We start from the raw sequence: 72089 nt of genomic DNA on the forward strand, positions 1-72089 counted from the left end.
TCTGTACATCTGCGTGTGATGAGATATTTAACACAGTAATTGAGTAACTGTCATCTGTATATCTAAAGATATTACAGAAAGGTATGGCATCCAGAGAAATGCAAAGTACAGTGCTGAGTCCAGTTCTTTAGTGCACACACACTCACACTCACACTCACACTCACACTCACATACTCACACTCACATACTCACACAGTGTTGGACGATGGATTACGTTGTTTTGACACACTAGTGACCTGATCCGTGGCACTTCATGTCACCACGAATGGAAAAATCAATGACAAAGAGCCAGCGGGGAAACAATTTGACTGTCTCTTCTGTTCTGTAACGTGTGTGTGTGTGTGTGTGTGTGTGTGTGTGTGTGTGTGTGTATGTGTGTGTGTGATTTCCCAGTTTAGAAGCTGAAACCTTAAAATTAAAGTTGCATTGACCACTAGAGGGCGGAATGAGCTCCTGGCTAACATGCAGTTTTGGCTGCAAAATTTTTATTAATTTGTGGTGACTGCATGTACTAGATTTGTGAAGGCCCATCATTTTACACCTACAGAAGCACTGCATTAGTATACCTGTAATTTAAGAAAGTTCATGACCAGGTCACCATGTCTGTCCTGCTTCACAGCGGCCCAAGCAGCACAGAAACTTGCATGTATCACTCAGCGCTATGTCACAAATTTCGTTGCTCTGATTGGTTGTAGGTCTATTCAGAGGCATTTCTGTCATGAACTGAGAGTTCCCAGACTGATACGCATTTACAAATTATCAATTAAGTCAGCTGAAGTTAATTTATATCCAGCCCATATAACAGCTGGCTGCACTGGAACCTCAGAAATATCAACATTTGCTCCGAGAGGCTAAATCGTCTTCAGGCCAATTGCTAATGGGTTTGGAGATTGGGTATGCATTACCATACACTCACCAGCCACTTTATTAGGTACACCCATTCAGCTGCTCCTTAACGCAAACAACTTAATTCATTTAGTCATGTAGGCATGGTAAAGATGAGATGCTGAAGTCCAAAGCGAGCATCAGAATGGGTAAGGAAGGTGATTTAAGTGACTTTGAACGTAACATGGTTGTTGGTCTTAGTATTTCAGATATGCTGATCTAACAACCATTTCTAGGGTTTTCAGAGAATGGTCAGAAAAAAAGAAAATATCCAGTGAGCCTTGGTGCTTTGTTGATGTCAGAGGTCAGAGGAGAATGGCCAGACTGGTTCCAGATGATAGAAAGACAACAGTTACTCAGATAACCACTCATTTCAACCAGGGTCTGCAGAAGACCATCTCTGAGCGCACAACACATCCAACCTTGAAGCAGATGGGCTACAGCAGCAGAAGATCACACCACCACTTTATTAGGTACACCTTGCTAGCTAATAAAGTGGCCAATGAGTGTATGTTGTAGTGTACAAAATATGCCTCATAAACTAATTTTCATTTTGATGTCCTCAGTTGTAGTCATATTGCCCCAAAATCAGCTTAGTGTTTGTTAATGGTAATGTTTTAACATATTCAAGTTATGTATGGCAAGATAAAGACTTTAAGACAAAGACTTAAAATGCATTGAGATTAAACTTTTTGACAATGTGTTTTTTAAGGAGCTCCAAGGTAAACTGTGTGTGCAAATTCATACAGGTATATTTGAATTTACTGAACATTCACGCTCACATACTCACACTCTGTGTAATGAATAAAGAGCATGCTCTGCTTTTGACCATAATTAGCAAAAGCATGCTGATACGGAAAAGTACCATTGAGGGAAATACTGAACCACACACACACACGGTTACACACTGTTTCTGCACTTTTAGTCCAGTTGTTTATGGTAATGCTTTTGTCTCCAGCCTGGCAATGTCAAGGGGCTCCTTGGAAACTGGGCTGTAGGTTTTGGTCAATTTCAGGTTGCCATGGAACCCAGGGGGACTGTGCAGTATAGACGGGCTGGATATGGACGTTACAATGACGGATGAAGTCTTAGACGCGGTCCTTTGCCCAGACTCGTCCATCATGTTGTCCAGCTGCAGAAGCGGAGGAAGAGAGAGAGAGATGTTCAGAAGAATGAGACTCGACATGCTGAATGTGAGGCGGCAGCCACCAGATGCTGGTGTGAGGAAATGCAGCAAGGTGGAGGTTAAAGCTGGGGTAGGCATTTTTTTAACAGCGTCATTGGGCAAATACTTCATTATAATATCTCAGCATATTGTAATTCAAGTAGACTGGGAGGAGACTACATTCCTGCACCGTCTCTTGGTTCTTCAGAGTTCCTATTTGCTGTTCTACAAATCCAGATCTGTCCTTTTAGATGGTGAAAGCCTGATCCAATGCCGGAAAAACTGCAGATAATATTTTTATTGCATTGACAACTACTGAGCTACTGCCTATGCTGCAAAGAAATAAGCAAAAAATAAAGACTTCTCAAAGGGCACTTTCACAACCCAAAGTTTAGATTGTTTCAATTGTTTGGTCGCCAATGAATGCTCCAATCGAACTCTAGTGTGGACCAAAACAACTGGTCTGAGACCAGTTGCGAGAGGGGGCATTGCACTGTGAACGTAATCTGACCCATTACATGAAATGGACCAAATTGCAGCAGATTGTGGGCTATCTGCACAGGCATTTTGAGAGATGTTCACAGAGCAATAGGTGCGACATGACTGGGAGAGGACTGACTTGGACTTCTGCTGCAGTCCGATGTTTGCTTGACATCTGAGCCGTCGCTTGGTAGGACACCAGAGCAGGATTACAGCCAGTGTGATCAAAGGTACTCAGATGCGTTCAGCTCCATGTTGCTTTGTTTATTTCTGTGTTTACATTTTCCACCACCAACTTTCCAACCAATAGGAAATAATACTGCAAGTATATTTCCACCATTTTTTAAAAATTTTGTCCACATACAATTATACACTGTGAATTCGGACTAACCAAACGGACTTGGGTTGTGAAAGCGACTCAAAAGAGTCTAAAAAAGAGTCTGACAATAAATCCAATAAAACACAAATTTTAGTGTGTGTTTATGCAAGTTGCTAAAACCTTGAAAAAGTTTGTAATTCTCAAAGAATTGCTGCTATATAACAGCATCAGGATCACAAAAACATAAATAATAGTACCCGTACAGGTTATATTGTATGAACTGAGTGCCCCCTAGCAGCCATAATAATTATGAATGACAGCGATGCCAATTATAAATTATGGAAGTTGCAGTTGGAAGGGTGGGAGAGAGAACAGGGTTTGTGTACAATGTGAAAACAAAAGTAAACAATGTGGTTTAAACATCACTGAACTTCAATGCATTATTTTACATAACTACTTCACTTCTGCCATTAACAAACTTTTTTTTAACTGTCTTTTATTACACCTAATCAGGAAGTTTTTGCCTTTAATTAACCTAGATCAGTGGTTTTGTAGCCTAAATTGAAAGAAACTGCAGCCTTTTTACAACCTCGAACCTTACGTGTATGTATAATGACGTGTGTGTTATAATTAAAACGCTGACGAACGAGCTATTCTGTTGTTTAGGTTGAAGATCTTGTTGGCATGAATGAGCTCATCTGGTGTAAGGGGGCTGAAGACAGAGAGGGGAGAGCTGCAGGAAGACATATTGTATTTCAAATTATAGCATTTGTTTTCACCCTTAGAACTGCCCATCCCAGCTTTAAAGGGGAGAATTAAGTTTCATCAACTGTGCTCTGATTTGGATCAATATAACTTTCCTCCACTTAACCTGCCAGCACAAGACATGAAACAGTAACAGCTCATCAAAGGCATTGACCTGTTGGATTGATAAATGGCTTTCCCCTAGCGCCCTTGATGGAGTGAGGCTGTATCACTCAAGAGCTCAACATGTTTAAGTAGATTTCTTTCAAAAGAATGATACTGTTTTATTATAACTTTGCTTTTATTTATATTTATCACTGTTTTTTATACTGTCAATCGGTTAAAAACAACTTATGTAGTATTCTGTGCATACAAACAACATGTCCAGATAGAAGCAGACTTCAAGGAGGCTTTCAGTTGAAATTTCCAACTGGGAACTCATACATTTTGATCTCCACCTTCAAATGGAATGAACCATCAGATTAAGAGCTTAGACAAATGTATTAAAGTTGTCTAAAGTTCAAGTAACTTATAAAGTGGTTTACTTATTCTTGATAATCTTGAATAACTGTTGGACTGTCGGATGATTACAAAATCAAGACTTAAGTAGTAAAAACCTGCAAATTCTTTGATTAACTTTGCACATACACATAAAGAAAGAAAACTTAACCATGTATAGAAATGGTGCAGTGCTGGATTTAATCTATATTTTTACTGAAAAATAAGCAGCACCTAACTTATTTGTATTGCAATTCCTGATAAGTAAGTCTTTCCTTTTTACAAGAGCAGCTTATTCAAACTTTGTTTGTTCTTAGGGAACGATATTCTTTCCCAGTCAGTCAATACTGTCACTGGGGTCAGTCAATCTATCTTCACAGCTTTTGAAATGAAGACATTGTCCAGTCAGTGGAGGGCATCGAAAAACAGCAGAAACCGATCAATTGAGAGCAGAAACACAGGGTTGGGGTGTGAAAGGTTAAAGTTTTTGATTTTGCACAAAGTTCGATTAATATTGATGCAGGAAATGGATGAACCTGGACAGGATGGAAAACAAGGTTGATTAGACTGACTGGAATGAGCTGGAGAAAAAAAAAGTAAGGGCGAAAGACAAACCACTTTAATTTACTTTTAAAGCAGCTATATTAGATGTGAAAGAATAATTGGGCTGTTAGAAAACCCACACTATTAATGTTAACTTGTTTGTCTGCAAGTTTTATCATGTCCCATGCTCTTGAACCTACCATAGCTGTTCCGACGCTATTGAATGCACCATACCTGTGTATGAATTGCCGTGCTGTGAATCTTAGTTTTCTCTCGATACAGTGGTTGACAGATTATAATTCCCTCGCCTTTTCCAAACATTCACCTGTACCTCTCTGGGTTATTGCTGTGTGTAAATGCCAAAAGGTGAGTCTAATGCAATATTAAAGAATGGGTGACATACCCCTTTAATTAGCCTTAAAACATAAATGATTAAAAACACCTACAGGAAGGACAGAAAAAAAAGATCAAAAACACACACATGGCACAGATTTAGAAGCTAAATGGGGATTTTTTTCTACACAGACAATACTTTCTAGGTAGAGTAAATGTGTTGCTGATTTAATGTTTTCATAGGATTTCACGGGAGTTGTTTTTTTGTAGACAACAAAAAAAGCCCCCACAGAACCAGAGGTAGACGGTCGGTGGATTCTTACGGTCTCAGGCAGACGGCTGGTTGGCGGCAGGCTGATATCCGACATGGAGATGTCTTCGGGCTGCGTCAGGGCCTGAACAGCAGGAACATAAACAGCCTTTAGTGATAGTTATGATCAAAAGCTTGTTTGTACTATTTGAGCCACTAGGTCACATTTTGTACTAAAAAAAGAGTGACTTCAAATCAGGATTTCAACTCGGAACTTTTAAGATAAAAGAGCATCTATCTTAGATCACATCATGTTGCTTACTCCCAAAGATCCCATGTTATGCCAGAAACAATCACATGTGCCAATAAATCTGGATAAGCATCCGCAGTGAAAAATGGGTCACCTAAAATCCAAATAAAAAAACATTTTAATAAATGTAATCAACCTCAACTGTAAGGTGCTGAAAAAGCGAAAAAAAAAAAAGCTTGGATTTTATGACACTGGACTCTCACACAACTGCACTTACTGATTATTTAGACTTTTTATTTTTATTTTTAGACAAATTATAATTTCCTTCATCTTTTCCAAATTCACCTGTACCTCCCTGGATTATTGCTGTGTGTAAATGCCAGAAGAAAGATTATAGACAGATTATAACTTCTTTTCCTTTTTTTTTTTTTTTTAGCATGTACATTTCACATTTTCGCCTAAAATTTCTTTTAGCCCTGTGGCATCAAGGAACATCAGGGACACAAAAGTAACCCTGATATAAGAAAGACATGAATTATCTAATCTAAATATCTGCAAGAAAGCTAAAGCCAAAATGTCAAACTACTCCTTTAAGTCTAAACATATCAGGTAATACAAGTATTTGAGCAAAAGGATACAGTTTCTGTTAAACAAGATAAAATAAAATAAAATAAAAATATGCAGTAGATAAAAATGATTTAAAGTTAAGTCACAAAAAAAGTTATACTGATCACAACGGGAAATGTGTCAGTAAAAATACATTTTCCACATTGACGACATTGTTAGCAAGAGTACCAGTAGGTAAACAGCTTTTATAGACAAAAGTAAAAGTGTGTAAGCTGTGCTCGGTGCAGAGACCGGAGCAGATGGGGGTCAGCGACTCCTCCACAATAAGCCGTCTTCGTATGCAACAAGTGCAGCAAGCTGAAACACAGAGGTGCATCATGCGAGCTGTGGATTAAGTCTGATACTCCCAGATTATTGGATTAGTGTTTGGACTCTCTGTAGCAGCAGTGTGTGTGTGTGTGTTTGCATCTGTACAAACATGTGAGTTACTTGTGTTTTTTTCTATGAACTAAGGTGATTACAGAGAGACGGAAATGCTCCATATATTCGATGCCCCACATAGAATAGCCTGATACATTCTCCTGGTCTTACAGCACGATTATATAATAAGTATTGGGTATATTATATATAATATATAATATTTAATACTTTTCCTCTCAATAGCATTTGCAACAGTCCCGTGTGCCTGAATGAAAACAACCCATCAGCCTCTAAAGCAGCTGTCTATTCTGCCAATGAACGCTGGTGAACTAAGAACAAACTGTCAAAACTAGGCAGTGAATAAGATGAGATATGAATAAAGATTCTGTTACTGCACTGACTGTTTCTCACCTCAAATGTTTTCAGAAACATATTTTAGTGACTGTTTAGCTGTAAAATGAGAAACCCGGCCACCAATTTTGAAAATGCTCGAGCAAACTTTCTCAGCAGAAAGGGGAAAAGGAAAGTTTATTCTGCCGGCTTTCTTATCTTTTACAGTTTCTCCACAATATTAATCCTTCAGAGTCTTGGGCTATTTTGGCCGTTTATATACCACTTTAAAAAAAAGTTTACCATGACATGTTGGTATCAATTTTTTCAGGTTAACATCAACTATATGGCCTGATAGTTGTTGTTTTTTCACTTTGACTTACTGGATCAACATTTGGAACCCAAAAGAAACAAAAAAACATAACATTTAATTTTGAAAATTAAGGTTTTTTTTTTAACTTTCAAAACATAATCATGCTCAATGAAGAATTTTAAATGCTGCAAATGTGAACACATGTTGCAAATATAACATATAAGAGGTCAAAGGAGGCAAACATGTAGTTACATATTTTTATACTAAATAAATTTGGCCTTATCTCTGGTTTTACTTGGCCTATCATCATCAAACAAAATCTGGTATGGAGTTTCAAGTCAGTACTTTAGAGGGACGCTGATGACAGGGGTCGGAGGGTTAAACAGAATAATTTTATAGAGCTGCAAAAGTTATACACACATGGAATTCAAGTTAAAGCCATGTGGTTGTGTTTTTATAGTCTAGAGGAGATGGAAGTGTCCTTTAGTTCTTGAGGTACTGTTTTCTTTCCTCAATCTCTGACTGGCACAGCAGCTCAGAGTGTTTACCAGCCTGGGATCACAAAGTGAAACCATACAGTTACAAAAGGGAGCAAAGCAACATGACTGAACCAGATTTCACGCTGAGGAGTCCCGCTCATAACCGTGAGGAGACGGGATTACAAAAGGCCTCTAACAGACACAGCCTCATACAGTTACTTGCCGTGAAATACCGAACATAAACATGAAGATTATTGACTTTAACAGGGCTCCAAAACAATGTGACCTCACTGCTCAAATTCAGGAGGAGATGATTACGATCAGCCTCGGCGCAGAGACAAAACAGAAGCATGTGAGTTAAGCTGCACGGAGCCCCAGCCTGATAACGCCTATCTGACACTTATTTACTTTAGAAATATGTGACTTTCAGATTGCACAGTTTATTTCACACTAGTGCACATTAAGGTAAGTGCATTGAGAGAAGCCAGGCCCCAGGACTCACTGTGATCTGTGAGAGGTGACATATTGCCGGGTCAGTGGGGTTGAGCGCAGCAGTTCTCTCAAACTCTCCCGTGCTGTGACCTCTCACCTTTGACCTCTGGCTGGCATGGCGCACCTGTTTGACATCACCCGACAACGGACGAATGACAGGCTTCCGAGACGAGCAGTCCTCCTCGACGTCTGAGAAACGAGCCTTTAAGGCAACACAAAATGACGCAAGACTAACATCAGCAACTCATAAGTCAAAGCATTTGTCATTGGAAGTGTAAGACAGAGACATACCAGATTAGATATGAGGAACACTCACTGATTCGCTCTCGGACAGGGAGGAGCTGTGTGGCTTGCAGGGGCCCTTGCCCTCTGATTGGCTGGTGAGGGTTGATCGGCGGGTGGACTGGAAGCTGCTGCTGGTGAAGCGGTCTCTGCCTTTAACACACAGCAGCACCCCGAGGTAGGGAATATACCTGCTGAGCGCCGACCTGAGGGAGAGATGGAGAGAAATATTCAAAATCTGTAATCAAACTTATTTTAATATATGATAGTGAAGTGTGGGGGCCTCTGACAATCCTAGATGCTGAGCTGAATTCCACCTTTTAATTAGGATTTAAAAAGAGCAATCGTAAGTAAATATAGTTGCTATGGGGAATATAATTAACATTGTTGTACAATGCAGCCTGATCGCGTACGAAACATCCCTCTAGTGTATTATATTATATTCTTAAGCGATTGTTTCATGAATACTCATGCACATTAAAATATTCCGATTAATGGAAAAGCAGTGTCTTTTTCTTTTCTTTTTTTTTGGAATGAGGTTGATTTTCGTATAACTTTGGTACTTGTACTTTATTTGAGTATTTACATTTTATGTAACTTTCTACTACAGTTTAGAGGCCATTCAGAGTGAAAGGGAGAGACAGAGGGAAAGGGCTCCGAGCCAGATTCGAGCCGCCCGCTTGCGAGGACTGAGCCTCTATGGTATGCTCTCTACCAGGTGTGCCTCTGGGAACACCCATCTGGGATCATTTTTGCTTTATCTTTGTACAGTGGGAGGAAGTTTGGATTAGTTTAGTTTTATATACAGTCTATGTTGTGAACTGATCTGCTGTGCACTGGCAGGAAACTGCAGCTGGCCCGGACATTCAGGCTGGGTGTGCATGTGTCCAACACTTTCACGAGGACTGCCTGAGGGGCCTGAAGGCTGGAACCAACCGTCCCAGTGAACAGAACTGCCATACAATGTGTTGAGACAAGACACTTTCTCTATGGAAGTCAATATATGAGCAACATTTTAGTACCCCTGACGCCAAAAACTGGGCTTAGGAGTACACAAATTCTAAATAATCTTGTAACTAGTGGTGATGAGACAAAATGGCAAATGATGGTGAGCAGCCAGAAGCTAAAAAATGAACATTGTCTGAGTGATCCCAACCTGGCTGTTGAGACTGGTGGACACAGACAAAATGAAAAACACAGTTCCGCCAACTTCAAGTAGAGAAAGAGCAAAACCAAAAATTCGACACACTCTCAGACCAAAATAAAATTCAATATTTACTTGGGGGAAAGAACTAACAATGTCACAGAAGCAGCAAAATGTGTCACAGCCTGAGGGAACACACAGAAAACTTTACTGAGAGACTTATAAATCCGCTTCCTGTTTTTCATTTCATAAAATGTTTTTTCTTGTCACTGTTACCATCACGATAGATTTTTTTTTTTAAATCCAATGATTTGCTTGCAACAGCTTTTGTTTTCTCTTTATTTATCTTCAAAATAATAATTGTAATGTGTTCAAATTGTATTAGACTTAAATTGTAAAACTCATTCGACCAATACAACCATACTGTGTCAATAACGGCCACACAAATAAAGCAAACCTTATTTTTGAGAAAGGTGAGAGACAGCATGGCTGGGTAAACTGACACAGCATGTTATTTCCACATCATTCATGTCATCTGCTGTCAGTTCAACTCAACACTTGAGTGCCATCCTACCTGTATTTGGGATGTGTTATGGCGTATATGATGGGGTTGTGGATCGCAGATGCTTTGGCGATCACAGCAGGAACAGAGTTCATGTACGGAGTCAGCATGTCAGCATACCTGAGAGAAAAAGGGAGATAAATGAGAGACGGAAATGAGACACATTCAAGGGCAGTGGTGGGTGTATTTTCCTCGTAATTGTAGACTTGAGCTTTCTATAAAAACAGAAGCAGTATAGAAGCAGTGTAACCTCCAATCAGTAAAGCTGTCACACTATTTTAATAAATCCTGTCTTTCTTCTGAGTTATTTTTTCACATGTACACGTTATTTTCACATTTTCATTCATTCAAAAGGCAATCACCAGGTCTGAAAAGTGAAGCCAATGTGGAAATAACTTTAACTTGTATTCTTTTTAAAGGCCAGCAGGGAGCGACTTTACTGGATGCAAAAAGATGTCAGATTGTAAAAAGTTTATGAGAAAATCACCATACTTCTCACTTGATTTATTACCTCATTCAGCATTTTCCTAGCGAGTTTATGCTCTCAACCCTAGCAAGATGATTTGTTTAATTTTGTTAATAATGGTCCCATTTAGAGTAAAATAGGCCAATAAGCAGGGGATGCTTTAGGGCAGGGATGTCCAAACTATTCCACAAAGGGCCGTGTGGCTGCAGGTTTTTGTTTCAACCAAGCAAAAGCACACAGTTTGACCAATTAACTGTCTGAAGACTGAGATCAGTTGATTAACTGAGTCAAGTCTGGTGTGCTGCTGCTTGGTTGGAATGAAAACCTGCAGCCACACGGCCCTTTGTGGAATAGTTTGGACATCCCTGCTTTAGGGGGCTACCTTGTGATTGGCAAGTTGCAGCCATATTGTTGTGAACTTCGACCCTTTTTCACTGTGTTTCCATTTCATGAGAGTAAATTGTCACCTCAGAATATCTTGTTAAGCATCTGGTTGTACTAAAAGACACACACAAGCTAGCGAGTGAAAACCCCAGCTCCACCATCTCCCCCATCTGGCTCCAAAAACAACCAAATTGGTGACAGTTAAAAAGTAAAAATGCCAAACTTGAGGCTGAAAACATTGTTTGCTTGTTTGTTATGACGGGGATTAGCCCTCCCAGAATCCTCACTAATGGTCGGATGCTTTGAGAGCTCCCTCATAATGAGCAGAGACATTGCTGGCTAATCTAACTGTGTAACAATTTGCACTAAAAGTGACTAAATCAGGATTAATGCCCCACCTATCAGACTGCATGTGGTCATTTCTTGCATTTGTCTTGCACTGCTGAACCTGCTGCCTCCACAACCTCGGTCTGATTAAATGTGTGTTAGATGGATGAGCTTAGACAAGAGAAGCTTTAATAACATATTTAACTTCTTATCAAGACTTGCCTCAGTTGATTTGCACGCTAGCTACCTTAATGATCACACACAATCTGGAGCTTTTCCTAAAACATTCAGGGCTGCTCTAAACTATCAGTACTGCTCACTATTGAACCAAATCCCCCCTGAATGAAATGCTTCACAGCTTCACAGCTCTTATTGAGATGTTTTGACATCACTAGACTGTGAAAATTTCTCTGCAGTGGTCATTGACAAAGCACACACGCTTACACACCTACCCAGCGAAGGCAGTGAGAGCAGCGCAGGAGTACGGGGCCCAGGAGATGACGAAAAGCAGGATGACGATGAGTGCGATTTTGGCCATCTTCCATTCACTCCTCATCCTATGGAACCTCTTAGCAGAGTCTCGGTTTCCCTCACACGTGATCTTTGCTATCGCTCTGTCAAACACACATGGACACACACAAACAAACACACACACACACACACACACACACCAATAGACACACACAAACAAACACACACACACACACACACACACACACACACACACACACCAATAGACACAGACACACACACACACACACACACACACACAAACACATGCATGCACCAATAGACACAGACACACACACACACACACACACACACCAATAGACACAGACACACACACACACGCACGCACGCACACACACACACACACACACACACACACAAACACACGCATGCACGCCCATACACACACACACACACACACACGTTAGCGTTGAAACCTTTTTTGGTTTGTTTGCTTTTAGGTTCAAGATAATTTGTAAGTTTAGATGAAATTTGCTATTAAAACATCTTCTTTTTCACAAGGGCTTTTGCTTCTTCAGACAGTGCTTAGCATTCAGGTTGAGAGAGACTTCATTGGAAATCGATAGAAAAAGCCTGACACATTGTTTATCAACAAAACATTGGCGTCAACACATACACGCCACCCGTGTCATGTGAACAAGACACGGGCAGGATTAAACAGTCTGTACCTACCGCGTCGTGTGTCGTATGGCTCTGAAGATGCAGCAGTAGCTGAAGATGATGATGAAGAGAGGGATGAAGAAGACGAAGGTAAAGAGCAGCATGGTGTAGGAGCGGACAGAAGGCGTGAATGTCATGTAGTCCCAGGAACAAGACGTCATCAGACCCTCTGGGACGTAGGCACCTGTGGGAGAGCATAAAGGTTTATTAAAGATAATTCCTAGTTTTCTGTTGGTTTTTATATTATATGACGTCCTGTTGCAGCTGTCTGAATGACCTTAAACTACTTCTGATTTGACGATGAAGATTCACTTTGCACACACACACACACACACACGCTATAAGAGCAAGCAGTGAATTTGCCCTCTGCATTTAATCCATCTCTTTACACACCAGTGAACACACCATGCTTAGGAGCAGTTGGCAGCACATTTTTGCACACAGGGAGCAGTAGGGGGGTTGGGTGCCTTGCTCAAGGGTACTTCAGTCTGTGGTCTGTCAGTCCTGGGATTCGAACGTCTGGTTCCAAGCCTGATTCCTAACCCCTAGGCCATGGACTGTCCAGTTGTCAAGAAAATGATAATAAAAAATGCAATAATTTAATTAATCTGATGGTTAGCTGGCTACACGGTGTAGTGGTTAGCACTCTTGCCTCACAGCCAGAGGGTCAGCATGGGTTCTCACTTGGTCCTCCGGCTTCCTCCCACAGTCCAAAAACATGCAACTTAGGTTTAATTGGTGAATCTAAGTTGCCCGTAGGTGTGAATGAGAGCATGATTGTCTGTCTCTATGTGTCTGCCCTGTGATAGTCTGGCGACCTGTCCAGGGTGTACCCCGCCTCTTGCCCAATGTCAGCTGGGATCGGCTCCAACTCCCTGTGACCCGTGACCCGAGTGCAGATAAGCAGTTAAGGATAATGAATGATGGTTAGTTTAGCTGAATGTAAAAACTGGAACCAGGGAAACAGCTTGCCTGGTTCAAAAGGAGACAAAAAACTTTAAAGCCCCTCTAAAGCTCACTAATTAAAAAAGGTATGTACTGCATGTTTAGTTTGTCCAAAAACAGACTTAAACATGCAGTACATCATTTTTTCTCTAATTCAAAAAATGTTGCAAAAAGACAGAGCCGTCATTACAGTGAGTTTCTTCAGGTTAAGATTCCTTCGGTGTTCATCATTCAGGAGATTTTTACCTCATCTCTTCCTCTCCAAAACAACCAGACCAGGTTATTAAAACTGGCAAAAGAAATTATAACCTAATTGGTTATTTGACTAAAACTGTTTTATAAAGATGTGAGCAGTTTTCTGTTGTATGTAACACCAACTGTCAAGCTCATGCTGACAGTTGTAATATATGACTTTGGGACCTGAGAGGCTCACGTGCAAAAGCCATCAGAAAAAGCAGTTGGAGCTCTCTGTCTAGTCTCTGATGTGGAAACACACACTTGTAGTGTTTGGTATTCACACCACAGGCTTCTTCTATATGGGAGTGCATCCTTCACTTCACACAGGGTCCATCTAGACAATACACATATAAAGAAAACCATACTGTGTCTTCACCTTCACATTTGAACACTCAACACACACACACACACACACACACACACACCAATTTGTAAATATCATATAGCAGCAGACTTTCCTTCCTTTTCTCCAGACACGGAAGGAAGCCATAAGTCACTTTTATTGCATGTTGTGTTAGGTGTTGTGGCAGTTGAGGCTCTAAACCTCAAGCGAATGTTTAGTGGAAAACAGCCACTGTCACAGAGTAGATGAAGGGTGACAGAACCTACCAGTGTAGGTGTCAATAAGAAAAGTAGTTGCTGTTTGAATAAAATAAACAATGTGTCTGACCTTCTAACGTTGTGGTCCAATCTGTCTATTCAGTGGGAGAAAATACCTCTTTCATGTGAGATGGAAAATAGAAAATAGAATAAGTGGTTGTGCAAAAGAATACATTGCAGAATAGAAACAGAGCCCATCAAGTTGCTAAATACTATTCACAAGAAAATAATTATAATTCACACATTTTGAAGATTTGGTGGCATTACTGTATACATAAATATTTCTCTTATCCTTCTTTTTTATACTATATGATATTATATGATACAGTATTATATATTATATTATATGCACTGAATTTTACTGAGATTGTAGAGCCTATTTATGGACAACTGGTATGGGTCAGTTTTAACCTCTTACTATTCTTACCCAATTTTTAGATGGACATTGGCATGAGAGACAGGGGATGTTCAAGGGGAGATAAAAGGTCAACAGTAGATGCCACATAGAAATGGTTTACAACATCTGAAAGCTGGGAACCTGAAAATTAATTTCATATGCAACTTCTGTTTTCTGTGTGTTAAATTATTCTAGCTGGGAATCAGAAATGAATTAAAATTTGTTCATTAAAATAAAAAGTGGAGTTCCTCAGGGCTCTGTACTCGATCCTTTGCTGTTTTCTGTGTCCCTCATCAATAATGGGTTTTCATTCAGCTGACAAACAGTTGAACATTCCCTTGACAATTTGACAGCCTTCATGAGTGTATACATTAATTCATAAGTGCATTAGTGTGGGATTATCATAAATTACAGTTCCAAACACCTACTGTATTTTGTTATAATTTAGCTCATGTTTGGATAGGTACCTTGAAGTAAAAGTTTGATGATGGAGTTCTGATCAGGAAGAGCTGCTTCCTGTTATTTTATGTGAACAGATCAGTACATGGTGTCACAGCACAAGCTGTGCTGGCAAAATGATTAGTTGGTTATTGAAGGACATTCAATTAGCACCCCTCAAACAGCCAATAAAAATGAAAATGAAAAGTGACAAAATGTGACCGTGACAGCAATTAAAGGTCAGTATGACTGCGAAAAAAGTGGAACAAAGTTTTGCTTCATAAGAAAGACGGGCCAAATCGACAGTTGTTCTGTTGTTAAGTCAGCTGAGGTGATCGGCCCCTGATAATTGATTTTGTATGTAATGTTTCTGGCATGTTGACAAAAGGCAATGTCACATCTATTTGACATAAAAGTACAACTTCAAGCTGGAATTTGACATGTTGACATATATAAAAACCAGGAGAGACGTACAAAGACCGAGCTAAAAAAAAACACCTAAATCCTTCAGAAGAATCACACTGATTAACAGTGACTGGATATCCAGGCCTCTGGGTGCAGATGTACTTACTCCAACCAAAGAAGGGGGGCAGGCTCCATCCGGCAGAGTACACCCAGGCAGCAGCCAGGATGCTCAGGGCTTTCCTACGAGACATCACCCCCAGGGACGCCAGAGGCCTGGTGATCACTACGTACCGGTCCACCGCAATCACCATCAGTGTCATCATACTGCAGATACCGAACAGCGCTCCACAGAAGGCATACAACTCACAACCTGGAGCAGGAGAGGTAAAAGAAGTAGAACAGAGGAAGGACAAACATGTTTGCTCCTAAGAGCTTTCAGAAAAAATCCATTATCTGGCCATAAATCCTGCAACTCTTGAACAAAAGCTGGAAACAGAAGACTGTCCTTCCAGAAAAATAAACCCATGGTCGTTTTTTACAAGTAGCTTATACATACTGATGGAGTAAATAGGTCAGGTTACATAGTATTAACTAGTATAAAAAGTCCACAAAGGGGGGAGGTGAATATGAATCAAGTACAATTTTCTAGCAAGATAAACTTGTTCGAATTCTGCACAAGTGGCAGATGAGGTTGCACAGACTATGACAGTTTCACTCAGCAGAGACTATTGGGGGGACTATTAGATACTTCAAAAGTCTCCCATTGATGTACATTTTAAACAGATTAAAAAATGTGTAATTTATTGTTTTTAACTGTTAATCATGTGATTAATCGGCACACATTTGGGTCATTTTCATGATGTTCCAGCAGGTGCTAATTTCACAGCCATATTTTTATTCATAGATTCACAAATGTTAATGAAGAGTCTAATAATATAGAACATTTGTTTCACACAAGTCACCTCATGCAACACAGTGTTGACAAGACTCCTAACAGGTTTTCTTTTTGTTCCATAATGTGCTGTTCTTGAGGGTTTATCATTATGCTAAATATATCCATAATGTATGAAGGACTGTGATCCCACATTCCAGCATATTTTGAGATACTTGTGCAAGCCAATACACACACGCACACGGACAGACAAAACACAAACACTCAATCATCACTTTATCAGCTGCTGTCCCTTCAGGCTCCGAGTGTATGATTACCACCAACCCGTCACACATCATATGATCACAGCACCGAGCCATAATATCCGAGCACAGGGGAGAATCTGAAGTGTGTCGCCAAAGTGAAGAAACTTAAACAAACACCGCTCAGGCAGTTGAGTAAATCGCAGCGGTGTGTGTGTGTGTGTGTGTGTGCGTGTGTGTATGTGTATGTGTTTGACAGCTCCTGTTGGGTTACTGAAGCTAATGAAGTCCAGATTTGCTCCCAAAGAACACCAGACGTTCTCCAGAGAGGAACAATATTTTAAAGTCCTGGGGCATTTTTTGTCCAACAGAAAAGTTCACATCACGGGGGTCAAGTCAATATAACAAGTATATTAAAAAAAATACCAGAAATGGAAAGGAAATTTAATAAGGTCATGCAGTTGTTAGGAACAAATCTCTTTAGGAAGCACTAATCAATAAGTGGAATTCCAGCCAACTGGAGTTTACATTCAGTTTCATTTGAAAAATTAGATTTATTTTAAAAACTTTAAGAATTGCAAATTAAGTACTTTGCACATGGCAGAGGTGTTAGTGTATTATATCATGGTATTGTGTCCTTCGCAATAGTTTAATGGCACCTGACTGGAGAATTAGCACCATAAACTCAATAATCTCAATGCACGCAACTCCTAAATCATGATCTAATTGGATACATGGAAACAAATAGTCTATAGTATCAGCTTATTACACAACATGAAACAAAATACAATGTACATTTTGAATGCTAGATTGTAAGCTTCTTAAACAGATAGAAATTCAGACTATGACTGTAAAGCGGATAGTATCCTGCATCTAATTACTGTGGTTTTCTTGCTGACTAATTCACAATCACTTCTAAATTTTGAAATCTAATCTCTGAAAGATTTGAAATGTGTCACATTACAGAAGCTAAGGATGCTTGTACACGGTTGCCCATAAAGTTGGAACAATCTTGTTTTCAGAAACAATCCTCTGTTAAATGTGGTTTCATTTTCATTTTGATATGTTTGGGAGAGATTGGTTAATACTGTTTTGAGAAGATATAAACTTTATGTGTCAAGAATAAATCATATAGTCACAATCATTTCATGGAAAGAGGTAAAAAAATGTTTTATTCCAACTTTATGAGTGACCGTGTAGATATATAAATGTTGGAAAAATGTCAATCAAAAAAGTGAAAAAAATCAGATCAACAACAGGTCTGGGTATTGGTGGTAAACCTTTATATATTAACAGAAATAACCCTTTATCAGGTAGTACAGAACTTCTCCAATGAAACGATACCTGCCTTTTTTCATTTTTGTACCGAGATCTAGACAAAAAGACAATTACAGCAAGCTAAGTTGTTTATATTTAGTAATTTAGCTGCTGGCTCTCCATGCTTTATACAATTCCACTGCTTGTTTGGTCATCAGTGCAAAACCTTTAGTTGGTAATGTCTATTTTACATTCATTCGTTTTCTTTCAGTTCAGTCCACACAGATTAAAAAATAAACTTTTTCACATTCTGCAGTCTCAAAATATGAACTACTTCACAGTTATTTCTTTTCAGCTTTTTTTTTTATTATAATTAATGCAGGCCTGTTTTTCAGACCCCACAGTTGGCTTTTGCTTTGAGATTTCTATTCACTCCATTAATCCTTGACCTCTCCTATTATCTACATCTCGCTCGCTCTGCAAGTGTCTTTTGGAAAGGATGGCTCTAGGAAGCGGTTTCCAAGGTTATTAGGGGGTTGACGGTGATTTATAAAAAAACAAAAGGGGCGTTTTACAGTAACTGCCTTTGAGAGTACGTGGACAGATCTGACAGCTCTAGGCTGTCTTCATCAAGGTTAGGATAGCTCCTGGAGGAAAACACAGTGCTCCGACTATCAGTGTTTGATCAGAGGAGTATGCTGCCTCTTTTACCACCTCTTTATCTCTGTTCCCAGTAGGTTGCATGCTGATGTTCAGCTACCCTCCATTGTGTACTTGTGTGAAACACACTAACAACATGCATTCTTCCTCAATCTTTGTGATCAACTTTGGTTATGGGATTCAGCACAAAAGGGGTGACAGAGGATGTCAGGTATGTGTGTGCAGAATCTTAATTGAACTGTAGGTCACATTCAAAAGGGTAGGCAACAGAAACAAGTCCCTGTGGAATTTAGAGTGTGTGTCTATAAATGTTAATGATGTGTATGCAGAGATAAAAGTGTGTACATAATATCTTTAATATGTGTTAAGGTTGTTGTTCTATGACATACTTTGTGCACGTTTTTAGTGTAAAATGTCATGTAGGAAATCTGAAACATGTTACCTTTCTTTCCAAAGATCCACCGCTTGTGCATGCTGGTGATGAAGAAGATGGGTGTCTGAGTGAGACACATGAGGAAGTCTGTGACTGCCAGGTTAATGATGAAAATGTTGGATGGTGTCCGCAAGCTCCGGCTCCTGTATGTGCACGCACACACACACACAGCTGTTCAAATATTTTCATTAATACTTGACGATGAATAAATCAGGCATCTCATTATCACGTGTCACTGTCACAGATACATACTAAAACGTGCTGCTGAACAAGGGAATAGAGGAAGCTCATTCCAAAGAATTGTACAGTAAAAGTACCTGCAGAAAGCGTAGATGACCAGGAAGTTTCCCACCATGCCTGTGATGCCCACGACCAGGATGACAACACCGATGGTGTAGTGAGCGTGGTCGGGAACGTCTACTGTTGGAAACGGGTGGTGTGGAACCAGAGAACCCTAGCAACAGGAAAACAGGGAAGAAAGGGTTAATGTGTGTTGATAAAGGGATGGCAAAGTCATGGTAAAAACAATGCTGTTTTCACTGCACGTCTCAGGATCATTGCTGTGAAGGAAAATTGATAGATTAAATTAAAAAGGAAAGTGAAAAAGGAAATTGGATGTTGAAATTGACAAATTGATATTGTGAAACAGTTACTCTTCAAGACATGCCTCCTAATTCACAGCTTGAATCCAAAATGCATGCCCTTACATGCCGATCAACTCATTATCATCATTATCATCTGGAGAAGGCTGTGACTAAGCGTAGTATCTGCAGAGTTTGGAGTGAGACCAGGCATTAGAGTCTGGAAATGTAGTATAAAGACCGGCAAAGTCTGCATACGAAGGATGTCGGGGTGGAAATTGCTGTTTGTGTGAAACCAAAAATCAACATTGAGTTATTTTAACTTGACACTATGCCATGTGCATAACTATGTATATATACCTAGAAACTTGAAAAAATACAACTAATATAGTTATTTTACCTAAATTAACCTTTTCCTAAACCTAACCAAGTAGTTCTGTTGCCAAAGCCAAACCAAACTCCGACCGTATCATCTTATTAACAACGTTTCAAACTGTGACTGTTATATTTCGGTATGACGACGTGTTGAGCTTCTGTGGGTCGTATTGGAGGGTTGGAACAAACGACCCATGTGCTTGTAGGACAAAAACATATTTGCTCCGTTTTTTGTTATGTAGTTGTAGTAGTAGTTTTTACAAGTTTTTTTAATTTACTAGATTATTTACTTTATATGTTAACTTAAAATGTGATATGTTAATGTTCTTTTGAGAAAATAAAATTCAGATAAAAATTCAGATAAAAATCAGATATTGCTGGTTTGATCTTTGATTTATTTACATTTCAGTTTTCCTGTTTTCCACTTTTATTTTACAGAATATAACACCAGAATCCTTTTTTATTTTTAACATTTATGGGCTGGTTATCATAAATGATAAAATTATGATTATATTTTATCACTATTGAGAACTTTTTTTCTTTCAATTTTAGTACTCAATAAAAAAAGACAAGTGCCTTTCCACAGTAAGCTCTAATTTGTGTTCCAGCCCTTGGGTTTTTGTCATAAAAAGGGTCATATAATTGACATTTCAAGCCGTAAAACTGTTCTGGACTAAAATAACTCAGGATGTGGTTTGGTGGGTACAGATTGAACAGTGTGACAGTAAATGAAGATAAAGGCCTACAGTGTGAGGAAAACTCACTCTGGAGCCCATTCACCACAAATATGCTTTATAAATAATAACTAAATAAATAATGAGAAAGACAATTTGGGTGATCGGTTTGTAGTGTTAGTATGAGTAAAGTTTTGAAGATCATGAAGAGATTTACTTCTATCAAACTCAACCCAACAAAGAAATTCTACAAGGCCGCTGACAAAGTTTAAGAAATCTGTAATTCACGAGGTTTCAGAAAGTCACATTTACACCAAAGAATAAGTACAATGCCTACTCTTAAGCAGGGTTAAATAGCAGTGGTGGAAGATTTTTGAATTTTTAGACCTTTACTGATAAACAAAAGAAACAATAGCGCAATGGAGGGAAAAAAAGAATGAAAGTGCGTCATTCGCTGAGCAGGTTAGTGTTTAAACTCTGACTGCCTTTGCAGTCCAAGCGACATGATTCACAGGGAAACATTTTAAAAGCTCTAAGACTTCACATGAGTCTGTTTCTGCTTGTTAACTCCTACACAGTTGAACTTTGCACCGAAGGGACCTTGTTTTTCCCACACACATTTTAGCAAGGCATGATGTAAACACTCATAGAAACGGACATCATACAGGGGAGGAGGAAGCACTCAGATCGTTTGATTACGTAAAAGCAGCACAGTGAGAAATATTGTTCCAAATATTCAAAATGTATTAATTGCACAAAAGCATTTGCATCAAATCATACTTGTAGTGTTGCATAAAGAGCAATGTTTTAATCTTAAATGTAGTGGCTTATAAATAAAAGTACTTGTACATTTCTTGAGAAAGGTTGCCCTGATGTACTTGGAGGACAAAAATGACAAAACCTGCCACAAAATTGCATCTTCCTATAATTTTCTATTTTCAGTGGGTTAAATGTTTTAACCAACTTCAGTCTCATAACAACCACATTTTCATTATGTGGCTTACATATTGCCAAAACACCACAGAAAAAAAAAATGCTTTTTCTGTATAATAAAATGCTTGGGGGATTTTTTTCTTAAAGTCTGGGATTTGTCAATGATTAGCACCAGTTTTGATTCTGATGCATTGCATTAAACACTGCAGTGCTTCATAACACAGCAGCACTAACCATGAAGAAAACCCAGCCTGGTCTCACTCCCAACTCATCAGAAACGACACTTAGAGTAGCTGACTAAATATAAAGAGCACAAAGGTGCGTACAGGGTGGGTGTGAATGGAGAAATGGGTCAGAAAACACCTGGACTTTGATCCAGCGGACTGGTGTTCATACCCAGTGTGAAACCAAGAGTCTGTCTTGGTATCAGAAGTTAACATCTGTAACTGCGTCCAGTAGTAAAGTGCGGAAGTAGTTGTTTTTAAGCCCTACCCTGTTATTTTACCCTAACATTAGTCAAGTGGTTTCATTGCCTTTTTTTGGCCAAGTCCGTGGCCTATAGAATTAGGAAACAGACTTGTTACTAGAGGGTCACCGGTTCGCATCCTAGGACTGACAGGCCAAGGACTGGAGCGCCCTTGAGCATGGCACCTAACCCCTTCAAGCACGGTGTGTTCACTGGTGTGTAATAGAGGATGGGTTAAATGCAGAGGTTGATTCCAGCAGGGGGTGCTGACGAAGGTTGCAGAAGCATTTGGGTCCATTCATTTCAATACAAGATGAGAAAATTTCTCACATGATTTATTACCACAGATTTTTTTTTTAAAGACAACACTATGGTCTCAATCGCTAGTAAAAAAATCTTCTTCAAGACAATTTGATGTAAATAGTGTAAATAATGGCCCCAATTTAGAAGAAAATAGAAGATAAAGAATCGATTTTGGGCGTGGCTATCTTTGATTGACAGGTCACTAACAAGGCGAGCCGTCATCAGGAGAGAAGCAGAACAATGGAGGTTTACCGGTTTGGCCTCATAACTTTGACCCTTTTACACTGTATTTTCATTAATGACAGTTTATTTGAACGTTTTGTTCATTAAAATGGTCTTGTTCAGCATTTGGTTGGACTAACAGACACTCCAAGGAGTCGCTGTTCAGTTTTCTGAGGTAAGTAACATACATTTTGTTTTCGTTTTTTGGCTAGCTAAAATGAACATCCCAGTTAATGCTAACATGAATTAAAAGCGGCTTCACTCAGTCCAGTTGAGGTGTAGAGAGGTGTGTAGTCAGTGTCGTCAGATCCCTCTCGCTCCTCCACAGTCCAAATGTGGTCTGCTCGCTGTTTCTGAAAACAAGATGGCCACGCAAGATGGCGATGAGCGTAACACTGGTTCCGTTGCCTCAAACGGGCCACAAACCAATGGGTGACGTCACGGTTACTATGTCCATTATTTATACAGTGTATGTGTGGGACTAATAAATTAATCTTAATGCTCAAGTTCATTTTGAAACGCCACTAACTAGCAGAAACTGACATACCGTCACAGACACATCCAAAACTGATGCTGCCTTGACTCAGCACTGGTACCACACACTGAGGGCCCTGAGGCGAGTATTTGCCCCCAAGGGCAATCATGAGAACATGACTCAATCTGGTAGAAAATAAAAACTACATTTTGAAGCCAGGGATTTAAATTGAAATCCTGATATAACAAATGCATGATATTATGCTGTAATGCCAGTGGGTTAACTGGGAACATTTTGTCTGTATTTTGGCGACACTGTTTATTATAGACTTATTATAAGAGCTGAGGTTGAACTTCCAAAATAAAAAAAACAAAAAACAACCCACACTCTTACCAAAATGTACGTCATATGTATTAACAACAGCCACAATGATTGAAAAATGAAAAAGTCAGAAATTATCCCAGTGATGCACAGGGGTTAAGTGCAGTAAAAATGCTCCTCTGTTTCTTGTAAAAGCTGACTTTATCAATAAAAAGGTTTTTCACTTGACAGCAACCATTTACTTCTGAGGAGCTGCTGCAGCTCAGAGCACACGGCTCCACTTGAGAATTCCTTTGAGACATCGTGACACACTCGCTTGCATTAACACTTTTCCTTTTGTCTCTCAAGCACACACACACACACACACCCACACACACCAACACACTCTCCTTTGATTAATCCTGGTTGCTGCATTTGAGCGTGCATCTGTGTGTTTGTTAAGCATCTGTTCCAGCAGTCCTACTTTTCTGCAGAGTCATGAGCTTGTGTTACTGATAAGGAGCACATTTGAATAGTGTGGTGAAAAGTGATGGAGTGGTTATGTAAGTAACTGAGTGAAAAGGTCGTGGGGATGTGTTACAGAAAGAGGGGAGTGAAGGTGATATGCAGATGTGGCGTGTGTGTGTGTGTGTGTGTGTGTGTGTGTGTGTGGAATGTAAACACACTCAGATCCAGTCTGATGCTGTCATCTGTGACGGGGTGGATCACACTCAAGGTCTCCCCTCCCTCCCTCCCTGCTTTGTTTCTTCCTCCGTCTCTTTCTCTTCACATCCCTGCCACTCTCTCGACTGGATCCTTGTCTCATCACTTTCTCTCTCTATCGCTGCTAATTCCCGATCCCTGCTAATTCCCTCCGTCACATCTGCTCCCTAAATCTCTCTCTCGATCACTCCTTTCCTTCCTCTTATTTTCTCTCATTTCCTCCGGTGGCTCGGGCTAGATTAATGCTGATCACACGGTGAGAGAGAAGGCGAGGCAGAGTAAGGAGCATTGACGTCTCCTCTTGGATGGTAAATATCGTAGTGGACGGTAATGTCTTTCTCTCTCTCTCGCTCTCTGACTGTGAGCTTACGTTGAAGCCAAGGTGGCAGCATTTCTGGCTTCATCAGCACGGAGCAAGTAATATAAATGTAAATGGTCTTTTGGCTGCCTAATGCAGAACAGGTAAAGATAAATATACTGAGAGAGAAAGAAGACAAAAATTAGGCATATAAGAGAGAAAGAGAGAGGCAGAGAGTGTATTAAGTGAATGTGAATGAAAAAACACATATATAAACAAGCATAAATAGCTGTGCATGTGCTCATACACTTGTAAGCAATTGCACACAACCCTTTGTCACAGCTGACTAATTTAATAAACATGGCTGAGGGGCTTCCCTTGAAATAAAAAGTATTCCATAATAATCAATGCACTGGCTTGTTCACAGAAGATAAATGTATTTTCATTAAGAAAATGTCTGCAGCCGTTCAGGCTTCATATTACAGCAGAGAACATCGGGACAATGTGACTGAGCCATAACAGGAAATGAAGAGCTCCACTTGCATGAAACCAAAAGGTGATAACTCAATATTGTACCATTGGTGCTGACAATTTTAGATTCTGATTGGCTGGAAGAGATCCATGTATTTCTAGTAACACAGTGTAATCAAAATGCACTCTCAATGCACATTTATGACTCAAGAACCTCTCATGGTTGCAGCGCTTCACAATTCTTAAAAAACCCTATTCTATTGACTGTTTTATATCATCATTGACTGCTGATTTCTCACTCCTCTTCACATGCTGGTAGAGGATGCTAGTTTTGCATAAAATCACATAGCGCAAAGCACTCAGCTCGGCTAAAAACAAGCCGTACCTTGTCTGTTGCAGGCCACATTTTGAGCCTTTCTCACCGCTCAACAACAGACATCTTAAGATACATTTGGCCTTATTTAGAACCATAGCAACATCATCAACATCAACACAATCAACATCAGAAAAATCACACCTTACCTAACTCAACATGCCACTCAACTCTTGACACAAGCTGTCGTCATCTCAAAACTTGACCACTGCAACACCCTCCTGACAGGCCTGCCAGCCTGCACAGTAAAACCGCTTCAGATGATCCAGAACACGGCGGCGCGCCTCGTCTACAACCAGCCAAAAAGGTCACATGTCACACCGCTGCTCATCGAGGTCATCGAGCTCCACTGGCTACCTGTTGCAGCCTGCATCAAATTCAAATCTCTAATGCTGGCCTATAAAGTTGTCTTCGTTACTGCACCCAGTTATTTGAACGCCCTGATACAGGCATATGCTACCTCACGACCTTTTCGCTCTTCGAATGAACGGCGCCTGGCTCTGCCACCTGTTCGCAATCCAAACTTTTAATGTCTGGTTCCCTGTTGGTGGAATGCACCACCAGTTCCTACCAGAGCAGGGGCGTCCCCCTCTACCTTTAAAAAACTCCTGAAGACCCAGCTCTTCAGAGAGCATCTTCTCTCCTAGCACCACAACAATTCACTTATTGCTGCACTAATGGCTCTTATTGCACTATACCTTGATTGTTGCCCTTTTTCCCCCTGTAAGTCACTTTGGATAAAAGCGTCTGCTAAATGAACTGTAAATGTCAATGTAAATACCAGATATACTAGATTCTAGTCAATTTAGGCACAATACGAGATGAATGATTCCCTTTTTCGTTATCTTTGCTGTCATGTTGACTGTAAGGGTGCTGGGAAGGACAATTGAGTGAGATTCAACGGCTGTCTGTTTGGGAGGAGAGAGAGAGACAAATTGGATAACCTTTCGTTTCCGATTGACAAATCAAAAACAGGAATGGTTTGAGAACGTAGAAGAATACCAATTGACTCACAAAATAGATTTTTCATTTAATTTGTTTGCACAATTAAAATTTTGTGTTCTTGCAAATGAACCTGTTTCAGTACTTGATTGTTATGTATTATCAGACTGAATTCTCAGGAATAAAATCTAAATTTAAATAGTAATTTACTGCCATTCTACCAACTTGCTCAAAGTGTGTGGGTTGTTCGCTCATTAATGCACAGCATGTATGCTACCTTGCTAATGTTCTGACAGGAATTTTGTGATGCAATAATAATTCATAATATTTTTTTTATAATGTATAACAAAACATCACAATTATAGTGATGTAGCCCTTGTAATATTCATATTACAATCTAGCTTTCTACTTTTTGACACTAATAAAATAGAGAAACAGCACAGTGTTTGGCATTGTTTATACTTTTCATAGATGTATAAAGAGAAATGGATACAGTGTTGGAGGCGGTACTCCATTCATTCCTATGAAAACTGCTCAGTGAAGCATGGAGCCAGCTTCCTTGTATACAATGACCTGGATCTTCCACATCTATGGGGCCATAGATAAGGTGAAACGGGGACTACCATCAGCTACTTCCGGTTCAGCGATCCACTCACTTGAATAGGAATTAACTGATTTAATCGTACGACTCTTCTTGAATTTCCAAATGTTATTGGACCGAAAAAAACATATTCTGGTAGTGAAATGAGTCATTCCAAGGGGGCTGGTAGACTCAAAAAAATGTGTGCCTATTCATAGATGTCTCTTTCCCAATGTAAATCTATGGAAAAAAGTATTTTGGGCTCAATGTGATCACATGGTGCTGTAATTACAACATGTGGCCGCAATTAATATTTACTTCATAGCCTCGGGCTCTACCTGGGGGCAGTTGCTCAAATTTGGGGATATCGCCCCCAAAAATATATTATAATAATTGCCTTGCTGCCTTTCTTTCAAAAGCCTAGAGACTTTATATTTTCGATAAAAGCTGCACTAACTGCACAGCTGATTATCTGCCCTCAGAAACTGACACACGTCATTATCTAGTCATTAATCAGCCAGTAAGTGGTTGTCTGCAATTTCAAAGGCAAAGCCATTTGTTTAGCAGCACACAAACTCTAATCAACTGAAGAACAATGAGAGGACCTGACCACAGAGGGCCACCAGCACACACAACCACACTGTTCCATGGCCCCTTTTTTTATACACACATAAATTCACATATATGCACACACATGCACACCTAAAAACACAAGCATTCCTAAACTGGAACCACGTTTTTTAAATTAACCAGAGATTTTAGATTTGATAGATGATGAAGAGAGAAAAAGCAACAAACAGTGGTAAAAGGAAAAGAGGGCTCTGGAGAGCAACACTGAACATTTTTAAAGAGTTTCTAAATGAAAACCACACTTATAGCTGAGCAGAAGATCCCATCTGCCTCAGTAGAAGCTGCCCTCGGGCTCAGCTTCAGTATCAGCTTTCCCAGCACTCCCACCATGAAGGCCAAACCACAAAGGCTACTGAGACTGAAGCCTGCAGGACTGAACTTCAAAGTCCAAACTGAACCATTCACACTTGTTGAATTTACTCTTGCAGTGCACCCATGTGTTTCTCAGTATGTCTTTCAAACAGCTGTTTCTCTCTCAAATCAGAGCCAACGTCTGGGCTCCTGAGGCGAAGTTAATGCACTGTACTTTCTGTTCATGCTCCGTATTTTACGCACAGTGCAGAGGTGGGTTCACCGCTGTATAGCTTTACACATATGTGTAAAAGGATTTCCCTGAAGGCTACGCGTAAACTAATCCCCACTCTCCGACTCAGAGGGAGACAGAGCGAGATGGAGTCTCGTTCATCCATGAAACATGGTAATGAAAACATTCTCAACATCTTAGACTTTCCAGGAGTGAAAATAAAACTGCAGAGGGGATCAGGATGATGTCAGCGTTGGCATGATTACACGCCATCAAATTAAAGTAAGAATGAATTGTAAATTACAACCAACAGTCTAAATCAGCATCAAAACCAGCTGTTTTCTGTTGCCTTGCTGCAAACACAATGTCTGAACTGAAGTTAACCTGCAGCCTGCATGTGGCAATTTAAGAATGGGACAAAAATGTAGGTCTTGTGAGGGATTATTAGGGCACCGATTGGGATTAAATGGGTTCATTTAAACGCCAATTTCTGCAACACCAGGTCACAAAAAAATCACTCTTTTTTTCATTTTTCAGATGCGGTCCATATAATCACCACAAATTCCTTTAATTATGTGTAATACAGCAACGAGAATTTATGAATGGTATAAGTGACGCGCGCGCAGATGTTGGCACAAAAAGAGTGATGCGCATTTTCACCACAGAGCTGACAGATATCTACAGCCACAGCAGCTATCTGAAACAGATTTCAGACAATCGCCTACTGCAAACTGGAGAAAAACGGGAATGATTTGTGCTTTATTCCAACCTTCAATCAGCTCAGCTGGTGGTGAATGATTGGAGCGCAGACGCGCAGTAGGAGAGGACGACGTGAATCATTCATTCACATCTCGCTCATTCACACCTCCCGCATACGGAGTTGCTCAAATTTTATGAATGATCTGGTAGAAGAATGAAAACTTTAAAAAAAAAGAGACCAAAACAGGTTCTTTCTTTTTTTTCTTTCCCAGATGTTGCGTGTTGGTAATTGCCGCTCTGGATCGCCTCGGTTACGCACCACTGCGCAGCGCACAGAAGCTCTCCAGTCACGCAGAGACATCTAAGAAGCCAAAAACAAAACAAACAATTTAAATAAGAGCAGCAGCCGGATACTCACAGCTGTAGCGACTGGAGCCAGCTCCAAGAGCCGGTGCGGGCTTATGGAGCTGATGTTCCAGGGTGCCCGGGCGGTCGGGTCCGATGTGGGGACCCCTGGTCCAATCAGAAGCCTAGAATCCATTCCCGCTTCACGCTGGTTGATGAAAAGCGCTGGTGTGAGAGAGAGAAGTAGACCTGAGAGGTGTAGGCTCTATGTGAGGTGGTCTAGGAGTCCAAGTGGGCAGTCACCATCGCCGCCCTGCTCTCATATCCCACCCTAACAGGACTACTGGTAGTACAGCAGCTGTGGAGGGGTGGGAGAAGCAATGCTCTCTGTCTCTCGTCCAATCCCTGCTCCGAGGATGCCTCTGAGTGTGTCAGTAGGTCTGTGCGTGTGTGAACAGATAGAAATGGAAATTTTCTTTTTATGTATTTAACTATAAGGATTAAATGGAGCAGTTTTTCCACTCATATGAACACTCCATTCTGCATGTCTTCTCCTATCTTTAGTTTTCCTCAATCCACAATAAAAGGGTTAAATCTTCATGACACAATCATGCAAAGAAGGATCAAAACTATCTGGCTTGTTTTATCCATTTTGGCAGAGAAGAACAAAGCTTGCAGGAGCCTTGCTCACATCTTCTGCATGTACGTAAGAACAGAACATCAAATCTATATTTATTGTATTGGAGCAACATGACCCAGACAACTGTTTCATTAGTGCAGGCAGAAGCTTGGGATTTTTAGTGCATCTGTGGGGAAAGGTCGAGGGTGCAGTAGAACATCCTGCTGCAAAGACTAAAGAAGGATAGGAGAAATTTATAGAGGGATTAAAAGGAATTTGCTTTTTAGGTTGATTTGTGTGTGTGTGTGTGTGTGTGTGTGTGTGTGTGTGTGTGTGTGTGTGTGTGTGTGTGTGTGTGTGTGTGTGTAATGTTTTAATCCTAAAGAAAGGAAAGAAGGATGGAGTGAGGAATTAAGTATTCAAAAACTTGGAAGGAGGTATTAAATGAAACATCAAGACTTAAATGGAAATTCTGCTATTTTTATACCTGAGTTTTACTTTCATAAGTGTGTCAGTATTGGTAAGTTTGCCATCGTGTCTTTATTATAAGTGCAGATCTAAAGGTGAGACACAGGAAAAAAATAGATTTGGCCTCCAAGTGGAAAGCAAGCGTTTATTTGACTACATGTTGTCTATTTGGACAGTAGATGTCTCCTGAACAGTTTGATTCCTGTATTCTTAAGTTTCCACAGATCTTGATTCTTGATTTATCAATGGCCTGTTTTACAGAACATTTTGTTCCTAAAAACATGAAATGTTTTTGGGGAGGTATTTTTCTGATTTACGGAGTGATAAAATAGATATATAAAATTCCCTCTACATAAACATTTGGCTAGAGATTTGGACCTGTTTACATATTATCACATATGTAACAAGACAACACCTAATTTATATATTTAAATGTACAACCTCAGATTACAAAAGTAACTGTCTTAACATAAGTGTTTTTTTGTTTTGTTTTTAACTTTGTTTATTAAGTTTTTTCACAATAGAACACAGACATACAGGAACACTCAGAACAGAATCCCCACCCCAAAAAGTATAAATAAATAAATATATAGATAGATAAATAATAATAATAATGATGAATAAATAGATGAATAAATCTAAGACAATATAAGTTAAATATGTTGTAAAAGAGGACATATATAAACATAAAAATGAGAGAATTTTACAGAAAACAAACAAAAAAACAAACAAGCAAAAAACATTGGAGAAGTACAGTACATACTGAAGAGTATTTAAGCGGGTTGTCATCTAAGCACTATGAAATCTGTGGTTGTCCTAATTAACTCGAGTCATGCAGCGCTGATTTCTCTTCCACATATCTCAGAAAAGGTTGCCAATTCTTATTGAATTTGCCAGCTGAACCTCTAAGTGTGTGTTTTATTTTTTCCAATTTCATATGATATAATGTACTTTTGATCCAAAGTGTGTGGGATGGAGGGATGGCATCTTTCCATTTCAGAAGGATTAGGCGACGGGCGAGCAAGGTACAGAAAGCCAGAAAGTCACACTGGGCATTGTTCAAACTGTAAACAGCGGACGGTACTCCAAAAAGAGCAATGATGGGGCCGGGGGCTATAGATACCTGCTGGACCTCAGAGAGTGTTTTAAACATCGAAGTCCAGTAGGTCGTCGGTTTGGAGCAGCTCCAAAACGTGTGTAAATATGAGGATGGGGTCATTTTACAATGGTTGCACGCTGGATCTATGTCTGGGAATCTCTTTGATAACTTCTCTTTGGTCCAGTGAGCTTGATGCAAGATTTTACACTGTATTAGTCCATGCCTTGCACAGATAGAGGAGGTGTGGACTCTTTTTAATATTGCGTCCCAGGTTTCATCAAGTATGTTCTCATTTAAATCCTGCTCCCATCTATGTTTAATGGTGTCAAGGGACAGGGATTTTTGGGGTAAATTATACCTTTAAATGACTGCACAGGTGCCAATAAAGAGTCGATATCAGAGCTCTGGAGATATTCTGGAAAATGAGGCAGCTGTTTTCGGATAAAATCACGCAACTGTAAGTATCAAAAGAAGTGTGTACGTGGAATAAGAAATTTAGTGTGCAATTGTTGAAAGGAGACAAAGGAACCATCTATGAAGAGGTCCTGCTGTGTGCGCAGTCCTCTGTTTTGCCACTGCAGAAACACGCTGTCCTGAAGAGAGGGCGAAACATGTGATTTGCATGGATTGGGGATTTCAGTGAAAAACTATGCCATCCGTAGTGCCGGTGGACCTGCTTCCATATTCTAAGTGTTGTTCAGACTAAAATATTTCTTGTGTACGGGGCGGTGTCTGAGGCTAGAGGTGCATAGATTAATGCTGACAATGAGGACGGGGCACAGGATCTAGCTTCAAGAGTACACCACGGGGGGCATCGGCACCTGGATCCTCATATAGCCAATGGAGAATAGGTCAAATATTAGCAGCCCAATAATACAACTGAAAGTTGGGCAGAGCCATACCACCTAACACCTTTGGACATTGTAGATAGGCTCTATTCAATCGTGGACTCTTATTATTCCAGATGAAGCTGGATATGAGAGTGTCTAGGCGTTTAAAAAATGACATGGGAATGTACACTGGAAGACATTGAAAAAGATAGCTAAATTTGGGCAAAACATTCATCTTTATAGCATTTATTCTACCAGCGAGCGACAGATGTAGAGGCATCCAGCGTTTAAGGTTCTGCTCTACCTCGGTTACTAGTGGGTTGAAATTCTCTTTGATGAGTCTGCCCATACTATTTGTAATTTGCACCCCTAGATACGTGAACTGATCATGAGTAACCTTAAAGGGAAATGTGTGAAAAGAATAAGTGCAGACCAGGGAATTAATAGGAAACACCTCACTTTTCTGAAGGTTTATTTTATACCCTGGTGGTAAAAACGAGATAAAGTGCCTTATTGGCTGCCCTTTACATGGGCAAAAAATGATTTGGTGCCCTCTAGGGTGCCCCTTCATACAATAAATTATGGTGATGTGCCCTCTAGAGCAAGAAAATTTGATAATATGCCTAAATGAGTGCCCTTCTAGTGCCCTTCTGCCCATCTGGTGCCTCAATGGTTGAAAAAGTGTTGCTAAAGTGCCCTCTAGAGTGGTGAAAACAAGAGAAAATGCCTTATTGGCTGCCCTACACATGAAAAAAATTATTGATTGCCCTCTAGGATGCCCCTTCATACAATTATCTATGATGTTGTGCCCTCTAGAGATTCTATAATACAGTATCACCCAACTGGGAAACATGTTATGTAAGGTGTTTGCTCTCATTTAGCTCTCAAAGTGCACAAAATTGATGCATTTTACTTAAAAATCTACACATTTTCTCCCGGGGGGTTATGCCCCCGGAACTCCCTACATGGCTTGGTTCGATGGTTTTAATTGTCAATACCATATCATTAAATACTTTGATCTGGATTTCCTTTAACTTAATGCTAATCGTAATCAAGGATGAGGACTATTTCATCAAACATCATGCATCATCGCTTTTTGCACGCTGGTGGGCCCCCATGTTGTGCGGAATGTGCCTTTTTATTTTTTCGCCCCTGCCCTTCAAACAGTCTGAGTCCACCATTGCCCATCAGGACCCCTCCTGTGTTTTTCCTAGTCAGAGTCTCTGTTCTGTCACAGACACACACAGTTCCTGAAGTCCTATTGGAATCCGACACCTGTTCCCAGGCCAGCAGGATGCCCGGCAGGATGCCAGGCAGAGTAGATCCATGTGGCCTGGTTTACTTTTTCCTCTGTGTTTCCTCGGATGTTTACATCTAAAAACATTGTCCAGCCAGATAATGTTAGCCTAGACGACAGAAGGAACGCAGTGAGCTTTTCTCCTGATGGCCAAAGTCACATGATGCTGTGAAATGTCAATCACAAAAAGCACAGCTAATACATGAAAAATAGATGCAAGAGCACAAATTTAACTACAGAAGTCCAGTTGTGTCTGCAGCAGTTTATTACTACAGCTTTAAGTCTAGAAGCATAAAGATAATTCACTACTTCACTACATTTATATGCACAGCTTAATGTTTATTTAGTGCCGTCAGAGGGCGGACAGCTTTGATAGAGATGAGAGATGCACTTATATGAGAGTAACTGCACTGATTTCTTTGTCTCATGATCTCTGGGGAGGATACAAATGGATAGCTGAGCTATCAGAGGGAGAGAGACAAAGATGTGTACCAAAAAAATGTTAGCTTGTGACTAAGTGCTCCTGGGTGAAGAATAAAACATATCTTTCACCTATACACAAGATGACATTTACCTGAGAGCGCTGGAACTTGTGGCCGGAGAGAACGGCCGAGTCTGAATGATAGATTGGGGGGTATGTTGAGGAATTTAAGTGTGACCATCTTCCAGTGTTTGTTCATTCTGGAGCGAAGTGCAAGGTCTTATGATGCCTTGCTTTTATGATATAACAACATCCTTGTTTCCCTAACCTCCTTTCGTTCTCCTTGCTCCATCACTCTCTGTTTGCCTTTGGGCTTGCTTTGGTTTTTGCACACTAAGGCACACTAACCCCTGACCCCTTCACCCATTATATAACAATCTAGTCCGTCGTCTTCTGTTTTCACCAACAACATGTCGCTAATGCTCTCTAATGCCGTTTAAGGCTCCATAATACAGAAGAACTGCCTTCAACATGATCAAGTTAACCCACCACTGGAATGCTAAATGTTGATATGAGGAAATTCTTGGAGAAAGCGGACCAAATGTAACATTTTTGCCCTCTAGAAAGATGTGATTGGTCACAAGAGAGGAGTATCTTCCGCCTTTTCCAGGCTTGCCCCCTGCGCACTTAAGGTCATCATTCACAGCACTTAATCAGTTACTTTCAACAATTTCTCCGCCTCTACATACCCACACACACAGACACAGAGCATTTGAGGTTAGGGCTGCAACATGTTTAAACGTTTGACTCCTATCCCCTTTCCTTCTCACTGAACTTTCCTAACCCTAACCCCAACAAACAAACACATCCTTCCTGCACGGGTGCTGTGTACAGCATGCGTCTGGCCCTCTGGCAGCTGCAAGACCAACAAAACAAATGGTCCCATGACGGAGGGTTCTTACAGATATTAAGAGGATCAGAATCTGGAACTGGACTTACATAACTGTAGCTTTATACTAACAAAGCAACCAATACAAAGGCCAAAACAATACAACTCTGTGTTGTATGATCCCCTCGTCCTTCCACCGTCCAACCTACTTATTCCTGTTCAGGTTATTTCATGATTGTAACCTCCAATCCAATGACCTGATTTCAGATCAGGCAAGTGGAAGAGATCAGGATACTGCTGACATGTTGCTGCCAATAAACCTATGTCTACCTAAACAACCAAATCAGACTATTAAACAGCATTCAGAGAAACAAGATTCTCACACAGTATAAACAAATATTTTAAGTATCATCATTATCAGCCCCCAGCAATGACTCAGCTCAAAGTTATTTATATGAACTCTGAGGGATACTGATTGGAACACTGGTTCTATGAGCACAGTCAGCTTCCCCTATGGGCTTTACTCCTGTTTACTGAACTGGTGAAAATAAAATACCTTCTTCATGCACAGGAATCTTTAATTGCAATAGCAATGGCTCCATTCCTGTGAAAGAAAAATTCTACACGCAGGCATTGCACCAGACCGTTGTGGTGAAGAGGGAGCTGAGCTGAAAGATGAAGCTCTTGATTTTGAGGTCCATCTATGTCCGACTCTTGCCACGGTCATGAGCTTTGGGAATTGAGTAAAAGAATGAAATCACAGATACAAGTGGCCAAGTGGCTGGGCTCAGCCTTAGAAATCTGGTGAGGAGCTTGGACATCTGGAGGAAGCTCAGAGTAAAGACGCTTCTCCTTTACATCGAAAAGATGCTTTCAGAGCGGCTCCCTTTGGAGGTTTTTCAGACACGTCTAACTGGTAAGAGGCCCCAAGGTCGACCCAGAACATGTTTTTTATAAATAGTGGTCGCCAGTGCTGTGTTGGCCGTGTTCAACCAATTAATTTACACTTACATCTGGAAGTAGGGTGAGGATCTTAGACTTCTGTTGGGAGCTCGGAGTTAAGCTGCTTCTCTTTTGCGTTGACTATCTCTGGAGTTTTTTCTGGACACGTCTAATTGGTAAGAGGTCCTAAGGTCAACCCACAGTCCAACTGTTTTTTATAAATAGTGGTCGCCAGTGCTGCACTGGCCGTGTTCAACCAATCAACGTACACTTGCATCTTAGGACCAATCACTGTACACTTAAGCTTAAACACTGTTGCTTGTGTGCTGGGACAGTATCTACACTGCAACAGGAGCTAAATAAGTCCATGAAATACTAAGAACTACGATTGTTTGTAGAAAGAAGGATTCTTAGAACTATGAAGAAGTTCCTGAAAAGTTCAAATGTCTGGGTATCAATTCCTTAACTGAAGCTCAACAAAAGGTGGGTCATGCAGGACAATGAGCCTAAAAACACAACATAAATGTTATGTTCTGGACTGTCTGATTCAAGGTCCAGACTTTTATCCAACAGAACTGTTGAGGAAAGACGTGAAGAGATCAGCTAAAGTGAGGAAGCCCACCAACATTACTGTGATGAAGCAGTTTTGTGAGGAGGAACGGGTCAAATTTCCTTCAAGCTGATCGGTGGGACTGATCAGCAGTTGCAGAAATTGAAAACATTGTGGTTACTGCTGCTCAAGCGGGGTCACACCAGGTAAGGTAAGGAAGGCAAAAAAGTTCACAAAATGTTTCCAACAAAGATCATCAGAGAAAAATGTTTGATACATGTGCTCGATTTGTTTAATGGCTCCTCTGAATGTATTTTTACGACTTGGATGAAGGTCTTGTAAATCACATATCTGCAGAGAAACAGGCATTTTTAAAGAGTTCTCGCAGCACTATATCTGATTCGATTTATTTATTTTCCAGGAAATAACATGAATAGAGCCCTTTCTCCCCGTTCTCCATAGGAGCTATTAAATTGTTCCCTTGAGCAACAGTTTCCGTCCTACATTGAAAAGGAAAGAATTTTTTTTTTAACACTATCATAGGCTGTGACTCAGCCAACTGGAGACTGGAGTTTGTTTGTTCCTGTTTTCAAAGACAACCGACACACATTGACTGCAATCAACTGTGTTGGACAATTCTGAAGTGACAGCTGAGGTTAGTGTCATTTCAGACAAGATACTTAAAATAACTGACATTTAGAAAATCTGTCTGGGTTTGAGATAGCAGGTCAGACTGCAGGACAAATCTCCTAGAAACCATCAGGGGTCAATCATACCTCGCAGCAAATCAAAAGAACATAACATAACAGTCTAGAAAGCTTTATATAAAGAGGTACATTGAGAAAGCAGGGCAGAGTAGTTCACTGAAACATGAATAGTTTGCTAGCAAAAAAGAGTTTCAGATATCGTTGATTTGTTCGTTAACTAGCGAGTCGCCCCAATTTTGCAGAAGTAGGAAGAAACGAGACTGGTCTCCCATCAAAATCAACAATATAGGGTGTTTGTACAGGCAGCAAAATACAACTCAAATTTACTTTACTTTACTTTAAGTAGTCGTAAAGATTGATGCCGATGTGGAGTTTAAAAGGTGGGACTCACAGTCGGGGCGGGAGGTGAGTTGGATGTGTCAAAAAAGCTGGACTTTCACCCATGAGAACGGGGTTTGTGTTCAGTGTGATACAAAGTAAAATGGGCAACTTACATTTTCTATTTAGCTTCTGTGGCTCCTATTTTGAGAATCACGTTTTTATGCAACTTACGGTAGTCACATCCCCCTTGTAACCACTTCACTTCTGGTATTTACGTATATTTAATTACTGTTTAAACTGTCTTTTATAACGCCTAAGCAGGACGTTTTTGCCCTAAACCTAGGTCAGTGGTTTTGTCTAAATTCAATGAAACCGCGAGCCTGGCTAACGCCAGACTATATCACAAATGAGATATAGTCTGGTTACCAGCCATTAATTTTTCCGCCAATCGTATCAATTATACCAGATGACGTATGTGGAGCGACAGAAATTAGAGGAAGCATCGATCATGAACATGACTGATGTTTACATAGCCAGACTAGCCCATCTCTACTTTGGGACTAAAATACTCAATTCTGCAGCATCTTCTGGCTCTGGCTGCTCTATAGTTTCAGCTCACAGTCTACCGGCAGTGTTGGTGTGTGTGTGTGTGTGTGTCTGTGTGTGTGTGTCTGTGTCTGTGAGAGAGTGTTGCTTGCTGCTTTGCTTCTCCAGTTCTCACTTTCTGCAAGATTATTTATTTTTACGCCTTATTCCCCCCTCATGTCATTCAACCACACACATCCACTGTTTTTATGGGCAATAGACGAGCTGCTGCAGATCTCTCAATGGTTCCGCTGTCCCCCGGCTCGCATGTGAAATCACCGGCATTACAGCAGCGAGCGGTAGCGGGGCTAGTTGGTAGATTAGGCTTTTGCCAAATCCTGTCTGAAGCAAGGCTAAAACATCCTTTTTGGTGGTGATAAAGGAGTGTAAAGTCAAACGTTGTTCTTCTTTTAAAATAAACTTTGGCTGTAAACTATCTAGAACACTGTCTACAGCTAGATCGAAAGAGAGCTTCGCTTCTGCTGCAGCCATGTTGGATCCGTAAGAAAACTACAAAACAACAAGCGTCCGTCTGTCAAGTAGTACGCGTCATCTTCTCGCCATCCCTCCCTGTTCTGTGATTGGATCCCTAAAACAGGGCGAAGAAACGGCCTTAGACACCAGACCCCTTGGCAGTTCGAAATTTAGCGTGCAAGGCAGCATGGGTATACCCAGACTATGAAACCGCAGCCTTTTTTACAACCATGATCCATATGTGTATGTATAATGTATGTGGTACATAATGTATGTGGTATCATTAGAGCAATCCACCATACTGTGAACCGTGAAACGCTCATATGGATCATTCTGACACACGCTCAAATGCGTCTTTATGGATGGCATTGACAAATTATTCTGTTGTTTAGGTTGGAGATCTTGTTGGCAGAAACACAAGCATTGAAGCCAAGCAATGTACTGCTGTGACAGACAGGGGTAACAGCAAAACATATTTTAACCACCAAAAAAAGAAAGCAATATCAGTTTAAGTGTAGGACATCATGTAAAAAAAGAAGTGGACTTCTTGGCTGGGGGTTTGAGCCAGATGTGACCATATTTGAATGAAAGGATGGAGCTGTGGAGGAGTGAGGGGTTGTCGATCATAAGATAGCCAAGCCTTAAAACATACCCCGATGAACCGTCTATTTTACCATAATTTACCAAATAAATATCATTGAAGACCTGAAACTAATGACACCATGAATTAATTTAGGAAAATGTTAACTGAAGTAATAAATCAAGTGAGAAGCAAGGTCATTTCCCCATAGACTTCTATATAATCTGACTTCTCTTTGCAGCCAATAGAGTCGCCCCCTGCTGGCTATGAGAAAGAATGCACAATTTTAAGGCACGTCTGCATCGGCTTCACTGAACAGATCAGTCACACCACCAACTGACTATATATGTTGTGATAAAATATGCTGTAAGATACAAACTTAAGTAAGGCAGCTGCAGGATTTCACACATTCAGTGATACTTTTGGTGCATACACTTACCGCACCGCAGGCATACAAGCAAGACGGGTCCAACAGATAGTATAGGTGTCATGTCATTTGTGTTTGCAGCAACCCAGCTCATTTGTTTTTCTTTCCGCTGGAGGCTGTGCGGGTGTCAGACAAAACAGGGATAAGCAAAGCTGACAATGTACACACATATGCATGGATGATGTTAACATAAAGCCACACACACACATAATCTACATGCACAATATTTCCCCAATAGCCAAACAATTTCACAACACAGTTCTGTATTAGAAGAGTAACTTCCCTTTTTGGTTCCAGAGAGTACAAAGGAATTTATCACAGGATGTCTTCTTGTTAGTTTTACGATGCTAAACACTATTTCTTTTCAGCTTTTAGCCTCTTCCATACAAGGCAACAAAACACCTTCCAAAGGTTTCACTGACTCATCAGCCAATACAGACCTATTGTAATACTGAACACTATATTGAGCTGCTCAGTCAGCTGCACATAGTCTTCACACCAATTGCACCACATTGATCTTGTTTGTAAATTAACAGCTGTTGAACAAAGAGGTCGAACTGAAGAATAAACATTTTGATTTTGATTGCATTTCGTGGACCTCAGCAGAGCCACACCTCCTTTTTTTAGCCAGCATGGCCGAAGTGAGACAAGGAAAATTTAAATTTTAAATTAAACATGTAACAAGGTGTAATATTACTTATCTTGTCCAAATATCATATGAAAGACTTTCAGCGTTGAATATTTTTTATTTTTAATGGACAGGGGATCTTAACGTAACCAGAAGGAAAATAGGGACTGAATAGGAAAAAACTGCTGTAATTTCCTCTGAATGTTTGGATTTGATTTTCTAATGATATAATAAGCTTATGATACATCCTATAGATCAGAAGATTCAAATCAGGAGACTTTGAACATACTATTTTTAAATAATACGAAATATGCAATGTTTGCATTGATTTGAGTCAATTATTCATGAAAATTGGATGAACTTGTGTTTTTGATGAAAATAAAAAGATCTCCTAAAGGTATTTGTTGTGTGACGAATAGGACAAGTTAGCTATAAGTGAGGTAATTGTAAAATGTGTTAGCAAGCTGAGGCACTAATAATACTCCACAGATTTTAGATTTATAACACAAGTTGCATCCTCCTGTCAAACTGCTTTAGTTTAACATACAAAATATATTTATCCTAAGCTGACACTGATGTTGGTCATACTGAGTGTCAGGATCCCACAGTTTTACATTCATCCTCAAGGCTGTATACACCTGTGTCCACATTCTTAAAAATTGTTTTTGGTTTGTCAGCTCATAATTACTCAGTTATGGGTTCTTTATTCTGTTGGTAGTACATCAAACCACATAGCTGCTTTCAAGCATGATTCTGTTGTTTGCCAGAACTGACAGGAAGGTATTCAATACACAGCCAATAGAGAGCAAGTCATTGTTTCCTCTCTGGTGGGGGCGGGACTTAAGTGCGCTGTTGGGTTCTGAGCAGGTAAAAAACAACATGCATCAGTAACCTCAGAAGGAGCAACAAGTGGTATGAACTGACAAACAAAATCAGCTGTTCAACATTTAAAGCAACAAATTAGTATGGCTCTACTGGATATTTATATTTCATAAAGAACTCATAAAACTGAATGTATAATGCATTATGATTACATGAAACATGCTGTTTTAATCAACATTTAACCCCCAGAGCGGTTTGTCATGTAAGTTGAGAGCGATCTGATTAAAGCATTGTTCTGCACAAATTATGCTAATGTGTAATTGTGCTTACTCAGCAGTAGAGAGGATTTTCATCAAGCAAACCATTGTGACCAAAATAAGCAGGCCACTGTTTGAGTCCAGTGAGGTGGATTAACATAAATAATTATTGGGACAGATGAAATAGGCCTCGGCTCCCTGCACCCCACTTCGGGCTTCTGTTTATTGTATCAATAAAATGTTCAATGTTTGTTGTGTTATGTAATATTAATCTAAGATATAGAGAAATGTGTTGCACAAAACAAGACATTAACAACCATCTGTAAGTGTTTGTTCCTATTAATTTGGTTATGTAAGTGCGCTGGCAGAGGCTGCAGGTAGACACTGATAAGCTGCTCCGGGACCTGGAGTCGCTCCAGAACAACCAGTTCAACAACATAACAGTACTGTTGTTTGAATTCCTAGAACGTGGATGCTAAGATAGACTTGTCATATCTATGCTTCTGGTTGGCTGACACTCAAAAATGCTTTGTTACAACAATGGAAACCACATGCATCAAAATTGTACTTAAGTACAATAGTTGAGTTTATGGTTTTAGTCACATTCCACCACTGTGTAAAACACGATAAACCAAAAACATAGCAGGTGAACTGATACATCTAATGACACAAAAATAATGAACAAGGGTAAGAGTAATTAATCAAGTGGAAAAAAATGCATATTTATATATATTTATTCTGGCAGGTGTAATTTACCAGAACGATGCAAAGCACAGAAGCCTACGTGCAAGAACATGTCTTTCCACTGATGTTATCTCTTCCACAAAAAAGGTTGATCTTGTCAGTAGATGAGTTACCTCTTCACAAAAGAACAGTGTGACATTCACTGGCTACATTCACTGATCTTACAGGCAACAGCAACACATCCCATTAGAAGCCTTTATGCATGTTGAGAAAACATGGAAGGACCTGGCAGAGGTGAGTCGTGTGTGAAGATCTATCAACAGTCTTTCTGTGTTCAAGTGCTTTTTTCATGTTACTATCTTTGTCTTTCTGTCAGAGTTGAATGCAGTGCTTGTGGGATCAAAAAGCTCCCGAAAATATCTGGTTGGAAACATCATCCTGGGAAGGCAGGCGTTTGATCCAGCAGATGTAACATGCCGCTGTGAGAGAGGAGAGGGAGAAGTATGCGGGCGAAGAGTCTCGTTGGTCAAAGCCCCTGGGTGGCTGCGAGGATACACCCTCTGTAACACACCCGAACTTTTCAAGACAGAAGCGATTCTCAGCGTCACTCTGTGTCCACCTGCACTGCACGCTTTTATCCTGGTGATCAATGCTGAACTACCGTTCAAAAATGAGTACAATAAGGCGACAAGGGAGCATTTGCAACACTTTTTCGGTGGCAAGGTGTGGGATCACACCATCGTGGTCTTCAGCCACAGAGGTGAGCTAGGCCACAAAACCATTGAGGATTACATCGAGAGGGAAGGGGCGCCGCTCCGGTCCATTCTAGAGGCCTGCGGTAACAGATACCACCTTCTTTGTGACGATGGCACAGACAACAACAAGAGGTTCAAAGAGCTGTTTGAGAATGTTGATGCCATGGTGGCAAAAAACAGGTGTTACGAAGCCGACAGCACGCTGATTCAAAGTGTTGAGTCGAGGAGGAAGGAAGTGGATAAAAAAGCTGAGGAGATGCAGCTTCAGACACAACAACAAAGGAAACAGCTCAGAAGTCTTCTGACAGGTCAGTTGAGTTTTATTTAATTATATAAATGTAAATTTGAATAACAATCTATGGAGTCTATTTTTTTTTCTTTTCTTGACCTCAAATCTAATCTGGAAACATAAATCCGTAGTCACCACAGTAGTTTCCGAGATCTGGGGAAATAAATTAAGGTCAAACACATGATGGGTATACTTCAGAGCAAAGAGTATTTCATATTTTACCAAGTCTGTGGTTGAAATTGAAAAAAAAAATTGTAAAAGCTGTAGAATATTCAGTTTTCACACATTAAAATAAATGATATAGGCACATGCAGTATTGCATGTGACTTTTAAAATTACACGCACAATAGTGTTTTACATGCAGCATTTTTTTTAAATGCCTGATTTGGTGTATACGCTCAAGTTATCAGAGGACAAAAAGAAGTTTTAATGATGAATAATTGCCCTTGAAAGTACCACATTTTTAATAGCCGTCTTGTTATGCAGAGTCAACACTCGACCTGAGGATCTTGATGGTTGGGTGGGTGTTTTCCGGGAAGACTGCCACTGGGAACAATATTTTTAGTGCTGAAGTGTTTCAGTCTGGTGACAGAACGATGAAAGCATCAAAGCAAAGTGGCGAGGTGGCTGGAAGAAAGGTCGTTCTCGTTGATACTCCAGGATGGTGGAAATTTTTCCCACCGATGTTTACCCCTTCAAATTTGAAGTCTGAAATTTTAAAAGGAGTGTCTCTGTGCTCGCCATCACCAAATGCCATCCTGCTGGCAGTGCCAGCTGACACATCGTTTACCGAGGAACAAAGAAGAATCACAGAGGGCAACATGAGGCTGCTAGGACAGAGAGTGTGGAGACATGTGATGGTGCTGTTCACAATCGGGGACAGTCTGGGGGACAAAACTATTGAGCAACACATTAAAAGCGAAGGGGAGCCTCTCCGCTGGCTGATTGAGAAATGTGGAAACCGGTATCATGTCCTCAACAACGCGTGTGCAGATGGTAATCAGGTAACAGAGCTGCTGCAGAAGATGGAAGAGATGGTGGCAGGAAACAGCTCTTTCTACCTCAGTGCCTACCCGGAAACAGATGATCCACCACCTGAGGAAGACAGAAGTGACTGTTCAAGTGAAAAAAAATATGAGATTACAGAGCATCTGCTCATCGAATGGGACCGCAGTAACTGGGAAAAATACCACAGCCGCCAAGCAAACAGAAGTAAGGGAACAGGACCAAACAGTAAGTATCCTAAGACTGAAGTCATCAACGCAATATACTCTATCTGCAGAATTTTATATACTAGAATCTCACAATATTATAGATTAATTGCACAAAAGCCCCCTTGTATATCCTCTTTTGTTCTGATCATGCACTGTATCTGTGCAGCATGCATACAGGCTTTTATAACTTATTATTCATTACCTATTACAAACATAATAGTAGGTGAGGGGTGTAGGGTATCTGATTACAGATACAAATTGCCTCCCGCAGGGGGGAACAATTGTGTCGTGGTTAAAGCTTATTTAGATCAATCTTGCTATCAGAAATTGACTAAATTAATATTTATATTTTAAATAAAATTAAAGTTTACAGGGCACCATCCCATTTTCTTAGAAAGAGGAAATATAGCAAAATCACGGTAAATCAGTCTCATAAAGTTACTTAACTATCAATTTGGAACACTGATTAATAATTAACCTAATAATTATAATCAAATTACCATATTGTGACAACCCCACTCTCACACACATGCTCACAACACTGATTACTGACATTTATATACATTTTCTTTAGTTAATACTTCTGAGTTAAGAAAAAATGTTTGAGATTATTTCACTCTATTGTCTGGTCTCCCATCTTTGTCACAGTTTTAGAGCCAGGCTGTGACTATATTCCTATTTAGTATTGGTTAAAGGAATTTGGAGTTCTTTTCATAGCAGAGGTTGGCATAACACTCATTCATGTGCAACATTAAAAGAAACAGTATGTTTAGTCCAAAAAGATATTTATTCTAAAACAATGCAAAGCAAGCAAAATACACAATAACTAATCTAAAAGACTATTTACAGTAGAAATGTGGGAGAAACAATTGTGTTTGTTTGTGTGTGTGTGTGTGTGTGTGTGTGTGTGTGTGTCTGTGTTAGAAGAAGTTAGTAAAGTTAGTGTGCATGTATGACTAATTGTCTGTGTAAGGCAAGGTTAATCATACAACTTTAAATGATGTGGCTACACAAAATATTTCAACAATTATACCTAACAAACACACATCACATAACAAACTTGTTCTTGCTTGTTCTAACTGCCCAGAGTACTTGGGGGTTGTGTGTCTTTGTTTGGAGGAGAACAAAGAGAACTTCCATTTTGAGGCTAAGGAGAAGAAATTGCTGTTGTAAAACCACTGACCTAGGGTCGGTAAAATACATCAATATCACTCGTTTTTCGCTGCCTGTACCCACGACCTATACATATATTTAGCCTGATTTGCCAGAAGTTTTTAAATAGTTTAAAATCTTGTGTAAAATGAATATGATTAGTAGGAATGTAACTAAGTACGTATACTCAAGTTGATTTCTTTTACCTAAATCATCTCCTATTCAATATTTGGTTCAGTTTTTTTTGTTTTCTGAAAAAACATATGTAACTAGTAGTAGTTAAAGTAGTTAAAATTACCTTGACATTGAAATGCTGCTTATAAAATAATATTATTATATATATAATTATAATATTATATACTATATTATTGTATCCATATTGTATTAAATATATATATATATATATATATATATATATATATTTGGACGAATACTTTGATACTTTAAGTACATTTTGATGCTGATACTTTTGTGTTTGTGTTTTTTTTGTGGTATCTGGATACTTCTTCCACCACTGATGATTACTGTATTTTTAACCAGTGAGTGATGTGAAGTCTGAGGGTTCAGAAGAAGAGGAAGAACAAATAAAGCAGCCAAATGAAGACGACCAGTTCAAGACCTATTTTGGTTCTGAAGTGAAAGGTGTAGGCGATGCAGAAGGAGGGCCTCTGCACAGATGGATGGGACTGCTGGAGGAAGAGTGGAACCGACGAGAGGTGTGCGTGGAACAGGCGGCTTGGAGATATTTCCACACAGGTGACAAAAAAAAAAATCAAATACCGATGTGCATGTAACTTTTTTCTTGCTTTAACATTCTGAATCTTTGTCTTTCTCCACCGTAGATGAGAGCACCACATCTGAGGATAGTTATCGGCTGCGTAAATCAAGAGAGAATGTAACATGGTGGCTGAAGAACCACTACAGACCGACAACATCTGGGCGTGGGGCAGATTCTGGGACCTACTCCATCAGCGGCAAATCAGAGGAGGACCTACTGAGAGAAGAATCCAGGCAGATCGAAAGTCCCTCTACTGAGAACTGATGTTTCCTTAACCGGCTGGCTCTTATTTTGTGACCAGGCAGTTAATTTGCTCACACACAGCTAGGTTAATATGTTCCACAAAAACATCATAAAATGATCCACAACTGGAGAAAGATACCTGATTGTAAGTTGCTGCAACACTACGCTGTAAAAATTGTAAGAAAAAAATAAGCAGTAAAAAGAAAACCAAAAAAAAACCCATTGTCGCTGTCAAATAACACTAAACAACTGCCATTTTACATTTGATATTTTCTTTAAAAATGTATGTATAATATAATAATGCATGTATATTATGCAGTAAATATATGTATTTGCATGTATAAAGAAGATATAGCTGTAGAATAACCTGTTTTTTTTTTCAACTTTAATATGCAACTTTTGCTGCCAGACTTTTCAACTTTAAAAACAAATTAACATTGAAATTGAAAGTTGTTCTCTAGCAAAATAAAAAGTTGTTTTAATTTTACATTATTTTTTACATTTATTTTTCCCCATAGAATTCACTGTAATTTAACAATTATAAGACCATTTGAATGATACTATAAAAATAATCCATAATGTCTCATTATCTTAATTTATAGATTTTAACTTCCATTTAATAGTTAATGTTTGTTATAAAAGTAATTTACCTTTTTTTTATGGCATTTGCACTTACTGTATATTAAGCACTGGAAAATACTGGAAAATAATAAAGGAAATTTCTGGAACATTTTTTTTTCTTTTCTTTTTTTACAGTGTAATTTACCAGCTTACTGTTGTACCAGATGACCCTGAGTCTTAACAGCAGGCTGTTTGTTCATGCAAGGGTTCCCCCCTTAAACAACAAATAAATATTGTCTACTTCGAATAAATTATGAAGCAGGCAGAAAATTAGTAAAGTAGGTGTTAAAATAATAATTAACTATGTATAAAACTCCAGGAGTGGACTTGAGGATTGTTCAGTTCAAACATGGTTCAGTCCCGTATCTCACATTCATTTTGTAACAATTCAGGGCAGCTTTTTGTTTAGTAGTTACTGAAACAATGCAGCTCAGGCCGCAGAGGAAAAGATGATAAGAAGATTAAACACTCTCTTCGCTCTTTTTTTTCAGGAAAAAGTAAATGTCAGTAGTGAACATCAGAAGCATTTTGCAAAGCTCTGAGGTTTGGGCCAACATGGTTTACCTTAATTTGGCCTTGAGAGAGCCTGGCGACCTGTCCCACCCGCCTCTCGCCCAGTGACAGCTGGGACTGACTTTAATTCATTTTTGTTGAATGCCAATTCTGCCAAATAAATATCTTTTTCCTCATCATTGCCATATCAAAATGAAGGCAACACTCCCAGTGGAGACTTCATTTTCGGCCACTTTTATCTTTCTGTTCATTACGTTGTTAATCTGAAGTGTCAGGCTGCATGTTGAGGTGGTGGAGGTGGTGTATGATGTGATAAGTAGGTTGAGTACTGGGAAGTGAGATCCGCTCCATTTTCCTTGGAAATACACCAGAGAGAACCCGGGATCTTGAGCATGTGTGCACTCAGGGTTTCCCCCTATTATTATAAGGCTTAGGTGCAGGCAAGTGAAAAAATCAATGTGAAGAGCATCAAAACTAACTTAATGACTTTTCCCCTTTTTACCCATCTAATTGTTCCCAGTGGACTTTTAGGTTGTTTATTTATTATCCACTCTAGCTTTTCTCACCTTTTGTACACAGACATTTTAACCTTGTTATTAGAGTAATAAAGCTGGAATACATTCAGCTGTGTAGCAAATACATTTTACAAGCACTCTGAATGAAGCAGAGCGCCAAAAATGATCCATGGTTTCCTTCCAGTGTGTAAGTTGAACATGCATATTACAGTGGTGGAATGAAACTAAGCACTTTTACTCAAGTACTTGTACTTTACTTGAGTATTTCCACATATTTAATTTAAAACTTCTACTTCACTTTAGTTGCCAGCTTTAGTTACTTTTAATAAAAAGATTTAACATGAAAAATATATTATAAACCACATAAAAGTATAAATGAGCCCTACCTTGACAACAGTAAAATGCTGTTATATATTTGGAATATAAAAAACAATTTGAGTGGGGCCATTCTGCATAACGAGTACTTTTACTTTACTTTTTAAGTAGATTTTAAGTAGATCACAGCTGGAATGTCCCCAGTTTGGAGAAGCAGGTAGGAGTACCAGTACAGAAGGTAAGTGTTTGGCTGTAAGAAAAAAAAGGTCACACTTACAATAAAAAAAATTAAAAAACGAGCCAGTATGCCACATTCAGAATGTTTTCACTGTCTAAACTTACCATCAGACAGCTCTGTTTAAAGTTACAGAAAGAACTGAATCCATCAGCTCTCCTTTGACAGAACACAGAACTTTCTGGTCTACTACTACCTGGATCAGTTAGTTTGTTTGTGCTACTGTGTTACAGCTAAACAAAGAGGTCAAACTGAAGAATAAACATTTTATTGCAAGGACATTTAAATTATCCCAAATATAACAACTTGATGGTTTAACCGTATCAGATCCTCGGTCCATTCAAAACGTAATATTAACTTTTCTAGTATGTCTAGATCTTTAGATTATTACTGTCATCTGACTCCACCCATATGCATTAATTTAATTGGATGTCCATAAGCCAATCACAGTGATCCGCATGATTTATACTGGACCCAAGCAGAGCCACGCCTCCTTTTTGGCCAAAAGGAGACAAGGAAGATTTTAAACATTTATTCATACTGTTAAAGTGCATAAATTCTCTGTTAAAATTAAACATGAGATGTCATATTACTTCAACGTGTCCAAATATCATATGAAAGACTTTCAGCTTTGATTTTTTTTAATGGACAAGTGATCTGAATGTAACCAGAAGGAAAATAGGTAATAAATAGGAAAAAACTGCTTTAATTTATTCTGACTGTTGATTATCTAATGATATAATCAGTTTATGATACAGCCTATGGATCAGAATATTCAACTCAAGAGACATTTTAAATAATACAAAAATTTTAAATTTTAAAATATAAATGCAATGTTTGCATTGCTTTGAGTCAATTATTCATGAAAATTGGATAAACTTGTGTTTTTGTTGAAAAAGGACTAAAAGTTTAGTTAAAGTTACAAAAATATATTTATCCTAAGCTGACACTGATGTTGGTCATACTGAGTGTCAGGATCCCACAGTTTTCCATTCATCCTCAAGGCTGTATACACCTGTGTCCACATTCTTTAAAACTGTTTTTGGTTCGTAGCTCATAATTACTCAGTTATGGGTTCTTTATTCTGTTGGTCGTACATCAAACCACATAGCTGCTTTCAAGCATGATTCTGTTGTTTGCCAGAACTGACAGGAAGGTATTCAATACACAGCCAATAGAGAGCAAGTCATTGTTTCCTCTCTGGTGAGGGCGGGACTTAAGTGCGCTGTTGGGTTCTGAACAGGTAAAACAACGTGCATCAGTAACCTCAGAAGGAGCAACAAGTGGTTTGAACTGACAAACAAAACCAGCTGTTCAACATTTAAAGCCACAAATTAGTATGGCTCTACTGGATATTTATATTTCATAAAGAACTCATAAAACTGAATGTGTTATGCATTATGATTACATGAAGCATGCTGTTTTAATCAACATTTAACCCCCAGAGCAGTTTGTCATGTAAGTTGAGAGTGATCTGATTAAAGCATTGTTCTGAACAAATTATGCTAATGTGTCATTGTGCTAACTCAGCAGTAGAGAGGATTTTCATCAAACAAACCATTGTGACCAAAATTAGCACGGCACTGTTTGACTGTAAGTGCGCTGACAGAGGCTGCAGGTAGACATAGAGATAAGCTGCTCTGGGACTTGGAGTCGCTCCAGAACAACCAGTTCAACAACAAAACAGCACTGTTGCTAGAATTCCTAGAACGTAAAAGCGAAAATAGACTTGTCATGTCTATGCTTGTGGATGGCCACATATAATCTCACACTCAAAAAAGCTTCATTTCAACAATGGAAACCAAGCAAAGCAGCTTTGTTTGGAAGGCTAAAAGTAAATGTAAAAGTACTAACACCACACTGAGAAATTACTCAGTTACAAAAGTATCAGCATCAAAATGTAGTTCAAGTACCAAAAGTAAAAGTACTCGTACTGCAGAATGGCCCCACTCAGATGTTTTTATATATTTCAAATATTTTATTAGATTATTGTTTTTAATGATGCATTTTTGAAAGCAGCGTTTTCATTTTGTAAAGAAAGGGGTCATTCAACTACTTAATTTACTTTTATGAGGTATAATTAAAAAAATGTCTAATAGCTATAAATTAATTATGATTTTTTATGTTAAATCTCGACTTGAAACATAAATAAATCTGAGTAAAAAGTACAATATTTGCCTCGAAATGTAGTGGAGTAAAAGTATGAAGTTACGTAAAAGGGGAATATTCAAGTTAAGTACACATGCCTCAAAATTGTACTGTACAGTCACAATGCATAACAGAGTTCAACCAAACACATAGCAGAAGAGCAGATAAATCTAATGACACAAAAATAATGAATAAGAGTAATAAAGGGAAAATGCATATTTATATATTAACACATAAACACTGAACAAATCTACACTGAATCCTGTCCTAATGCCATCATTCAATCAATGTAATGTACTGGAAGGTTGCAAAACACGGAGGCCTATGTGCAAGAACAGGTCTTTCCACTCATGTTACCTCTTCTACAATAAAAAAAATATGCTGTTAATCTTGTCAGCTGATGATTGAAAGGGAGTTGCCTCTTCAAAAAGCCAACAGTGTGAGCTACATTCACTGATCTTACATAAAGGAAACACAACTCAGAAATCCTTTATGCATGTTGAGAAAACATGGAAGGATCTGGCAAAGGTGAGTCGTGTGTGAAGATCTATCAACAGTCTTTCTGTGTTCAAGTGCTTTTTTTTCATGTTACTATCTTTGTCTTTCTGTCAGAGTTGAATGCAGTGCTTGTGGGATCAAAAAGCTCCCGAAAAGATCTGGTTGGAAACATCATCCTGGGAAGGCAGGCGTTTGATCCAGCAGATGTAACATGCCGCTGTGAGAGAGGAGAGGGAGAAGTATGCGGGCGAAGAGTCTCGTTGGTCAAAGCCCCTGGGTGGCTGCGAGGATACACCCTCTGTAACACATCCGAACTTTTCAAGACAGAAGCGATTCTCAGCGTCACTCTGTGTCCACCTGCACTGCACGCTTTTATCCTGGTGATCAATGCTGAACTACCGTTCAAAAATGAGTACAATAAGGCGACAAGGGAGCATTTGCAACACTTTTTCGGTGGCAAGGTGTGGGATCACACCATCGTGGTCTTCAACCACAGAGGTGAGCTAGGCCACAAAACCATTGAGGATTACATCGAGAGGGAAGGGGCGCCGCTCCGGTCCATTCTAGAGGCCTGCGGTAACAGATACCACCTTCTTTGTGACGATGGCACAGACAACAACAAGACATTGAAAGAGCTGTTTGAGAATGTTGATGCCATGGTGGCAAAAAACAGGTGTTACGAAGCCGACAGCACGCTGATTCAAAGTGTTGAGTCGAGGAGGAAGGAAGTGGATAAAAAAGCTGAGGAGATGCAGCTTCAGACACAACAACAAAGGCAAAAGCTCAGAAGTCTTCTGACAGGTCAGTTGAGTTTGTTTGATTATATAAGTATAAATTTCATAACAAATTATGGGGTCTAATTTTTGTATATTTTACCTAAAATCTTATCAGTAAACATAACTTTGTAGTCACCACGGTAGTTTCTGAGATTTGTGAAAATAAATTAAGGTCAACAAGTGGGCAACAAACACCTGAGGGGTATAACAGCAAGGAGTTTACATATTTTATCCAATCTGTGGATGAAATTTCTCTCAGATTTGAAGTGTAAAAGCTGTAGAATATGCAGTTTCAACACATTAAAATTAATGGTATAGGCACATACAGTGGGGCGGTATACCGGTATTAAGAGTTATACCGGTATATTTTAGAAATAGATATGTATTTGAGACAATGCCGCCATACCGATATATAATATATTTTGATGTTGCCTTTGTTATTGCCGTTTGCTCCTTACTGCGCCTGACAGGCACAGCACAGGGCATTCTCTGTTTCTCATACTCTTTGGCTCAACCCGCCCCTTGAGCGTTTACCTTGGCTTCTTTGGTGGATTCTGTTACCACACTGTGCTCTTATTTTTAAAGCTGCATGTGTTTAGCGACAGGAAGCAATTTGTCACAGATTAGGTTTTTGTGATTAAAACAACTTTAATTGTTAGCTAATGTTAGCTGGCGGCTACCGAACGGAGTATGCTGCAGTGTATTTGGATCTAAGCGGCCCGGACAGGTTGATAGTATTTAGTTCGGCTTTCGTGCACACACGCACATGGAGCTTTCATGTGGGGGCAGGACTGAGACAGACAGGTAGGCACGTTTCTCTGTCATGCTGAAATTGACCATTCGCAAAAGCTCTGCCCCCTTAGTTACTGTTACTAAGCCCGTCAAGCTTCCAGGTACATCAGCAGCCGTGGAGCGGATGACGCTGTTTCAGCAAGTGTTTTTGGAGTAATACCTCAGAGAGGTAGGCTGCCGATTCACAGAATGCTTCAAATATTAAAATAAAATAGGTTCATAATGGCATGTTGGGATGTTATGTTCAGCATTGATATATACAGTACAGGGTTGTAAATGAGCTTCTTTTGCTTATAGCACTGATGCTACAGAGGTTGATAGTTTTGTAGCACAATCCACCAAATCTCTATCATTGGTATGTAACTATAGTTACAACACCTCATCTGTAGGCTAGACTCTAGAAAACATGTACAATAAGATGTCACTGGTGCCAAGATGGAAAATCATCCATAGCACATACTGATGTAGCATGTGCTATAGGCTACATCTGTATTTGTACTCTACTGTGACTTATTATGAAGAACTGAATAAACACAGAACTAGACCGGGTGTGTTGATAACGTTGGTTGATAATGGTTATTTTTATTTGGCTTACACAGAAACATCCAATTTCCCCCCGGAAAAATCAGCAGCCCACAGCTAGATGAAAAAGACTGATCCATGAAAATGATATCGCTAGGCTAATTCACTGCCGTTAGTGTCCTTTTGCCAACTCTGGTAAACCTGAGGCTAACGTACATGGTCAAAATGCTATACAGTTTGAAAGATAATTAGTTAGATTCTAGTTTCACGCCAATCCCAGCTGACCTAAGTTTGTTAGACTAGTTCTGCACTAGTAGTGGTAAGAATACTAGCTGACAGGAACCACAGCTGTTAAATCTGGTTTGGGTTTTCTCATCTAAAAGCTAGACAATTGTTAGTAAGCTCATTTTAACTTTTAAGCTCAGCTTAACTTGGAGCAGACATTTGTGTCTGTTGATCTTTGTGATATTAAGTTTGGAGAGGGGTCTCCCACACTGATTAATCCACAGCCAGCAATGCTCCTCTTGCTTTTTAGGTTTTGGAAAAGGGGAAAAACGACTCCTCCTGCTAAACAAGGTGTCAGACCGTTTCACCTTGTTGCTCAGAGCTCAAAGCTTGTCAGAATTTCTTCTCTTAGAAACGGTTTTGCTAAGGTAGGATTGGACAAGGAGCTTGGTAAATTCAGTGCGCGTTAGTGTGTGAATGCGGGCGCATGTCTCGGAGAAGGACAGAAAGGTGGGAGTCGGGTTTTGACTGACTGATGGGTGTAAGACACTGCTGAGCAACGGCAACACAACGCAAAATAACTTTATACTATAAATCATGCAAATACACTTTCAGTAGCTTGAAATGGGACATTACCGCAGCACACAAGACTCTAGCGGGCCGCCAAAGTCTAGGTCATTGATGGGAAACTCTGAAGTAGGCATATTGTCTTTTATTTATTTCTACATTTATTGTTATTTGGAATAAATCTAGCCCATTTATTTTTGGGTTATTCATTTTATCATCACATGCTGATTAATTGTGCAGCTCTGTAAGAGCAGAGTTATTCCTCAGAATATTATTAGCAGTATTTTTTGTTATCTTTATTCAAATCTGTATTAATTTACATGTTAATACTGTGTTTCCAGCCATTGTCAGCCTTTTTCTGTTTAGATTTTTGTTATTTGCAGAGCTCTGTAAGAGCAGAATTATGCTAAATTTTTATTATAGATTTCATTATTTTATGTTTCAAACAGTGAACACCTATTGACTATATTTCTGTTGTTATTTGCACAGCTGTGCTTTGTTTAGCAGAAAAAGAAAACCTGGAAAGTTTTGTAATTGAATAAAACGGGTTGGAGATGATTACTTGTGGTGTTGAGTTTAAACTAAACACTTTGCACGTTTTGTTTAAAATATCGATATATATCATATATCGCCATATGCACATTTTTTTAATGCATTATTTGGTGCACGCTTAAGTTATGAGAGGGTATTTTCAATGTGTTACTGTGTCATTTGAGTTTACTTTGAGCTGTCATAGAAACAATTTTTGGAGCTTTTCAGCAAACGTATTAAGGAAACTTTAGAAAAAGTCATTTTACCTAGTGATGAATTGGTGAAGAATTAAAATGAAAACCAAACCAACAAAAATAAGTTTTGATGATTTATAATTGCCCTTTGACAGTACCACATTTCTAATAGTTGTCTTGTTACACAGAGTCAACACCCGACTTGAAAATCCTGATGGTTGGGTGGGTGTTTTCCGGGAAGACTGCCACTGGGAACAATATTTTTAGTGCTGAAGTGTTTCAGTCTGGTGACAGAACGGCAAAAGCGTCAAAGCAAAGTGGCGAGGTGGCTGGAAGAAAGGTCATTCTCGTTGATACTCCAGGATGGTGGAAATTCTTTCCAGCGATCTTTACTCCTTCAAATTTGAAGTCTGAAATTTTAAAAGGAGTGTCTCTGTGCTCGCCATCACCAAATGCCATCCTGCTGATAATGCCAGCTGACACATCGTTCACCGAGGATCAAAGAAGAGTCACAGAGGGCAACATGAGGCTGCTAGGACAGAGAGTGTGGAGACATGTGATGGTGCTGTTCACATGCGGGGACTTTTTGGGAAACAAAACTATTGAGCAACACATTGAAAGCGAAGGGAAGCCTCTCCGCTGGCTGATTGAGAAATGTGGAAACCGGTATCATGTCCTCAACAATGCGTGTGCAGATGGTAATCAGGTAACAGAGCTGCTGCAGAAGATGGAAGAGATGGTGGCAGGAAACAGTTTTTTTTACCTCAGTGCCTACCCGGAAACAGATGATCCACCTCCTGAGGAAGACAGAAGTGACTGTTCAAATGAAAACAAAGATGAGATTACAGAGCATCTGCTCAGCGAATGGGACCGCAGTAACTGGGAAAAATACCACAGCCGCCAAGCAAACAGAAGTCTGATCATAAGACCAAGCAGTAAGTATCCTAAGACTGAAGTCATCAACGCAATATACTCTATCTGCAGAATTTTATATACTAGAATCTCCCAATATTATAGATTAATTGCACAAAAGACCCCTTGTATATCCTCTTTTGTTCTGATCATGCACTGTAGCTGTGTGGCATTCATACAGGCTTTCCTAACTTATTATTTATTACTTATTACAAACATAGTAGTAGGTGAGGGGCAGTGACGAAAAGATATCAGTTATTAGAAACACACTAAGAGACCTCCACCAAGACTGTGCCCTAAAGCCCTGCACGGTACTGGTTCCTTAATCCTGTTATCTATGGAAGAATTATCCTATCTTTATTCAAGAGCGTAGATTTTCAGTTTGAGAGCATAATTTGTCTTTCTTGTGCTCAGATTTGTTCTCCTCATGCTCACATTTTGAGCTCGCACTCAGATTTCTGCTGCTTTCTTTCAAAATGTATGCGTGCACTTAAAAATCACATGCTTGTGCTCACATTTCTTCTGCTTGGACACAAACATTTCGCTCGCACTCAAATATGTCCTGTGCTCGCTCAAATCTAAAGTCTACGTGCTCAGATCTCAACTCTGCGCTCTCAAAACTTTTGTGCTCGGACTCAGAACACGCACGTCCTCTCAGGTTGAGGTGTCTGCTCAGACTGAACGTGGTCCCGCCCTGCGCTTAAACTAGTGTGTTTCACCAGCCAATAGGGAGACAGCTAGATTGTGACCCCGTCTTAGGTGCGTTGCCTCGCCTTTTTGAGCGCTCCGTCGGGGCGGGTATATGGTCTGTTTGTAAAACTGCTTCTCTCTTAAAATACACCAATTGACCATATTAGCCAGCTATTTGAATTGTCACCTATTTAAGACGCAGCATATTTATGTAGAATTAATCTTAAGTAGTCCTAAAAAGAGTTATCGTAGTTTAGATTATATATATTTTTTTTTAAAATTATTATTTATATATATATATTTATTGTTTTTTATTTTTCATCAGTCCAGTGGTGAAGGACGCTACCATCTGTTGCATTTTAAACCATGGGACGCCGGTTCGCATCCCGTCCGCTGCACTCTTGCTGCATGTCTTATTATGACTTACATTTTTAATTGATAAATTAATGTAACAGTAATACAATCCGTGTAACCAGCTGCTTCTCTTATTGAAACGTTTAACAAGAGATGATGGGTAAATAGACTTGGCTACGTGATTAAAAAGGTATAATGAAAAATACACTATGATGATGATAATGATTTGAGGATAACATTTGTGCTTGTAATGCAGTGTATCACCGTCCTATTTACGCGGTCAAAGCCAGGGAGCGCGTAATTAGGCTAATGTTGGTAATGCTTTCACAAGAAGGAGACTTTGAGCAGGATTCGGAGCGCGGCAGCGAATGAATGGTCGACGAGATGGATGGCCAAAGACCTCAAGTAAGTTCATTGCTAAATGTTGCTACAACTCAAAACACTCGTACTTATCAACATATATAGCGGGCCTTTGTCGGCACTAGGGACAGAAACTCATTATGAATGAAGTGACGTCAGCGGGGATTCCCTTCAGCTCGCGCATCATTATGTGTGCCGACCTGCCGCTGGTACGATCATACGTTGCCAATTATTGTACTTTCGTTGTACATGTTACAATGAAGGCCCGCTATATATGTTGATAAGTACGAGTGTCAAAATGATTACTGTACTGTTATTGAAACTACTGTATATGGTCGATGTGTTTTGAGTTGTAGCAACATTTAGCAATGAACTTACTTGAGGTCTTTGGCCATGCATCTGTCTCCCATTCATTCGCTGCCGCGCTCCGAATCCTGCTCAAAGTCTCCTTCTTGTGAAAGCATTACCAACATTAGCCTAATTACGCGCTCCCTGGCTTTGACCGCGTAAATAGGACGGTGATACACTGCATTACACGCACAAATGTTATCCTCAAATCATTATCATCATCATAGTGTATTTTTCATTATACTTTTTTAAATCACGTAGCCAAGTCTATTTACCCATCATCTCTTGTTAAACGTTTCAATAAGAGAAGCAGCTGGTTACACGGATTGTATTACTGTTACATTAATTTATCAATTAAAAATGTAAATCATAATAAGACATGCAGCAAGAGTGCAGCGGACGGGATGCGAACCGGCGTCCCATGGTTTAAAATGCAACAGATGGTAGCGTCTTTCACCACTGGACTATCGTGACACCACTAAACAAGTGAAAAATAAAAAACAATAAATATATATATATAAATAATAATTAAAAAATATGTATATATAATCTAAACTATGATAACTCTTTTTAGGACTACTTAAGATTAATTCTACATAAATATGCTGCGTCTTAAATAGGTGACGATTCAAATAGCTGGCTAATATGGTCAATTGGTGTATTTCAAGAGAGAAGCAGTTTTACAAACAGACCATATACCCGCCCCGACGGAGCGCTCAAAAAGGCGAGGCAACGCACCTAAGACGGGCCACAATCTAGCTGTCTCCCTATTGGCTGGTGAAACACACTAGTTTAAGCGCAGGGCGGGACCACGTTCAGTCTGAGCAGACACCTCAACCTGAGAGGACGTGCGTGTTCTGAGTCCGAGCACAAAAGTTTTGAGAGCGCAGAGTTGAGATCTGAGCGCGTAGACTTTAGATTTGAGCGAGCACAGGACATATTTGAGTGCGAGCGAAATGTTTGTGTCCAAGCAGAAGAAATGTGAGCACAAGCATGTGATTTTTAAGTGCACGCATACATTTTGAAAGAAAGCAGCAGAAATCTGAGTGCGAGCGCAAAATGTGAGCATGAGGAGAACAAATCTGAGCACGAGAAAGACAAATTATGCTCTCAAACTGAAAATCTACGCTCTTGAATAAAGATAGGATAATTCTTCCATAGTTATCGCCTGCACTTGCAAACATTCTGACACCCGGTCCACACCACAGATTTCAACATCAAAATGTGATTTTTATATCCGTCTATATATATTTTAGGGACATTTGTATCTTCCAAAACAAAAACAACAAGTGCATAAAACTGATCTTAAAGAGCAATTACTATATGCCGGCAGTTTCTAAAATAGTTTGAAATCTTGTGTAAATGTATTATGATTAGCAGGAATATAACATACTGTACTACAATTTTAAGGTACTTTACTTAAGAATTTCCACATATCGTCACATTCCAAAAATAAAGTCATTTTTTGACAAAAATTATTTATTCTACCTAAATCATCTCCGATTTTGGATTAGTTTTTTGTGTTTTAACAGAAAAATTACTTATTTATTTTAAGAGGGTGTCGATATGTAACCTTTATACTTTTATTCCACTACATTCAGCTGCCAGCTTTACCGACTTGTTAGTTCAAGATTTGACATGAAAAAATAAAATCTATTTAAAATAATTCTGCGTTTTTATAAATAAAACCACATTAAAGTACGTTAAGTAGTTAAAATTAGCCCTACCCTGACAGTAAAATGCTGCTTATAAAATAATACTACTCTATTATTGTATGCATACTGTATTCAAAATATATGTGGCTGAGTACTTACTTTTGATACGTTATGTGCATTTTGATGCTGATACTTTTGTATTTTTACTTCAGTTTTGAATGCAGGACTTTTACTTGTAGTGGAGTATTTTTACAGTGTGGTATTAGTACTTTTACTGAAGTAAGGGATCTGAATACTTCTTCCACCACTGATGATTACTGTATTTTTTAACCAGTGAGTGATGTGAAGTCTATGGGTTCAGAAGAAGAGGAAGAACAAATAAAGCAGCCAAATGAAGACGACCAGTTCAAGACCTATTTTGGTTCTGAATTCCCGAGTGAAGGCGATGCAGGAGCCGGGCCTCTGCACAGATGGATGAGACTGCTGGAGGAAGAGTGGAGGAGACGGGAGGCGTGCATGGAGCACGCGGCTCAGAGATTATTCCACACAGGTGACAAAAAAAATCATATACCGATGTGCATGTAACTTTTTTCTTGCTTTAACATTCTGTATCTTTGTCTTTCTCCACCGTAGATGAGAGCACCACATCTGAGGATAGTTATCGGCTGCATAAATCAAGAGAGAATGTAACATGGTGGCTGAAGAACCACTACAGACCGACAACATCTGGGCGTGGGGCAGATTCTGGGACCTACTCCATCAGCGGCAAATCAGAGGAGGACCTACTGAGAGAAGAATCCAGGCAGATCGAAATTCCCTCTACTGAGAACTGATGTTTCCTTAACCGGCTGGCTCTTATTTTGTGACCCCGTGGTTAATTTGCTCACACACAGCTAGGTTAATATGTTCCACACAAACATCATAAAATGATCCACAACAGAATAAACATACCTTACTGTAGGTTGCTGCATCACTACACTGTGAAATTGTTTAAAAAGCAGTAAAAAAAAAAAAGAACACTGTCACTGTCAAATAACACAAACATTTTTTTTACATTTTATATTTTCTTCAAAAATGTATATATAATATAATAAAGGATGTATACTTTGCAGTAAATATCTGTATTTAAAAATATATATCTGTAGAAAAAAACCCAAATTTTGCACAAAAAAAACATATTCTGCAACTATTGCTGCCAGACTTTTCCCCAAAAATATTTTTGTTCTTTTCTTTAAAAAAAAATTAACATTGAAATTGAAAGTTTAATTTTACATTCTTTTTTTTGTGCATATTTTTTTTGCATAGGATTCACTGTAATTCTAACCCTAACCCTTAAGACCATTTGAATGATACTATAAAAAATCTATAATGTCTCATTATATTAATTTACAGATTTTAACTTCCATTTTATAGTTAATATTTGTTATAAAGGTAATTTACCTTTTTATGGCATTTGCACTTACTGTGAAAATAAACACTGTAAAATAATGAACATTTATGGAACATATGTATATTTTTTCTTTTCTTTTTTTACAGTGTAACTTACCAGCTTACTGTTGTACCAGATGACCCTGAGTCTTAACAGCAGGCTGTTTGTTCATGCAAAGGTTCCCCCCTTAAACATCAAATAAATATGGTCTACTTTGAATAAATTATTAAGCAGGCATAAAACTACTAAAGTAGGTGTTAAAATAATAATTAACTATGTATAAAAATCCAGGAGTGGACTTGAGGATTGTTCAGTTCAAACATGGTTCAGTCCCGTATCTCACATTCATTTTGTAACAATTCAGGGCAGCTTTTTGTTTAGTAGTTACTGAAACAATGCAGCTCAGGCCGCAGAGGAAAAGATGATAAGAAGATTAAACACTCTTCACTCTTTTTTTCAGGAAAAAGTAAATGTCAGTAGTGAACATCAGAAACATCTTGCAAAGCTCTGAGGTTTGGGCCAACATGGTTGATCTGAATTTGGCCTTGAGAGAGCCTGGCGATTAATTCATTTGTGTGCTGCCAAATAAATATCTTTTTCCTCATCATTGCCATATCAAAATGAAGGCGACACTCCCAGTGGAGACTTCATTTTCGGCCACTTTTATCTTTCTGTTTATTACGTTGTTAATCTGAAGTGTCAGGCTGCATGTTGAGGTGGTGGAGGTGGTGTATGATGTGATAAGTAGGTTGAGTACTGGGAAGTGAGATCTGCTCCATTTTCCTTGGAAATACACCAGAGAGAACCCGGGATCTTGAGCATGTGTGCACTCAGGGTTTCCCCCTATTATTATAAGGCTTAGGTGCAGGCAAGTGAAAAAATCAATGTGAAGAGCATCAAAACTAACTTAATGACTTTTCCCCTTTTTACCCATCTAATTGTTCCCAGTGGACTTTTAGGTTGTTTATTTATTATCCACTCTAGCTTTTGCCACATTTTGTACACAGACATTTTAACCTTGAAATGTTGTTGTTAGAGTAATAAAGCTGGAATACATTCAGCTGTGTAGCAAATACATTTTACAAGCACTCTGAATGAAGCAGAGCGCCAAAAATGATCCATTGTTTCCTTCCAGTGTGTAAGTTGAACATGCATATTACAGTGGTGGAATGAAACTAAGCACTTTTACTCAAGTACTTGTACTTGTAATTTCAAACTTCTACTTCTACCATGGTCCATTGTTCACTTTCATTGAAATTAAGTACATTTACTCAGGTACTGTACTTAAGTACAATTTTTAAGGTACTTGTACTTCACTTGAGTATTTCAACATATGTAACTTTAAACTTCAACTTCATTTAGCTGCCAGCTTGAGTTACTTTTCAGGTCAAGATTTAACATGATAAACAAATTATTAATCACATAAAGGTATATTAAGTAGTAAAATGCTGCTTGCATAAATGCATAAATAATAATAATCAAATAATGTATTTAGAATATATAAAACAATCTGAGTGGGTCCATTCTGCAGAACGAGTACTTTTACTTTTGATACTTTACAGTTAAATGAGGAACACGGATAGGTTTATAAACATCACATATTGGGGAAAAAGGGAGTTGATGCATATGCTTTTTACATGCCCAGTATTAACAACATACTGGGAAGGAGTTAAGGAAATCCTAAAGTACATCTTTGAGTTTAAAGAGCCTTTGCAGGTACAACATTGGTTAGGTATTTATTTAAAAGTAAAGATAAGAGCAAAAGACATTTATTATTTTAATATACTGAGAGCAATCACCATGAAGCAGGTGACGAAAGCATGGAAACAATCAAATACCAAAATTAAGAGCATGGGTATGAACAGCAGAACAAAGTTTAGAGATGGAAAGAATAACTTTTAGAAATAGGGAACAAATACATATTTGGAATAAGTTATACTGTAAAGAACGGCTGATAAAATCAGTGGAAATATTTAATAAAATTAAGGAGATGAACTAAATTGTCCCCACCCAAACACTAACACTCCCATGCATACACACACAGATACATGAACATGCATACATGCACCACCCCTTATTTTCCCATTAGTTTATTAGTTTATTCTATTATTTTAATAATAAATTCATTTATATGTTTTTTTTGTTTGTTTGTCTGTTTATTTCTTTTCTTTGAGATCCTCATTTGGGAAATACCAGTTTGCCTCGTATATATGTTTGTCTGTTTACCTTGTGGTTTGTTATTTACTTTGTGGATATACTCTACCTGGAAAAAGGGGGAAAATGCAAGGTACAATATTGCAATGAAAATGAAATGATTGATTATGTTTGTAAAGGTAAGAAGCCTTGCAATAAAGTGTTTTTAAAAAAGGGGGGAAAAAGAATAAGATGGTGTAGACAAAAGGGTCAGAGACAGCAGAAATGTGGAGGGAAACATCAGATGATGAGCGACAAAGAGTTGCGTTCTTGAATCCTGCCCCTGAGCTCGTCAGCAGGTCCGTCAGAGGGGACCAGAAGACCGGGGATTATAGCAGAACAGCAAGACAGGTTGTCTCTGTTTTATCACAATCACCGTTAATCCAGAGCCTAAACCCTTCCATCTCTGTGCACACAGAGAGACAGATATTGATATATATAAACACATACACACTACACTGTGATGTATAGTGTAAGTGACATCCGTTTGACTCCACTTTTACATGCTTATGAGTTTACCTTATAAATGCATTCTTTATCATGTCTCTGTTTCATGAGCACACAGACATAAAAGACCAGCAAGTGTGTTTTTAAAAAAATAGGAGAAACAAAGAAGAGGCAGGAGGATAATAAACAAAGAAGGCAAAGGCAGTCAATACGCCTCCAGTTTGGAGAAGCAGAAAGGAGTACCGGCACAGAAGGTAAGAAGTGTATCGCTTGAGAAAAAAAGGGTCCCATCTACAGAAAAGAAACAAAGCAGGATCAGTTAAAGTATTCACAATATTTTACCTGTTTAAATTGTCACCAGACAGCTCTGTTTAAACTTACACAAAGAACGATGTTCCCGGCGTACCAAAGAGGCATACAGTAAAGAAAAAAAACAACAACAAAAAACATACTGTATTCAGAATCTTTTCATTGTTTAACTTTGCCATTAGAGAGCTTTGTTTAAAGTTACACAAGAACTGAATCTGTCATCTTTGCTCTATTGAAAGCCACCAGACTCCTTTGACAGAAACAGTAATTTTACCTCACAGAACACATAACTTGCTGGTTCCACCACTACCTGGATCAGTTAGGTTGTTTGTGTTACCGTGTGATTTTGCTGTTTAACCCATTGAGGCCTGAAACGCCTGTAAAACCTCTGGGCGATTTTAAAATAAGCCCCTAAAACCTGAAGTTTTTCTGGAAATTCAACAGAAGTGTCAGCGCTTCTACTAAATAATAGATTGTTCAGCCTCTGTAGCAGATAGAAATGAAATTCAGTAAGTATTTGAGAGCTTATGCAAATACTACAAAACGACGTATCCGCTTTCCAGACAATCCAGCCAATTTACAGTAGCAACTCTTCTGCCAGGTAAAATGACTGTTTTTGTCAACTGAGTCTGGTGGCTTTGACGAAAGCAGCTTCAGTTTCTCCAAACGTAAACTTGAAGCAAATACATCAGTACATAAAATAACAAATGTATTTAAAAAGGCTCCAGAAGGACTTAAGGTCAGATGTGCTTTGGTCCCCTGGGCTAAATATCTGCAGAACATCACATCTGTTAGAGTAAAGCCAATTCCACAACACTCGGAGTCCTGAGTTTAATACCAACTCTTTAATAATGCATGACATCAATGCTTTTCAGCAGATGCCTTTGTCAACATCAGGCTGCAGGAGGGCTTTCTTTGCCGTGGCCTTCGACTCAACTCTCACAGTGAGACTTTTTAAATTACTTTCCCCCGAGACGCACTATAGTTCAATCTTTTATGATGCATCTGCCTAAAATGTTTCAACCTGACACTTGGTAATGTTACAAGGACAAGAGAAAAACAAAGAAAACCGTGTAACGAATAACAGAGAGAAGAGGAGTTGAGTCACACACACACCCCTGTTTCCAATAAATAGTCTACTAATTTGTTTTCATGGAAAACATTATTGCAGAATGGATTATCTTCAATGGACACATTCATGTTTGAATTAAACTTAGCGAATGATGTGGTTGATGTTGAATGCTAATAAACTCAACAAGTCCTGTGTTGAGTCATTGTTGACTCTTTTGGTATTACAGTGAATCAGACCACAAACTCTCTCTCTAACCGTAACTGTGCTACGAGCGCCTGAAGACAACCTTGAAGAATCATGTGTTAGCTCTCATTATGTTTCATCAAAACTGCAAAAAATAGCATTATATTTCTCTCGAAACAGATTCAGTGTTCAAAATTGATAGAATATGAACAAAATGCTGGGTTGCACCAGTTTACTGTGACACAGAACAAAACAAAAAAACATTTCAGCCATTAAAAGCAGGTAAATGTGCAGAGTAGACAAACAGAAAAAATACTTTGAGCACAGCACGGCTGCATGCAAAGCACTAATCTTGTCAAATTCCAAGCTTTCAGCGTGCAACATGAAACAAACTGACTTGTCAGTAGGGTGGCTGGGAATTTGTACTTGACACTTTAAGGTATGAAGGTTGTAGCTGCTGAAATATCAACTGAAACAACCCAGTACCAATTAGTATAAAACCCTCCAGTCAAATGACACCTGTAGTCAATCCTCTTTGTACTATGATGTAAGAACATGACTATTTGTATGGTTTTGGAAGTTCAGCCTGTAATGGAATCGTGTTAAAATCATTTGGATGGGGAGGAGTGATGGTGGCAGTGGTATTAGGGAACTAGAAAATTTCCTCTGGGGGAATTTCTGAAAGGGCCACGGGGGCTACTGCCAGTGTGTGTACACCATGATGAGATTCTTCAGAGATTTCAAACTATGCCCTTTAACCTCAAAGTGTGTGTGTGTGTGTGTGTGTCTGTGTGTGTGTGTGTGTGTGTGTGTGTGTGTGTGTGTGTGTGTGTGTGTGTGTGTGAAACGTGTATCTGGAGGAGTGTGCGCGCTTCGCCCCTCGGTGCGATTGCCCCGTGGCCCTAATAAAGGGTATATAATCTTAGTATACAGGTGAATGTGGTAATATTTTTATATCACCATAAAAACTTTCCCAGTTTGTTATACACATTAAGACAATATTTTTTTGCATTACATGTTTTCTGAAATTTTATGTTTAAATATACAAATGAGTTGTGAACTCGTTAAATATGCGCTAATTTGCATTTATTTCCAGGACCTAAATCTGAACATTGAATAAAGCAAATTTCAAAGTTATTACTTTGTTTTGTTGATATGTTAGAAGTATTTCTACAGTATGATATTGGGATATCTCCTTTTATCATTTAATAAATCAGATAACACTGTCAAAAACCATTTAAAAAAAATCAATTTTCGTCATGTTTTTAGGAACAAAATGTTCTATAAATCAGACTATGAATGATATGTAGACAAACCCCTCTGTAAAAACCTTCAGAATATAGTTAGGAATACAACTGGTAAGTTTGATGTCTGTAAGTGTGAAGTTGACATTTATGGCTCAGAGTGAGAAAAAACTCATTTTGAGAAAACGGCCTTTAAAGGTTTTTGTACATAATGAATGGAAATGACTATTTAAAGACAAAATATTGTATCTAATTCACAACAACAACAATATATAACATGTAAAACACATAATATTGTGCAGGAGAGTGGGAGCTTTCTAACAATGCCTGTGATGTTCAGACTACATTCAGGGGACTACGTCCTGGAATAGAACGATGACTTTTAGTGAATTTACTTTCCACCATTCTGAAAGAAGACTTGTTATGGGGGAAAAATAGCCCAAAACCTCAAAATTGACCAGTGCATCAAAAAAAGAATGTTTCTTCCTGTAGTGTCTCGCTTTAAAGCATACCCAGCACTATTTGTCAGCATTTTCCCACGAGACAAGACAAAGACAGACAAAGTAAAGGAAGAAAGTCTGCTTTGTGCTCTGTCAGAGAGCAGTGTGTTTCCTTCCTGCTGAATCCATATTCTTCCGCTCACTACCCAAAGCTTGTGACCACAAGTCAGGTTCACCATCGAAGCCCAGATACAATAAATAATGTCTCAAAGGGCTTTACACAGTAGCATTGACCCAGAGACACGCCCTCTAAGAACACACAAAAAAATGATTACCTTAGCACATACAATAAGGAACCTTTTAGTGGAAAATGGTGATAAAACAAATTAGTTTTATCATGATTCATTTCATAATTATTGAACTAGTTATCTTTAGAGAGAAGGTTGTTTCCACAAGAGAACAAGCTCATTAACAAAATCCATTCTGAGTAAATTAAATTAAAGTTATTGCACCCACAGCTGCTCCCATCTTCCACATAGTAAAAATACAACTATAACAATGGAATAATAATGCAACGCAATCAAAAGCTGATGTGCTCGTCAGCTCTGTGCTCACCTTGTTACACCACATTTCTTCACATGAAGTACCTTCACCTCGACAGCTTGAGGCAATCTGCCATTCTCTGCAGCCATCTGTGAAGATAAAATAAAATCTGTTCTGTTTGCTGTCACCTGCAACGCTGTCCTGAAACTAATGATCAGCTAAAGTCTGCTCTCTCTTCGGTTTTAACATTTCCTGAGAGTGAAGCGGAAATGGGCTGTGGACACGACACATTTATCACTTTTGCAGCTGATGCTGTTTTTGCTTGTTAGGTAATAGTTGCCAATTTTTGGAAATATTCCATATCGGAAACTTTACATGGGAATTTCTGAGAATTTACTGGAAATTCGGGTGTAATTTAAATGAACTGTATCATATCGTGGTTAGCACTCTTGCCTCACAGCCAGAGGGTCGCCGGTTCGACTCCGGCCTGTGGCTCTTCTGTGTGGAGTTTTCATGTTCTACCGTGTCAGCGTGGGTTCTCTCCGTGTTCTCCGGCTTCCTCCCACAGTCCGGAAACGTGCACTAAGGTTTAATTGGTGACTCTAAGTTGCCCGTATGTGTGAATGAGAGCGTGATTGTCTGTCTCTATGTGTCAGCAGTGATAGTCTGAGACCTGTCCAGGCTGTACCCCGCCTCTCGCCCAATGGGGGCTCCAGCCGGCCATGACCCGAGTGTCGATAAGCGGTTAAGGATAGTGAAATGAATGAAGTGACTCAGGTACCAAACTATAGTTTTCACTTATGTCACAATGGATGCTCACTGCATCTAAATACTAAAAAATTGGTAACGCTTTATATTAAGGTCCTTGTAATAACCATTCATTAACAAGTAATAAGGCCCTTGTAAGTCCTTACAAGATGCTTATTATAATGACAATTGAGATTTTACCAAGTTTGGAGAAACTTGTGGAATAGGTTATAGAGTTGGGTCGATATCTTAGATTTATCGGTCTGGTGCATTATACAGGCTTAAACCGGTTTGATTTTATGCCAACTGGCTGAACTGGCGATGTCATTAACACAAATTCTGGTAAAAAAAAAAAAAAAAAAAAAGAGTTTATAGGCTCTACATTAACAACTAATAAGGTTGTAAAGGGGTGTAACATTTCCAGTAAATTTCCATAAACTTTCCATGGGAAGTTAAGCTGGGGAATTTCAGAAATATTCCAAATTGGAAACTTTATTGGGAATTATGAAAATTTATGGGAATTAAGTGGAAATTGGGGGTAATTTAAACAAACTATATCGTATCCAATAGAGGTGGGGGAAAAAATCGATACAGCATAGTATCGCGATATTTTGCGTGGCGATATAATATCGATTCATGGCAGCCAAGTATCGAGACTTTTTTGTCATAATTAATGGAAAAAATGAAGTGAATTCTTTGGTACTTAAAATGAAATCAATTGCTTTTTTGATCCACTAGATGGTGCTGTTGAGTATTATTCTGGTGAGGTCAGTAGAGGTGATGGTCAGCGTGACAGAAGAAGTTGGTACAACAAAGATGGCGGCACCGGAGATAATAAACAAGGTGAGCCCCGTCCGCGTTAAAGTCAAGCGTGTGGATTTATTTTGGATTTTTTTTTAACAAGGAAGGGACGAATGAGATAGAAATGACACATGGAGTTTGCAAGGAGTGCCACATGAAAATAAAATACTCGGGGAATACAACGGACTTGCGGGCTCATCTAACTCAGCACCATCCTGAGATCGCATTAACTGATGACGCCAAAGCTAACGCTACATCAGCGCGACCGAGAAACCAGCCGACAAAACTGCCTCTCAATTCAGAACGCGCAAAGGAAATAACACAATCCATTGCTGTCTTCATGTGAAAGACTTGAGGCCATACAACGTTGTGGAAACAATGGTTTTAGCTACATGGTAAAGACACTGGAACCAGGTATGTGACTCCGTCGCAACGTTATTTCACGGACACAGCCGTATCAAAGCTATACACAGCAGTAAAGCTTGAAGTTGAGGAAAGTTTGGGAACAGCAGATATACTTGCGATAACTTGTGTTGCGTGGACGTCGCGGGCAGTAGATTCATATGTGACTATAACGGCTCACTGTGTGACAGATGACTGGAAGCGTCTGTCTCACGTTCTTTAGACTCGAGCAGAACATGAAAGTCACACTGGAGCAAACGCTGCACTGCATGTTTGATATCAGTTCAGTTCAGTTTAACTGAATACTTTGTTGGTCAGTCTGTGGGTTTGACTCTCATTGTGGAGAAATAAAAAGGCTGTCTTATTTGACAAAACAATTATTGATTTAATTTAATTTTGTGGACACAAAATGCAGTTAAATAAGTAATTTTAAACAGTAAAATCGCAATATATTGTATCGCAATACTCACCATATCGCGAAATGCTTAAAATCGCAATAATATCATATCGTGACTCAAGTATCGCGATAAAATCGTATCGTGGGGCCTCTGGTGATTCCCACCTCTAGTATCCAAACATAAATATAAACATTTTTGTTTTGTCATAAACAGACATCCATACAAAATAATACAATTAAAAAGCATGACTTTAACAGATTTAATTGTAAATAGAATGTTTAATTGTTTAATTGAACAGAAAAATATGACTGTTGAGTTAAATACCTCACCCATTCAAAAATTAAGTGCAAATTTTGTTGTTGTTTTTTTTTACCAGTCCGGGAGAACAGTACTATCCATGATTGATTATCGACCCCTCGCTCTATCACACATGATCTGAGGTCAACAGAGAGAGAAAGTAATATTAGAGGATCTGCCTTCATAGAACAATCCCTTATTGGATACAGTTATTGATATAACTGCTGTCAGGAGACTTGGGATGTACCTTTGTTGCTCTAAAACAATGTCCCTGACTTCCTCCTTCGCTCCCATCATGATTACAGCCACTCAAGGAGTTATTTTTAACATTAACATGGTTTTTGATCTTTTGTTCTTTGTGGTGGAACAGTTTTGAGAAAATGAGAGTTTCTTTAAAAAAAATAGTTGTTATTCTTAGAACTTTGAAAGGTGATCACTAAGCCCATTTGTGCCTGCAACTGAAGTTTTTAATTTCCTCTGGGGGAAGAGTTCTCGGGCAAATATCAAGAGATTTACAAACTCTGTTAAACCGTTTGGCTGAACAGTGTTTTTCCTATCATGCTTTATCTAGTCTTTGGGTACATGGGATTAGTGCTTCTGCCTTAGACTCCATTATATGTCCAGTTAACAGTAAACAGGAGTCATGTGGATTGTGCACCAGTTTTTCACCTTCAAATGCACCCAGAGAGCTACTTTCTCACAAATAAAACTTTATTAAATAATATTTTAACACTGTTATACATTATAAAAACAATGTATTACAATATCAGCCAATTCTACTAACTTTAATTGAGTAAATAAATAATAAATAGAAATAATAAAAAATAAAATAAATAGCTAAATAAACATAATTACTGTTCAGTTTCAGTCAATTGATGACTATTTAAAAAATAAGAAAAAACAACAATAGCGAACACCACCATTGGGTTTGCTTAACAGCATATATCAGACAGCATATACAGACATATCGACAGGCCTTTGATGTATGTGTTCAGCTCTAGTTTCAATTGTTATGATGGCATTGTTGTGGTTTTTGTCATTGTTTTTCTGCATGTGTGATCTCTGGGTGTTGCTGTAAAAGAGGTCAATGCTCACTCAATTCCCCCTGAAAACACAATGGATATTATATACATATTTAATAAAAACAATGTTAGAGCTAATCCTTGTTCTGTAATAATAATAAAAACGGATTTTGGCAATGTATAAAAGTGATTTTTCACATGATCTAAAAAGTTGTTCTGTGATAAACTTGTCTTCAAGACTTTAAACCAATCAGAACAAGTGTTGTGGCCCCCTAATCATACTAAATTATAATAGTATTTAGACCGCAGTGCAATGCTGTGGCAGTGAGGTCAATTTGTTTGTGTGAGGTTTGGAGTCAAATATGTCCCACAGATATGCAACAAGCAATAGATTACACAAAGCTGTGTTTGAACAAATAAATTATTGCTGGGTTGATGCTTTGGCAGATGATTGATGTCCGCTACTGGAATCATTAATTCACACGCGAGGAAAGTGAAGTAACGCTGCGATCCCAGAATAGCTCCTAACAAGAAGATATGGACCATTTGGCTTTGAACTCTCCAGGGAGAAGTTAATAAACACAACCCGATGGGCAGAGCAGAGAATATCTATAATAAGACGGGAAATGGAAGGTTTGCTTGGTAAAGCCTGCACAGTGTGCATGTAACTGATTGTAGGAAAATTGCAGTATTGATGATAAAGTCATTTTCTGCAGAAGATTGCACCGTTTTATGTTGTTTGTGTGTGTTCGCTTCTTTAATGACGACACACTCCTGGTGCTGACTGGGACTGAATGAAAACACAGAACATCACCTAATCACAACGTGACGGCTGATGTGTCTTAGTTTGATGAAGTTACAATAAAAAAGCATCTGGTTGCCCCGTGTGCTCCCAAACATAAAAGGCAAACAGATTAGATTAAAACGGCATACAAGAGATTAAAATGGCACAGCGGGTGAAGAGATTTCATTCAGCTGGCAGACGACATGAACGAGGGCATGTCAAAACTGACAAGCAGCCAGTTGGACTCTATCAGTGTGTGTGTGTGTGTGTGTGTGTGTGTGTGTGTGTGTGTGTGTGTGTGAAATGAAGAGATTAGGTGAGAGAGACTGAATGAGGGAGAGAAAAATATTAATCATCTGCTTTTTAAAGAGGGTGGATGGGGTTGTTGAAGTCAGATTTTAAAGGTATAAAATTCAAAACAGAACAGTAAGAAAATACTTTCAGTGACTTTAAAAGGAAAAAATGATATGTCAAAGGGTACACAGATTTTGGCAAAAAAAGGCTTTGCCAAAAGAGATAAGCCTCTCTGTCCCTGACTGACCCTTGGAGCGAAGCAAAGCATTCTGGGGTAGAAAACACGAGTGTGGCATTGTGGGTCGGCATAATTATGAGGCAGCCGAGGCTGGATGGCACATAATACAAATATTTATAGACACGGAGAGACTTTTTCTGTTTACTGACACATCTGACAACAAAACACAGCACATACATGGGATCCAATTAGGGTTTGACCACCTGCTCATAGTGTACATGAAGTAAACACACAAACCCTCAGGCACACACAACAATGTTTACAGTACAGTGTGACTCACATCAAAATGCATACATTCAAATCTCATTCTCTCTCTGAACATACATTACACCGTGCCGCCTCGCACCGGCAAACAGCAATTATTATCACTATTGCTCATTCTTTAATTCTTTTCTTGATCAATCAGTCCATCACAAGTTCCCAGAAACCTTTAGGTCATCCGAAACCTTTATTTAATTATTTTTGTTCATTTATATGTATAAAAATATATGATATTATTTATTTACTTATTTATTTATTTATTGATATTTATATTTGTTAAAATATATTAGAATTACAATGATAATATAGTAATTATTTTATTATGATTATCATCATTAGT

The 72089-nt window shown here is 39.0% G+C and overlaps 1 protein-coding gene and 1 pseudogene across 1 annotated transcript; one reads left to right on the forward strand and one right to left on the reverse strand.

Annotated features, from left to right (window-relative positions):
* Nucleotides 1–1381: 1381 nt before the first annotated feature.
* Nucleotides 1382–29092, reverse strand: LOC131959471 (melanopsin-A-like; annotated as a pseudogene).
* A 12626-nt stretch (nt 29093–41718) lies between these two features.
* Nucleotides 41719–59921, forward strand: LOC131959971 (uncharacterized). Its single transcript, XM_059325182.1, has 9 exons — nt 41719–41737; nt 41820–42506; nt 42974–43699; nt 45394–45609; nt 45696–45875; nt 50834–51520; nt 54515–55261; nt 58980–59195; nt 59279–59921. Exons 1-9 carry the CDS (start codon nt 41719–41721, stop codon nt 59476–59478), a joined length of 3678 nt encoding a protein of 1225 aa, XP_059181165.1. The 3' UTR covers nt 59479–59921.
* Nucleotides 59922–72089: the final 12168 nt, after the last annotated feature.

Source organism: Centropristis striata, chromosome 21, assembly GCF_030273125.1.
Source record: "Centropristis striata isolate RG_2023a ecotype Rhode Island chromosome 21, C.striata_1.0, whole genome shotgun sequence".
NCBI lineage: Eukaryota > Metazoa > Chordata > Actinopteri > Perciformes > Serranidae > Centropristis > Centropristis striata.

Excerpts from the sequence above, each read along its gene's own strand:
- LOC131959971 (XM_059325182.1), top strand. Across the intron at positions 43,700-45,393 it reads CAGCCGCCAAGCAAACAGAA|TGAGTGATGTGAAGTCTGAG; the intron begins GTAAGGGAACAG and ends ATTTTTAACCAG. Across the intron at positions 55,262-58,979 it reads TCTGATCATAAGACCAAGCA|TGAGTGATGTGAAGTCTATG; the intron begins GTAAGTATCCTA and ends TTTTTTAACCAG.